Raw genomic sequence first — 70,993 nt, 5'->3', positions numbered from 1 at the left:
CCAAATAGTTTCTGAGTTCCAGCTTGGAAGAAGAGGTATTTGCAGAGATGAGAGATTCAAACTGCTATGGGCCTCATTCGTCTCAAGCCCCCTTACCCTTGGGACCTGGCGTCCATGCCTGGCCTTCTAACTCAAAGAGTTTGAGATTCCAAATCTACCTCCAGGACATGTGTAATAGCACCCAGACTCCAGACACGAGACAGTGAGGAATCCAGAGCAAAGCAGGCAGGGCCTCCAGTCAGGGTCAACCATAGTCCAGAAGAGAGGCTGGGCCATTCCTTGGCTCTCCTGACCTGCCGGGCCTCCTGCCTGCCCTCCTGCCCAGCCTTACTCACTTGGCTCGCGGTGAAGCCTGGAACCAGCTACATCCGGCCCAGCCGTCTAAACAGGCCTGAGGCCCCGGAGTTTGTTGGGCCCAAGGGGTGCCCAAAATAACATCTGAGTCAAAGTCCCTATGGACACCCCCACCCGCCAGGGCCCAAGGGAGGAACCTACAGATAGCCCAGAGACCCAGACTGATAACCAAACCAGGTCAGGCAGTTGTTGGCTCTGTTAGGCCTCAGCCAGTGAATGGGGCCCAGGAAGCAGCAGGACGGTCATAGTGAGGGGATGGAAGCTGTGGAGAGATGCGGAGGAGGAGCAGCCTGACCAGGGGTCTGTGGTCAGTATATCTATACTGACCACATCTGAAGGCCCTGAGAGAGCGAGGTTTGGGGGTGACCACACAATAAGAAAGGGGTTTGAAGTGCAGACAAAATCCACAGGTCCAGGGTTGGAGAGATGGCTCAGCCGTTAAGCGCACTGGCTGCTCTTCCAGAGGACCTGGGTTCAAGTCTCAGCACCCACATGGCAGCTCACAGCTGTCTGTAGCTCCAGTTTCAGGGGATTGAACGCCTTTACACAGACATACATGCAGGCAAGACACCAACGTACATAAATAAAAATAAATAAATTTTTTAAAAAATCCACAGGTCCACTTCATAAAAGAGCTGGGGATGGTCAGGCTGGCAGACGGCTCGGAAGGTAAAGGTGCTTGCCACCAAGCCTAATGATGAGAGTTGGTTCTTCTGGGATCCACTTGATGGAAGAATAAAGCTAACTCATGGCAAGCTATCCTCTGACCTCCATATATGAGATATGACACTCATGTGTACACACATACACACACACACACACACACACACACACACACACACCGTTAATAAAGGTTGGGGTCCTGGAAAAGTATAGAGGGGACCTTCAACACAGCCCAGAATGAGAAAGAGGCTTCCTCAGAGATCCAGATCCTAAAGGATGGGTTAGTTATAATCAAGGAAGAAATGAAGGAAACATACAAGGAATCCCAGGACAGGTGACAGGGACAGAGTGGCCCTAGAGCTCCAAGAATCATCCCAGAATCAATCTGGGGACTTTCTACCCCTTCGTGGTTAGATGTAGAGAGCTCAAATGGCCCTGTCATCTGAATGCCCACCCTCGCACTGTGTCCCAACAGTCACATATACCCACTAACCCCGTATGTACCCAGATGACTACCAAGGACCCATTAAAAGGGACTGCCCATTCTCAGCCACCTCTGTCTTACTGCTCATCCCTCCAGGAAAGGCCCAGCCTCAAGACAACCTGAGTCCAAAGTAGAGTCTGCCAGGATCAGGGACACACTCTAGGCCAGTGACATTGAATGTCCATCCCGAGATGGACTGAGTCGGAGGTGCTATGTTATGAAGAATTCCTAGCTTAGCGGACCCCTTACATAGCCTCCATTCTTCCCCAACACTGGTCCAGGCCATGTCATGTCCCTACATTCCCCATGTATAAAGTCTGTGGTGCCCCAGCCGGAGCAGGAGTCTGTTACCCGAGTCCCCCCTGGCCTAATCCCCCAGATTTCCTGAGTACAGCTCTGCTGTTCTTGGCTGAGGGCCCCTGCTGAGCCTGGCACAGCCTGGGCTCCATGCCCACCTGTGAGTGAGAGCTTGGCAGTGGCCCAGCCTGGGCAGTGGACAGCATGAAGGACTAGAATGAAGGCAGGAAGGCAACAGAGGCCCAGCTTGGGCTCTGGTCAATGGCCTTGCAATGTGATGTTGGACTTATTCTGAAGTCCCCCTTGTCCTGTGGAAGTCACACACATTCTCCTCAGCTTACCTGGCAAAGAACATGGACAGATCCTGCACATACACACCCCACTTTCTGAAACCAATTAGGGCTTCCCCAAGAGAGAGCAAGCCTGAAGAATGAGAGGAAAGCCTTGGTCCACCCTCCCCTAACAGGCCCCCATTGATTCTCTAACATGTTCTCAGACTTGAGCCAAGTAAAAAGAGTTCTTCATTGGCCCCTTCCCACTGTTCAGGTTTCTTGGAGAGGCCCTGAGCCAGCAAGCCGGAGGGGAAGCTACAAGGAAAGAGAGCCAAGGCTCACAGCCTCGGAGCCGCTACCCTGGGGCAGGAATACACAACGCTCATTAGTTCTTCAATTCCCCTGCAGAATCCTCTCCATCAGAGGAATCCACCCTCAGAGGAAACTGAGGCTCGGGGAGTAGCTGGGAGTGAAGCAGCGAGTACTGGAATTTGGGTAGATATGACCAGAAAGGGGGAGACAGTGATGGCGGCAGCTCAGTCGGTAGGGTGCGTACCCAGCATTCATGACAGCCTGTGTTCATTCCCCGGCACCACAGAAGCCGGGTGTGGTGGTTGCAGGCCTCTAAGCCCAGCACAGGATGTCTAAGCAGAAGGACCAGAGTTCAAGATTATCCTTGGCTACACAGCAACTTTGACGCTAACCTAGGCTACATGAAACCCCATCTAAGATGCCATCTTATAGAAGGGGATGGGGGAGGCACTCTGAGTTCAGGTTCAGGGAGAGATCCTGCCTCAAAAAAATAAGGCAGAGAGTACTAGGATATGGCACCTGATACCCTCCTCTGGCCTCTGCATGCAAAAGAGCACATGTTCACAAACACCTAATACCATGCTCATACACACACCTATATATACATGTTCTCTCCAGCAAACATACACATATTGCACACACAAAAAGATGTAGCATTTACAGATTGCACAAATTTCATTCCTGAATATTATTAGATCATTTCCACGCAGTTCAAGATGAATGTTTGTGAGGAACTTGGACGAGATCAAGGTCATTGAAGACACAACGCCTGCCCCTGGCTCCCACGGAGACACTGTCTGTCTGATTGTCCCCTGCTGAGCTGGACTGCCTTGGAATCCTAATTAACACTAACTAAAGAGCTACTGTCTGCCAGGCACCTCTGCCCTTTGAACGAGTGGTGCTTGAGGGGTCTGTACTTGTAGTTCCAACTATTCAGGGGCTAAGGCAGGAGGATCAAGAGCTTAAGTCCTGGATAGACGATGGTCTGAGTGTAAGACTGGCCTGTGCAATTTAGTAAGACCCTGTCTCAAAAAGGAAAAAAAGCTGAGGCCTTGCCTTCCAAATGCAACACACATACACACACACACACACACACACACACACACACACGAGGAGGAAGAAGAGAAACAGAAGAAATTTAATAAATACATAAAATTTAAAAAGAGAGACAGAGATCTAGCTCAGCGTAGAGCCCTTTCTAGAATCCCCTAGGAGGAATTGAGGATATGGCTTGGAAGCCGAACAGAGGCTCTAGGTTCAATCCCCAATGCTGGGGGGTGGGGGAAAGCGAGGGAGAGATTTCTTTTCTAAATGACTGGAGAGAAGCAATTGGAAAGACAAGATGGACTATGGCAGGGTTTAGGGGGATCTAGAAGGATAGGCAGGGAGGCTCCTGGGACATTCCCGATTACAATCTGGGGACCCTGAGAGTAACAAGAGCAGGTGGATTTGTCCGGCATCCCATGGAAAAGAAGCCAGTGTGAAGAAAGAATAGCACACCCCACCTAGCTTCATGAATCCTGGCAGACATAAGAAGTGACTCTCAGGCTGCAAATAATGGGCTTTTATGAATTCCAGGCCCTGGAGGAAAGGACGGTGGCTGTGGAGACAGGCTTTGCAGCTAGTGACCCAGGAGGGAAAAGTCCTTTCCAAACAGTAATGCCACCGAGCTCAGGGAGGCTCAGGCAGGCATCCTAAGGCCGAGTCTGCTGACATTTTAATGTTCTGTTGGCGCACACCATTGTCCTGAATGTGAAAGGCTAAGCTAGCTGACTCCCGGGATAAAACAGAGAATGTCAATGTAAGCTTTGGGTAGGCAAGGGTTGTTTTGTTTTGTTTTGCTTTGTGACAGGGTCTCATGGAACCCGGGCTGGCCTCAAACTCACTATGTAGCCAAGGACTTTGAACTAATCCTGCTGCCTCCACTTCCAAGTACTTGCATTATTATCATGCACAGCCGTGCCTAGTTTATATAGTGCTAGGGATGGAACTCAGGGCTTTGTACATGCTGGGCAAGTGCTCTACCAAACAGGCTACATCCTTAGCTTTTTTCTGTCTCTCTCTATGAAGCTCAAGTTATGACCTTCCAAGTGGGGATTGCAGGTATGTGCTGGTAAGCCTTACCCAAAGCTTTTTAAGGCAGGACCAAAAATAAATGAAGACAAAAGAAAGAAAAAGAAAAGAAAAGATGCTAACACCAGAGGGGAAAAATGATAAGTTCAACTTCTTTAAATATCAAGATATGGGATTTGGAACAATGTCTCAGTCCATAAAGTACTCAGGACAAGAACCCAAATTCAATCCTCCAAAACTCTAATTTAAAAAAATTAAGATGGGCATGGTATCAGAACTTGCAATACTAGGACTGGGAATGCAGAAATAAACAGACTCCTGGCACCCACTGGCCAGCCAACCTCATCTATTTATCAAATTCCAGGACAATAAGAGAGCCTGTCTCTAATTACAAGGTAACAGAGTGTCCACTGGCCTCCTCATGCAGCTGCACACATGTGCGTGCATGCGTGTGCACACACACACACATCAAAAATACAAAGTGAGTATGGAGGTATTTCTCTGTTATCCCAACACTTTGGAAGCTGAGGCAGGAGGATCATGACTTCAAGGCCATTCTGGGCTACATAGCCAGGCCCTATCTCAAAAAGCAAACTTCAGAGCCAAGTACGGTAGCTCACATCTTTAATCTAGCAGTTAAGGCTGAGGCAAAATTACTGAAAGTTCCAAGGCCAGTTTAATGCAGTGTAGGCCTTCCTAAACTACAGGATGACCCCATCTCCAAAAAAATAACCGAATAAGCAAAGACTGCTCAATACAGACAACATTAACAGAAAGCTCACAAGGTGAGAGACTCCCTGGGAGGAGGAGACGCAGATGGGAACACAAGGAGGGGTGGGCAGGGGGTGAAAGAGGAAGAAACACGGGGATATGGGAAGTACAATGTCCATCCAAACACCTATCGACCATCTACCTGTCCATCCATGCATTCGCTCGTCCGTCCATCCATCCATCCACTCGTCCACACATTCATCCACCTATCCGTCCATCCATTTATTCATCCACCCGTTCCTCCATCTATCTGCCGATTCACCTTCTCACTAAGCCACTCATCCACCCTCATACGCATACATATATGTGTATGTGTGTATCCATCTGTCCCTCCACTCCCCCTTGAGACCATATGCCCACTCATCCACACACGCATGCAGACGCAGATGCACCCGTCCACCCATTTACCCACGTACCCAACGTTGTTTTCACTTTCCCTTCCCTCCAGGTGTACGTTCTGGCCATAGGCTACACAGTGAGTAGGAGAGACACAGAAGGACCAGGAAAGCACCCACCGGGAGCACGTGGGTGGGGAATGCAAACGTCAGGTGGCCGGATGGAGGCAGGACAGGCTTGAGGCAGCTCCACTCACCATCTTCTCCTCTCTCTGGGGGAGTTTACATATCACCCCCTTTTTCTAGACTTCCCCGAGGATCCAAAGATGGATGGAGTTCAGACGGCAGAAGGAAGTGATGGAGTAGCAGCCTGGGCAGGGATACCTGGTGCAGAGCCTGGATGAACACATGCACCACAGCCTTCCTTGTGCATGTGTGCATGTGTGCCTCCTGCTCCTCTCTTCCCGCTCCTCCTTCGTCCTTCCTCCTACTCCTTCCCAATTCCCCTTTCATCTCCCCTCCTCCTTCCCATCCCTGTTCTATCTATAAACAGTAAGGGGAAGATGCTGGACCTGGCCTCAGGTTCAACTTCAAGTCCCCTCAACTTTACTATTTCCTGACTGTGAAGTTTGGGTAAAATCATTTAACCTCTCCAAGCCTTGGCATACTCACTTGAAAGATGAGGGAATGCTTTGAAATACAGATTTTGTTTTGGTAGAGCAATGTCAACAGGAGGGGGCACTGAAAAAAGTATTGCCATTGAGCTCCTCTGGGCAGAGGCAGGCGGATTTCTGAATTCGAGGCCAGACTGATCTACAGAGAGAGTTCCAGGACAGCCAGAACTATGCGGAGAAATCTTATTTTGAGAAACAAAAATAAAGAAATACCACATGGCCAGAAAGAATTTTTCCACCAAGTTGTGCAGGTGGCAGGTGTCTCTTCTCTAACGCAGACATTTTGACTATTTGCCATGATGTACATCTCACGAGAGCCACACCTCAGCTGTGCAAGAAGGTGAAGATGTTCAGCTCCCAGGACACGCAGAGGAGGTTGCCATGGCCAGGAGAGGAATCAGAGCCCCACAGTCTAGAATGTTCTCAGTACCTGGGGCTGGGTAGGAGGAGGAGCCCCCTTCTCAGGTCCATAAAAGCTCTCAGCTATAGATTAAATTATTTCCCTCTAAAATTTATTTGACATCCCCAAACTGAGGTATTAGAACATGACTGTATCTCTAAAAAGGTCATCAGCCTGAATGAGACGGGAATGTGGACAGAGATCTCCTGTAACAGGGTGTTTTGTTTTGGTTTTGTGTGTGTGTGTGTTGTTTGCTTGTTTGTTTGTTTGTTTGTTTTAAGACAGGGTCTCTCTATGTAGCCCTAAGTGTCCTGGAATTCACTACATAGACCGGGCTGGCCTAGAACCAGCATAAAGATCTGCCAGTTTCTGTTGGGATTAAAGGCTTGCACCACCACATCCAATGGCTCTTTATTTCTATGTGCATTGGTGTTTTGCCTGCATGTATGTCTGTGTGATGGTCTCAGACCCCATGAAACTGAAATTACAGATGGTTATGAGCTGCCATGTGGGTGCTGGGAATTGAATCAAACCTGGGTTCCTCTGGAAGAGAAACCATTGCTCCTAAACTCTGAGTCATCTCTCCAGCCCTAACCAATGGCTTATTAATAGAGTCTTCCAAGATGGGGGCTAGAGAGATGGCTCAGAGGTTACCAAGCACCAGGACCTGATAAATTCTAGGCTAATGCTCTAGTACTAAGTCAAACCTCAGCCCCTCACTGGGGAATTCAAGGCAGGTGCTCTACCATTGACCACACCCCAGCCCCTCACTGGGGGATTCTAGGCAGGGGCTCTACCACTGAGCCACAGCCCTCAGGCCCCTTCAAATGCCAGATTACAGCCCATCAGCACAGTGTGGCATTCATGTAGCAGCTCTCACACAGCAGCTGCCGATCACATGGAACAGAGTCCGCTAAGAATAAACCTAGTCCCAACAAAATGATGGCATGACTTGTGGTTTTTTTCAACTTTGGAGATGTGGCTCAGTGACAGAGCACTTGGGTAACTTGCATGAGGAGATGGATTTCTGCTGTAGCACTACAATGAAATAATGATAATAACTAAAGTCGGGGGTAGGGTTGGGTGGTGGCTAAGTGGTTAACAGCACTTGCTGCTCGTCCAGAGGGCCTGAGTTTTGTTCCTAGCGCCCATGTCGGACAGCTCACAGCCACCTGTAACTACAACTCCAAGGATATGACACCCACTCTCTGGCCCCAGGTATACCTGCTCACACTTGACACATGTGTGAATACACACACACACACACACACACATTAAATTATGGCGCCAGGGAGATGGCTCAACCATTAAGAATGCATACTGCATTTTCAAGAGGACCTGAGTTTGATTCCCAACACCCACATGCAGCAACACACAGCTTCTTATAACTCCAATTCCAGGGGATTCAACGCATTGGCCACCTGTACTCACATGCACACACACACACACACACACACATAATAATAATTAAAAATAAAAAATTAAATAAAAGCTGGGTGTGGCAGTGGACACCTATGAAACCAGCACTTGGAAGTTTAAGGTGGGAGGCCAATGAGTCCAAGGCCAGACTTGGATGTATAGAGAAGTCCAGGCCATAAGACTGGGGAATGACTGTTTTGAGAATACCTGCTCTGCAAGCATAAGTCCTGAGTTCAGGTCCCCAGCCACCAGGTAAAGGCTAGGCGTGCTAGCATGGTTTGCGATCCCTGCGTTGGGAGGCAAGCTGGCCAGCCAGTTTCAGCAGCTGGCGAGCTCTGGGCTCAGTGAGAGACCTTGTCTCAAACAACAGGGTGGAGAGCAATGGAGGAAGACACCGGACATTCACCTCTGACTTCATGTGTGTGAGAAAAAATGTACACACATATGTGGATATGCACTCACATATATACTGCGGACACATATATACACACATACTACCAAGAGATACATGGACACACAATAAAACATGATAATAGTGATTTTAAAAGCGTTCCAGGTCCCTAGCTCCGAAAACCAAACACAGCAGTCACAGCAACAAGACTATTATTTTTCCTTTACAATAACGTGAAAGCCATATGAGTTTGGTAGAAACTTTGATCTTTTTCAGGTACTTGTATTGGAAACAACATTCTCTCACACTGAGGGTAGGGGCAGTCACCTCTGTGATCAGGACAGAGAGCAAGAGCACACTACAGTGGGCTATGTCACTAGGCTGGACCATTCTATAGGTTACTTGCATCAAATGACTTTTCCACTTCTCGTGTTTTCTGTTTATAGTGGGCCCACTGTGGTGGAAATCAAGAAGGCCAGGAGAACCTGCACACAGCAAGTTGAGTGACCTGTACACAGCGGTGCACACGGCTGAGTAACTTACACACAGTGGTGCGGTGCGCCCGGCTCTGTAACCTGCACACAGCAGTGCGGTGCGCCCAGCTCTGTAACCTGCATACAGTGATGTGGTATGCGTGGCTCTATAAGTGCACATGGCTCTATAACATGCACACAGTAGTACATTGCACACGGCTCTATAACATGCACACAGTAGTGCGGTACACACGTCTCTATTTGGGGCTGAGCCTTGCACCTGGTGCTTGAGTTCACCTGCTCACATGTGCCCACTACACCGAAATAAGCTGTTTTCTATTTGTATGTGCCTACGTGTATGTGTTGGATGTTCTTGCATGTGTGTGCACATGTGGGTACATCCATGGGTGTGTGTGCACATGTGTGTTTGTGCATGTGGGGCTAGGATGTAGCTCAGTGGCAGAGTTCAGCCTCGGTTTACGGAGTACTGACCCAGTATGCAAATCCCTGAGATCCTTCCACACATACAAGAAAGATTCAGGAAAGAGAAAGACAGACAGACAGACAGACTAGACAATTTGCATAGAGCAGAAAGTCCTCAGGGCAGTAACTCAGAAAGGGAGGCACGATCAGCTCCTAGAAAGCTGCAGCAGCACACTTTGGTTGGCCTGAGGCAAAGCCCCCACCCCCACCCCTAGGCGAAGGCTACCTTCAGCTGCCTACTTTTGAATAAAGCAAATCCCAAATTCCGTTAGGAACCAGGAATGGCAAGATTTGGCTCTGGGGTCCCCTCTTCCAAGGGGTTTCATGATAGAGACTCCAGGGAGTCTCTACCGGTATGGATTCTAACTCTTGGTTCCCAGGTCTCGGGGTTCTTGGGGTCCTCTCTGTCTGTATCCCCTTCGAGGATAGATCCTGACCAAAGATACTGCTCCGGAATGCCAAACCAGGACCGGGGAGCTCAGCTAAGCTGGAGCTCAATGGGAACCCCTGGAAAACCTCCCCCAGCCTCCTACCCTGCGTCCTGGCAGCTGTCCTTACAACCCCCTGGGACCCGCCTGGCGCCACGGGGATCAGACCAGCTGAGGGTTCCGGGCATGGGTGGAGGGTGCTACCTTGGGCGGGGAGCAGCTAAACGTGATGTGGGGATGGAGACCAGTAAAACGCAGGAGGAAGTGAGCCCCACACCCTGCTGGGCCGATTTCCCATTCCAGGCCCTTGGAAAGGCTCCTGGGCACGCAGCAGGCTGGGGAGACAGCAAGAGATAAGCACCCTGGGCGAGGGAGAGGGCACGGGTTAGCAAATGGTCTCCGCGTGAACTTCAACCCTACTAAATCCTGGAATCTGCTCTGGGACACCAGGACGTCCACAGCTCAACCTTGAGTCCTACTAAGTATCTAGGGACGTTGGGCTTATGGTGCCCAGGTCCTGAACGGAGTAACTGTAACTAGAGACTTTGAAGGGTACTTTTATAGTCGTTAGAGTGGGCGGTGGGACATTGAAATGGGGCCTCACTACATAGCTCAGACCGGACTGGAACTCAGGACCCACCCTATTTCAATCTTTCAGGAGCTGGGATAAAAGGCACAGTGCCTTTGACTGACCTAGAGCTGCTCTGGTCTCTGCTTTCTAACCTGCATAGCCCTTTATATATCAGTGTGAGTGTGTGTCCGTCCTGAATCCCTTCCTACCCTCTTGGCTCATCTTAAGCAGCACCCCAAGAGGAAAGTCAAAAGCCTGAGACACTGCCTTTCCTATGAATTAAGAACAAGTATCAGAAGGCCAGCCTGATCTACAAGAGCTAGCTAGCTCCAGGACAGGCTTCCAAACTATAGAGAAACCCTGTCTTGAAAAACAAAAAACAAACAAACAAACAAACAAAAAGAACAAGCATCAGAGGCTGGAGACTTGACTCGGTGGCTGAGGGCACTTGCTCTTGCAAAGGACCCGTGTTCAGTTCTCAACACCCAGCACTCGCATGCTAAGGCAGAGGCTTTGGAGGTCTGAGCCAGCCTGGGTGCAGAACAAGAGTCCATTTCAAAATAAATAAAAACAAAATGGCACAGAGTTGGGCATGGCGGTGCACAGCTGGAATTCCAGCACACCAGAGGCTGAGGCAGAAGGATCACAATTCGGAAGCCAGCCTGAACTACACTGTGAGAGTTCTGTCTCAAAAGAAGTGGAAGGGGATCGTGGGAAGGTTGAGTGTGTCCAGATCACAAGCACCCACATAGAAAAGCCAGGCAAGGTGGTGCCCTTTCTCTCAGCACTGGGGAGGCAGAGACAAGAGCATCCCTAGGTCTTACCGGGCAGCCAAACATAGCCCAATTCATGAGCTCCAGGCTCAGTGATTCAGAAGACATTTGATGCTGATGTCTGACTTCCACATGCATTCTCATACATGCGCACACACACTTGCAGTACATATGCACACGTACAAACACATAACACACAATACACAACACACACACACTAGTATCCCAAAGGGACATCAAGACCCAACGGCACATACCCTGAGACTAAAGGCATCCCAGTCTCTTAGAAGTGAGTGCTAATAAGGGTTCTAACCAGAGGTGGTTCAAATGTGAGCTGCCTAACTTCAGCAAGACTCCTGGACAAGCTTAATATATACAGGAGCATGCAGACCAAAAGTGGGGGAGAGGTCAGAAGGCTGGGGTGTGGCTCATTTGGTAGAGAGCTTGCCTAGCATGCACAATGCCCTGGGTACCAGCCTCTGAACAGGGTGGGGAGGCACGCATTTGCAATCCCAGCACTCAGGAGGTGGAAGAGGAAGAAGTCACTACTACATAGTAAATCCAATACCAGCCTGGGCTTCACGAGACTCTGACCGTTGTCTTCGGGGGATGCCTAGATTTGGGACTCAGGAAGAGGGTGCAAGAAACTCAGTAACCGGGATGGAATTCGTTGTCACCCTCCCTCCACATGACAGGGGCTTAGGGTTAAAGCTAAATAGATCTAAGGAGATGGGAACTGAGCTTTTTCTGTGGGTGTGTAGACAGTGCTCCTAACCCCTCTGTTTATAAACTGGGATAATAATATCCCTGATCAAAACTAGAGATGTGTGCTCTGTAAACTGTTGAGTGTCAAACACATGAAAGACGTGTCCTGGACTCCTCCATTCTGGGTCCCTCGGGGGGAAGGGGGTCACAGAGCTCGGCTCGTTATGTTCTGCATCCCCAGACAGCAGCAGACAGCTCACGAGGCGATATGAAAACAGCGAGTCCAGGACATCCCCCCCCCTCCGCCGCCCCCAGGCTCACGGCTCACACCGGTCAATGACCCAGACTGACAAATGATTCAGACGCACAAACAGCCTGGTCTGGGAGAAAGTGCTAGGTTGCTGGGTCAGAAACACACTGTGCAGGAGCCAGGGCATCCCAGGGCAGCAGCGGAGGGAAGACACAAGGGTCTGTGGGAAGGGATTTCTTTCTGTACCTGCCCTTCAACAGGCCAGCATAATCTACTTCACTGTGCCAAATGGTGTCATAGACGATACCCACAGACAGGACTCTGATGGTGGATATTTTTCCTTTGTTTTCTGTGACACCAGGGATGGGATATACTAGCATATACTAGGGCCTAGCATATACTAGGTAGGTGCCCTACCACTAAGCCACATACACAGCCCCTCAGTGAAGATTATAGGCAAGTACTCTGTTGCTGAGCCACACCCCAGCCCCTCACTGGAGATTCTAGGCAGGTGCTCTACCACTGAGCTACACCCCAGCCTCTCACTGGGGATTCTAGGCAGGTGCTGTACCACTGAGCCACACCCAAGCCCCTCACTGGGGGATTCTAGGCAGGGGCTCTACCACTGAGCCACACCCCAGCCCCTCACTGGGGGATTCTAGGCAGGTGCTCTACCCTGAGCCACACCCCCAGCCCCTGACAAGTCCTGTCTTACCTTAAACCCTCACATCAGATCTGCGTTCGTATCTTTGCATGTTACCTCCCCACCCGCCATAGCTAGGTCACCCTCATTGTCACCATCCCTTCTTAGTCTAAGCCTTCACTTCCTTCTGCCAGGGCCACTGGCCACCTGGGGTTTACAAGCCCTTAAAAGTAGCTAGTCCGGAAAAAGATGTACTATAAATGCGAAAGCACAGCAGTTTCGAGAGTTAGTATGAAAAAAGAATGCAAAATATCTTATGATTTTATATGAATTAACTGCAAAATGATAATATTTCAAGTGTGTTGGTTTGATATAGCATACTATTAAAATTAATGTTTACTTTAGGTTTATTTTTATTACATTTATTTATTAATTTGAGTGTGTGTGTGTGTGTGTGTGTGTGTGTGTGTGTACATGTGTCACATCCTGCAGGTGAAGGGGAATGAATCTCACTTTCCACCTTGTGGGTTCCAGGGATTGAGCTCAGGTCCTTGGGATTAGTAGCAAGCCCCTTTACCTACTGAGCCATATTACCAGCTCTGAGGTTTTTTTTTATCTTATGGAGCTACTAGGAGATTTAAAATCAGAGGAAGAGGCTGGCCTTAGTGGTACAGGCCTAGAGGCTGGGGGAGAGCTCAGACTCAAGGCCAGCACAGGCTACATAGTTTAAATGAGTGTAGGGGAGCAGAGAGGGTAACTCAGTTGGTAGTGTTTGCATGAAGCTCTGGATCCCATCCCTAGTACCACAAAAAAATTTAAGAATAAATATTCATTAGCAATTAAAATCAGAGGAGAATGGGTATCTGTGTGCAGTAAGAAGCTGGGGGAAGCATATTCTGTCCTTGGGTTTCCGTCCCGGCTTGTACTTATTTCCTTCCCAAGCCTCTGTTCCATGCATACGAAAATTCATGTTCTACTAATGTAATGTATTAACTCTGTTTCCTCTGGGATTAGCCTGAGGCCGGGCACTTGCTCACACTAAAGTATGAACAACTGCCAGCCCGTCTTAAGTTTCCCAAGGACAAAACAGAACAAGGGCGCTACCTGAATTCAGTTCTGCCCAGGCTAGCCCCCAGTGTGTGTCTGTCCCTCACACGATCTTGACAATGCCCTCTGTGGACAAGGAAGAATACCCAAGCATTCCCCGGGAATTGGAGAGGTCTGTCTACACCAGCGGTCTCTACCTGCATTTTCTGGAAGTCTCACTGATGCTCTTGGTTCAACACTCTGAAACCGGTGGGTCCTTCTGTCCGCCAGCCATGACAGCAAGCCACTGTTGAGATGAGAAAAGGAAACGGACCCCAAAGGACTCTGTTCTATGGCTCTCCAAAATGATTCAGGAAACAGGGTGGAAGAAGATATACCAGGACCTGGGAACTCACCAATTGCTTAGAATCCCAACCTAGGTAGCAGCTTGGGAGCTGGGGAGCCCAGGCCAGTCAGGGAAGGAAAGCTAAGGGAGTGGGTTGCGTCAGTCATACAGGGCCTGGGAGGTCAGACTCAAAATCCTGGATACTGAACTGGTGATGGTAATGCATGCCTGTCGTCCTAGCCATTTAAGAGACTGAAGCTGAGGTGGGAGAATCACAGGTTTCGAGGCCAGCCTGTGCTACATAGTAAGCAAGTTCAGAGCTATCCTGTGCCACTTAGCAAGACCCTGGCTTGAAACAGAAGATAAAGAGAACTAAGAATGTAGATCAGTAGTGAAGGGTCAGCCTAGAATCTGCCAATAAGTCAGGGGCTGGGGGTGTGGCTCAGTGGTAGAGCCCCTGCCTAGAATCCCCCAGTGAGGGGCTGGGGTGTGGCTCAGTGGTAGAGCCCCTGCCTAGAATCCCCCAGTGAGGGGCTGGGGTGTGGCTCAGTGGTAGAGCCCCTGCCTAGAATCCCCCAGTGAGGGGCTGGGGTGTGGCTCAGTGGTAGAGCCCCTGCCTAGAATCCCCCAGTGAGGGGCTGGGGTGTGGCTCAGTGGTAGAGCCCCTGCCTAGAATCCCCCAGTGAGGGGCCGGGGTGTCGCTCAGTGGTAGAGTGTTTGCCTAACCAATGTAAAGCCCTAGATGTTATCCCCAAGTCTGCAGAAGAAAGGAAGGAAGGAAGGAAGGAAGGAAGGAAGGAAGGAAGGAAGGAAGGAAGGAAGGAAGGGCTTACAGTTACCTGAATGACTACTGAGGGTCTCTGAACAAATCACTGATGTTCTTAGAGCCAATGGAAGCTAGACTTTGTCTCCCTCCAGAACAGAGCCCTGGAGGAGCAGGAGCCCATCACAGACTCTGCCCAAAAGACTCTTCTAGACACCCCTCAGCCCACGCTGAGCTGGGCACCCTGCAGGCATTGGAATTTGTCAATGATCTTGGTCAAGGGCACCCAGCCACGCTTAGAGAGTCAGAGTCATTTGGTAATGAGCTCATTTCATCTGTCCGCTATCCAGGGAGGTGGCACTGAGCAGCTGAGGACTGCTGGATTGCCGGAATGTTCCAACAACTGGCTAGTGAATGGATATGTCAGTCCATGACTGGCATTCTTAGCCTTTGCCTGGTCACTGCTGCATTAGCTTGCATGGATGAGACATGCAGAGGATCCGCCCCGCCCCCCGTTGCAGGTACATGGAGCCTCTTGCAGGGATAGATGAAGCCAGCTGCAGCACTGAGTTCAAGAGATCAAAAACTGGGGCACAAAGCGGGGCCCTGGCCTGACAGCCTGAAGCCTATCCTAGCAAGTCCTCCCTCTATACCTCTCCTGGATCCCCACAGAAAGCCTCTCCTGCTGGCTCCAACCCCTTTCCCGGTCCTGGAATTAATAAAACTCCAAGCAGACTGTGGTTTGCAAGTCTGCAAGCCAGTTCCTGCCCGCGTCACTACTCCAAGAGGAGTGGGGCCCAGCTCCCCACCAGCACTGCTGCTCTCCTCACCTAGGACCTGGAGCCTCAGGCGCTGCCCACGGCGTAGCCCTATTCCCAGCAAAGGATGGACTGGGGACTTCGGGCTCTTGGATCTTCTGTGCACTCAGGACCCCCCCCTCAACACACACGACAGAAGAGCTACACCCATGCTGTGTGGTTTCTAGACGGTTTCCGTGTTCTCGCTCACTTGAATCTCTCTCTCTTTCTCTCTCTCTCTCTCTCTCTCTCTCTCTCTCTCTCTCTCTCTTTCTCTCTCTCTCTCTCTTTCTCTCTCTCTCTCTCTCTCTCTCTCTCTTATTATCTCATATTTTGGGTTGATTTTTAGGTTTTTTTTTTTGTTTGTTTTTTTTTTTTTTTTTTTTTTTGGTTTTTCGAGACAGGGTGTTTGTTTGTTTTTAAGAGTCCCGTGTACCCCAGTCTGGCCTCAAATTCACTGCACAAGGATGACTTTAGACTCCTGAACCTCCCGCCTCTACCTCCCAAGTGCTGAGATTCCAGGAACGTACCGCTATACCTATCCAGCCCAGGCTAACATGGAGCTGTTGTTTATATAGCCCAGGCTGGTAATAAACACTCTGTCCTCATGTTGCAGCCTCCAAGGTGCCATGTCCAGCTCTGAGAGGACTCTCCCATCACATCCCCTCCACTCTCCAAAACGCTGGTGATTCCATAGCATAGCTGGTAGACTGCAGGAAAGGGGAAGACTGTCCCAGTAGAGACTCAATCAAGCCATACAGCTACACCACAAACGGGGACAGAGCTTACAGAATTGGCTTCAGCCTCGGCGCTGTCGGCACCAAAGGCATACAGCACACGTCTAGGCACGGGACAGGGACACACACCCACTTTCTTCACCTTCTCCAAATTAAGGGTAACTGACATCAGCTAATGCACGAGGCAAGTGAACTCTAGGGAGTTGTCCCCTAGAAAGTGCTAGAACTAGCTGTGTTCAGTGGTGAACTTCGGTCATCCCAATACTCAGGAGGCTGAGGCAGGAGGATCAAGGCCAGCCTGGATTATATAGTGAGACAATGACTATGTTGTAGGAAGGGACGTAGAGAAGGAAGGGAGGGAGGAGGGGGAAGGAAAAGAGGGAGAGGGGCAAAGAGAAAAGAAGAAATTATGGAGGAAGGAATGGAAGAAAGGAAGGAAGGAAGGAAGGAAGGAAGGAAGGAAGGAAGGAAGGAAGGAAGGAGGGAGGGAGGGAGGGAGGGAGGAAGGGAGGGAGGGAGGGAGGGAGGAAGAAAGGAAGGGAGGAGGAGAGAGGGAGGGAAGAAGTGAGGGAGGAAGGGAAGGAGAAAGGAAGGGAGGAAGGAAGGAAGAGAGGGAAGAGGAAGGGAGGGAGAAAAGAAGGGAGGGAGGGAGGGAGGAGGAAGGAAGGAAGGAAGGAAGGAAGGAAGGAAGGAAGGAAGGAAGGAAAGAAGGGAGGGAGGGAGGGAGGAAGGAAGGGAGGGAGGGAGGGAGGGAGGAAGGAAGGAAGGAAAGGAGGGAGGGAGGGAGGGAGGAAGGAAGGAGATGGAGGGAGACAAAAGGAAAGAGGAAAAGGAAAGAAAAACTGAGACCCAAAAATCAGCCCATATCCACCTAAGCCACCTGCCTTTGGTCTCTTCCCTCCTGGCCACTACTATCAGAGCTGCAGACTCCTCTATGCCCTGTGCTAGACAAGATATCTTTAACTTATCCCTCTGAGCCACTTCCTGCAGGAGAAAGACCCCAGGACAAACGGTGGACTTTTTCATCCGACCAAATATGACCTAGAACAGACAATCATCATGGTCACCTATCCTGTAGCACCCACATTTCCTTCATACATGCAGGGGTCTTGGAGTGACATAACCTTCCCTTGACCCACCCCTTCACCTCCCAAAAACCTCCCAGGGTCCCCATAAGGCTCAAGGACCGGGTGGCCAGAGCACTACACTTTCCTGACGGGACATTTCTGTTGGTTCAGTAAAGGCTGCCCCCTTCTGGTCAACAGATGAATAGCATCCTCAAGCCTTCCCAGAGGCGCCAAAAGAATGGTTTCAGATCCAGGCTAGAGTTAGCGGTGCTCAGCTTATGACAGGTGGTGACCAAGCAATAATGAGAATACTGAGCTGATCGTCATCTGCACGGAGCTCCCGCCTCCATGTTCCCCATCAGCCACTTAGGATCCAGTTTGACCTCTGTTGGACACTGGTTTGCTCAGGGATGGTGCAAAGCTATGTTCGTGGCCCGTACAAAACCAAGACCTTATGCAAGGATCATCTTAGAGTCCTAGGGAGACACTAAATATATGACTTTCATTCCCAAGCCGTTCACCTGACCTCAGCCCCTTGGTTTCTGCAACCATAGACCCTAGACTTATCCAACACCCTTTCCCTGGCTTCAAACAGATGACTAAGACTTTGTCTCAACCACAATGAATAGATCGTATGTCAGCGTCCCTATTCTGTCCCCAAAATGCCCCCACGGTGCCATACCCTCTGGTTTTCTCTCCCAGGCAATTCTGTCTGCAGACTCTATAGGCAGACCCCCTTAGACCCATCAACCTTCCCAGCCCAGTTTTGGGTAAGGTCTGTCTTTAGCTAGGTTTGAGGGTGTCGGGGTGTCTGCAGGGCCAGGGTGGGAGCTGAGGCGCGGGACAGCTGGCCTGTGTCCCCACACTGGGCCTGGGGCCCAGGCAGAGGGGCGGGGGCCTGGCTACTCCAGCCTTGGCTAGGGCTGGGATTTTTTGGCCGGGCTGCCTGGGCCCTCCCTCCTGCTTCCTCTCCAGAGGACTGTCCTGGCAAAGGCCCCCTCGCACTTTCTGGCGGGAACAGGGCCAGGAGCAAGCAAACAGCTACAGAGGGAAAGCCGCGCACGCGTGTGTGTGTGTGTGTGTGTGTGTGTGTGTGCAGGAAAATAGACCCATGGTCCAGGCAGATTCAGCCTAGGAGGCTTGCGAGCCTGGCCTTTCGTAATTGCCCCCTCCCCCGCGACCCCCTCTCCCAGCTCCCCCTCCTCCCTCCCTCCTCCCACCCGCCCTCTATCCCTCCCTCCCTCCCTCACAGCAGCCTACCAGGCAGCAATTACGCTTTGGGGATAAAACGAGGCGCAGAGAGCAGGCTGGGGCAGTCCTCCCCGAGATGGCGAGTCTGACAACGGCAGTCCCGCAGCCTGGCGTTTTGCTGATCTTCTTGCTCAACCTCCTCCATCCCGCGCAGCCTGGAGGTAAGGGGCTCCTCGCCGGTCCCACAGTGCCCCTCGCCGGTCCCATACTGCCCCTCGCCGGTCCCATGCTGCCCACATCTGCGGGACCCAGCCGGCCAGGAGACAAGACTGATGGGGGATCCCGGAGATGGATGAGCCCTTCGCCTCCAGATCTCCCCTCTCCCTCTTCCAGGCAGGGTCCTGGGAACTGTCTCCTCTAGAGAGCTAGCTCCGCGGAGGGGGATCCTGTCAAACATACATTCCACAAATCAGGATGGTCCCTAGCCTCTGTCCAAGCTCGAGAGGGGGCGGTCCTCGGAGCCACCTGGGTGCTTGTCCAGTGGAGGCAGTTTGCACACCTGTACACATACCAGCCTGGGGAGAGATAATCCTGGTTGCTTGGGGGATGCTGGGAGTGTGGTGTGTGTGTGTGTGTGTGTGTGTGTGTGTGTGTGGTGTTTCACACTATGTTGCACAGGTGTCAATGTGAGGATCTGGCCGATCATGTCCCTGAAGGAGGAGTATCTGGGAAAGGTATGGTCTGTTGACGAGTCCATCCCTAGACAGGTGAAGGTGGAGGGAGGCAACCATGAAGTTGTCTGGTGGGACCTGCCAAAGTCCAACACACAGTTGGGCGTGGTGAGCCACACTTGTGTTCCCAGCATGTAAGTTCAAAGCCAACTAGACCCTATCTCAAAAAGAAAAAAAAAACTGAATGAGGGTTAAGGATGTCTCAGTTGGTAGAGCGCTTTCTAAATACGCACAAAGCCTTGGGTAAACTAGATTGCACGGTGATGCGTACCTGTGTAGTGGCCCAACGATCAGGAATTCAGTGTGTCATTGGCTACATAGTGAGTTCAAGGCCATATGGGCTACACGATGCTGTCTCAAAAAAAAAAAAAAAAACCAACATCCTGAAGAAGTCTGGTGCCGGGTGTAGGTTGTCACTGTAAGTGTGTGCGAGTCCTTGCCCGTAGGAGGGTTTCCTGGGGTGGAGTACAGGCCAGGGGGTGAGCTGGGAAAGGTGCCCATCTCCCAGCAGACAGGGCACAGCTGGTGTCGGAGGCTACACTGAGCCGCCAGTTATCATCCTGGTCATCTGCTGTGTCCAGACCAGGCACACTGGGTTATGGGGGAGGAAGGAGACGGCTCGCAGAGGGAAGGTGCATCCGGCCATGGGGAAAGAGGTACAAGCCCATGGGCCACCTGCTAGGGTCATCTAGGTGGAATCTGGTTTCCGTAAGAGCCCTCCTTGTCATGGGAACCCGAACTTGAACTGGGGACAGGGGGCTGCAGAGCAGGGTGGGGCAGGGCAGGGCTGGGCTGTGGTCAGAGGCTGGGTGGGAGCAGCAGCAGGTCCGTGAGACTGACCTGCTCAGGGTAGGAGCCCACTGGAGCACAAGAGTTCCTAGACTGGGACAAGACTGAGGGTTGTGGGTACCAACAGGAGGACCCTGCAGCTTCAGCCAGCCAGTGGTTAAGAGTCATGACTCTGGATCGCCTGACCCTCCTGCCCCAGATGTGGTCACCTAACATCTGCCCACCCTCCTCCCTTGATGGTTATACTAGTTCATCATAAAGAAACTATTATCTGAATACACCTGAGGCAGGAGGCTATCTAGTTGGAGGGCAACCTGAACTAGATAGTGAGATCTTCTCTCAAAAGAATCTAAAAGAAGGCAAGAGATGGAACTCAGCTAATAGAGAACTTGCCTCGCATGCTAGAAGGCCTGGGTTTTATCCCCAGCACCACACAAACCAGGTGTGGTGGTGGCTCCCACCTGTGGTCCCAGCTCTCAGGAGGTAGAGGCAGAAGGATCAGGAGTTCAAGGTCACACTTAGCTATAGAGGGAATTCAAGGCTAGCCTGGGCTACACAAGACCCTTTCTTGAAAGGTACAGAAACAGAGCCTGGAAGTTACTATCAGCCAGCTTTCTGCCCTGAGTCAAAAAAAAAAAAAAAAAAAGAAAGAAAGAAAGAAAAAGAAAAAGAAAGAGGGGGTGGAGGAAGTGCCAGGGAATACTGGGCAGAGACAGCCCTGGGGCGGAGTCTTCCTATAAGGGCAGAACAAACCCTCCCCCTTGTAGCCTGGGTGACATCACTCGGTACTCAGCTGGCATCATTCCCCCTGAAGATAAATCTCAACTCTGTCCCAGGTGGCCGGAGTCACTAGGTTCAAGCCAGAGGCACTGTGGATTGATGAGGCCTTTCAAGATTTGTTCTGAGTCCACTGAACTCCTAAGAGGTCAGAGATCTGCGCGGGGCTGGACATTGGTCACACCTACCTAGTCTCCCACCTGTCTGGTCCCCAGGGTGGGGGAGCCTGGTCTCCCCAAGAGAAAGATGTCATGGGCGCCAGTTCCTCGTCGCTGATGGGGGTGATAGTAACATTTCCTCTGACTAATGACTTGCGTCAGCCCCTGTGTTAGAGGGGATATATAAACCAGGTGTGGCGGCTCAGGAGCTCCAGAGACTAGGACTGCGGGATCACCGTGGAAGTGAGTCCTGCGCCACAGAGGGAGTTCCAAGCCAGCCTGTGCTAGATGGTGAGACTTTATCCCCCAAAACAAAATTAAAATAAAAGGTCACCAAAGGGAGAAAAAAAAGAATCAAGCATGGTAGCACCCTTGCCTATAGCAGCCTTGCACTTTGGAAAGATGGAGACAGGAGGAGACGGGAGGTTCAGAGGTTCACTATCATCATCTATAAAGTGAGTTCTAGGCTAGCCTGGGCTACAAGAATCGATTTCTTCAAAAAAGTACATGTTGGAGGATCGGACATAAAACGAAGTTCAGCGATCTTCCTGACCCCAGAAATGTTTTCCGTATCCCCTCCCCCTCATTTACCCGCTGAAGGTTTATCTCAGGATAAACCTGATGGGCATGACTGTTGCCTGGACCTATGCCGCGACCTAAGAATTCTTCCTCTATTTGATCTGTGGCGGCTCTTGTTCGGGGGGGATTTGAGGGTTGACAGCTCCCCAGGTGCCTCTGATAAGCTGCCAAAGATTTAGTGCCTTGATCCAGCTCTGGGTGTCTGGTTGAAGCAAGGGATAGCTCACACAAACGCAGGAGCATGGACAACTTTTGCAAAGCGTCTGGCAAACTGCTCCTCACACACAATAAGCATCTTGGCGAGGTTTTATCTGCTCAATCCAGGCCGGCCCACTGGATTTGGGCTTGGCAGGGCCCCCTGCCAGGACCCGTTAGCACCGCTAACCTCGTAGTGGCAAGGTCAAATGTAGATATCAGGCCAAGGTGCTGTGTCTGGTTGACTTTCAGTTTCCTTGGCTGCGAAAGGGAAAAAACATCCCTATTTTTAGCACCCAGCCCCTAAGTATCCCTGGGGTTTGGGTGCAAGGGTAACAGTAGCAACTTAACAGCTGCCAAAAAATATCCACTGGAGGATCATGGGACAGCAAAGCTGTGGAGTGACTTTCTCTTACAATTTGCTAAGGGTCTGATGGTCCATGAAATTAGCTCCTATCTTTACTTTTCTAAGGTTTTTTTAAAATTATTTATTTGTTATTGATTTTTGTTATTTTGGATTTTTGTTTGGTTTTTATTGTTTTGTTGTTGTTTTTTGTTCTTTTTGTTTGTTTGCTCGTTTGTTTAGGGAGGGGTTGTGCTGGGGGCTGAACCCAAAGCTTTGTGCATGCTGGGCAAGTGTGCTACCTCTGAGCTATAAGAGCAACCTCTAAGATGGGTTTTTTGGGGTTTTTTTTGTTTGTTTGTTTGTGTGTTTGTGTTTGTTTTATTGAGACGAGGGTCAAGCTGGCCTTGAACTCACTCTGTGGTTGAGGGTGACCTTGAACTCCTGATCTTCCCACTTCCACCTCCCAAATGCTGGAATTACATCTGTGAGCCACTGAGCCTGGATCCAATTTCCTAAGGTTAAAGAATACTTTTGTTTCTCAAATATGTAGCTCTGGCTGGCCTGGAACTTGGTAGGTAGGACATATTGTCCTCTCCAATTTACAGCAATCCTCCTGCCTCTGCCTGCCAAGTGCTGGGATTATCAGTGCCCATCACTGCCCCTGACCTACCCAGCCCAGTTTCTAAGGCTTAATTCTCCCTGGTGATTGTTATATAAACAGGTAACCAAAATGGAGAGGACTCAGGGAGGGTTCTCCAGAGAATCTGAGGGGACTCTTGAGAGAAAAATTTAACTGAATATGGGGACCCAGGCCTTTAATCCCCCAGGATTTAGGATGCTGAGACAGGGTTGTAAACCCAAATCTAAGCTATATACAGAGTTTCAAGCTAGCCTGGGCTACAAAGAAGCCCTGTGTTAGAAAAGAGAAGAGAAGAGGAGACCAGAGAAAAGAGAAAAGAAGGGGAGGGGAAAGAAGGGGAAAGAAGAGGAGAATTAGGCAAAGGGAGGGGAGGGAAGCAGAAGAGAGGAAGGCAAAACCAAAAACATTCTGAGGCGCTGAGGAGCAGGCTGCCGCCCAGGAGCAAGCCAAGTGCAGACCACACAAATGAAAGGGCTGAAGATCTCCCCTCTCGGAGAGTTTACAGGCAGAGGACTAAGGGGTGTTTTCGGGGCTTCTAGCCCAGGTCAGAGGACTGTTCGGATCCCTGGGAGTCTAGGGTCATGATTCACACATGTGAGAGATGAAATTTGCCCCAAGGCTAGCAGGAGGAATGAGCCAGACTCACATAAAACAAGACACAAGTGTGTTCCAAGCCAGCTGCTTGTGGCCGACCGAGCATTGAAGGCAGGAGAAACTGTGGTGAGCTAGAAGGAGCGGCAAAGACTTTCAGCAGGGTGAGGATGTTCTCAGTAGAAAACCCTGCTGGCACAAAGGAGAGACAGTGGGAATGAAGAGCATGAGGGAGGAGACCTCCATAAGCAGTGTATGATTTTTGAGACAAGGGGTTTGCTGTGTTGCACAGGCTAGCCTGAACCTCACCCTGTAGCCCAGGGAAGCCTCCATCTCCCTAGGAAGTGCAACGTGATCTCAAACTCACACTCCTCCTGTCTCCGCCTCTGAGTACGGGAATTACAGGTGTGTGCCGACATGTCCTATCTACAGAGTCCTTTATTCTTATTATATTTATTGTGTCTATATGCACATATCACTGTGGGGGGGTCAGAAAACAATTAGGGGGAGTCAACTCTTCCCCTCTGCCATGCGGGTTCATGGGGTTCTGCCATGAGGTTTGGCAGTCAAGAGAAGGCAGCTACTCTGTTTTCTCAGTGAAAAACAAGAATCAAAAACTCTAGCCAAGCCTGGTGACACATGCCTGCCCTCTCAGCGCTCTAGTGGCTGAGGCTGGAGAATCTCATGTTCGAAACCAGCTTATGCTACACAATGAGATCTGGTCTCAAAACAACATTCCAAATATCTGGAATGTCCTGGGTTGGGTGTGACGCTGGACCAATGTGATTGGGCTATGAAACACGGTTGTGGAAAGCAGAGAGGCGCTGGAGAGAGGGGAAGTAACAGCGCCCTCAAGAGGGAACCTGGTTATAGGCTGGGTGTTGGAGAACAACTCTAAGAGAGAGGACATAGGGGCTCGGTCAAGTCAGGGGCTCAGCAAGCCCACCCCCAGGGGCCTTATGGGGGGAGTGAGGAAACAAATCAGACACAACCCAATCTCTCTGCCTCCCTCACTCACCATTTATTGAGTACCTATTGTATACCTGGGCCTAGCCATGCACTAAGAGAAAACAGGGGACCCAAGATCACCAGCACTTTCTTTTAACAATTATTTCTGTGCAGGGTCTGACTAGGATCTGTCCTTTCATTTGAATGCTTGCAACCATGCCAGGCAGCAAACCTCACAACTACATTGTGAGGAAGAAAAAAAAATGTGAGGCTTGGCTAAGGAGGTGGTTCCGTTGGCAGGGTGTGTGCCTAGCGAGCATGAAGCCCTGGGTTCTATTCCCAGCCCTGGAACAAACCAGGTGGGGTGGCACAGGTCTGTCACCCCAGCACTGGGGAGATGCAGTTACTTGCCTGAGGTCACACACCGAATGAGGAGCTGGGAGAGAAGCCAGAGGGCCTTGCCCTGGGTCCCCTTGCCGTTCCCACCACATTGTTCCCTTGTTCCTGTTGTTCCCACAGGCAGCTCTAGGGCTGGAGACCAGAAAGAACAGGAAGAGAAGGGGAGAAAGTGCAGGAGAGAAGCAGAGACTGGAACTCCCCACTTGGGGCTCAGAGCTGGAGGCCAGAGCCTGGGAGGGCATCAAAAGCTTGGGTGGGGGGGGGGGGGCATGTGTGTTTGGCAGCTCAGGACAATGCTAGAAGTCTGCTTCCTGCAGACTCAGATCCCTGGGGCCACCCCTCCCTGAACCCCCAGGCTCTGAGCAGATCACTCGAGACCATCCAGGCCTGGCTCTCAGTCTCTCCAGGGTTGAGAGGGGAGGGGCACAGACCCCAGGAGGTAGTGGCACCAGGACTTTAGCACAATCTGCCCATGGCGGCCAGACATTCCTAACCCTGCTTAGGCTGACAAGGTCCAGGGACCAGGCAGGCCCAGCTGTGTATTGTCACCAAGTGTCTGAGGCCAGACACACAGACATCTGGCTGAGAGGTCTCCCTGAACTGAAAAGCTACATGACTGACTGGCACCCACCTTGCATCCCTCACCATATGACTCTCGGGCTCCCTTCAGCAGAGTAGACTTGGGCCCTGGTAACAAGGTGACTTGTCAAGGTCAGAGGTCATGGCTCAGTATAGGAGTTTCCATTTGTTGCCATGACAACAACTCCAGGGCCAGCATCTCCAATGAAAGCTTTGGCTGGTCCCTGGGGACTAAATTCGTGACCTTGGCTTGGAATTAACTGTTCCTTAGGAAACTATTCGATTGGCTCATTCATGGTGTTCCCACCCCCTCCAGTCCCTGGCACCTCCCAAAACAGCCCTGGGTCCCTGGCCAGAACCTCACCCAAAGAGAGTTGCCCAGGGGCCAAGGACACTGACCTTGCACTATCCTACCAGAGTGGGAATGGTTGAAGCCAGACAGCAGCTAACTCCTAACTGATGTCACCTCCCAGCCTGCCCTCTTACATTTGACTCCAGCCTTACCGCCCAGCTCCCAGCAAAGTCGTGGGTAAAGCAGGTAGGCAGAGTCCCTTGCCCAATGCCCAGTCACAACCACAGGCAGGGTCCCTTCTCATCAAGAGTGTTAAGTCTCCTGCTCAGAGAAGTGGCCTGGGTTCGCTCCAGGCTTCATGTTTACCCAGCTGTGTGGCCCCAACCACTTCCCTTAACCTCTCTGGGCCTGATTTCAAGTCTGCTGCAACTACAATTCAGAATTTCTGCCCCTCCAGCTTCATTGAGACACTTTGGGAAGAATGAGAAAATGCAAAGTCAGGTGTGGCGGTTCATGCTTATAATCTTGGCTTCTCAGGAGGCTGGGGATGGGGGGAGGGGGTGCAAGATCAAGACCAGTCTGAACCACGTAGTGAGGACCTGTCTCAATAAAACAAGAACTGGGGTCATGTCAGTGGTAGAGCTCCTTCCTAGAATCCCCCAGTGAGGGGCTGGGGTGTGGTTCAGTGGTAGAGTGCTTGCTAAGCACACATACACAAAAAGAACCTATATATATATAGTTTACCCTCAGACATTGATCTATAGACAAACAATACCATAATCACTATCTATATCTTCATTAAAACACGGTTGGTGACAGGCAGTAGTGGTGGATGTCTTTAACCCCAGCCCTTAGGGGGCAGAGGCAGGCGGATCTCTGTGAGTTCGAGGACAGCCTGGTCTACAGAACGAGCTCCAGGGCAGCCAGGGCTACACAACACAGTGAAGCCCTGTCCCCAAAACAAACAAACAAGCCTGAGAAGCCTAACTAATCAGAGTTGACCCTCTTCCTTCTAGGGGTTCCAGGAGCTGTGCCCGGTGGAGTTCCTGGCGGAGTCCCTGGCGGAGTCTATTATCCAGGTAATGTACATGGTTTCCACACACCTATTTATGACAGATGGGGATGGATTGCTCATGAGAGATGGAATATTTTTAAGTATTTTTATTACACTTGTTTTTAGGGCTTGCATGTGGAAGTCAGAAAACAGCTCTTTTTGTTTGGGTGCTTCTTTTGGTTTGTTTGCTTGTTTTGTTTTGTTTTTTTGAGACAGCGTCCCACTATGTATCCCCGGCTGTACTGGAACTCACAGAGATCCTCTGGAGGGCTGGGATTAAAAGCATGTGACACCATGCCCAGTTCCATAGGACAACATTTGGGATTCGGATCTTTGCTACCACCGTGTGGGTCCCAGGGCTGAAACTCGATATGTTGGGCTTGGCAGCAAATGAGCTTTACCCACTGAGCTAGTTCATGGGCCAGAGAAGTTATCACATTTCCATTCCTGCCACTGAGGACCTGCAAATCAGGCCCATTTTCTGAAGCAGTTAACCAGGCCGGGGATGTGGCTCAGTTAACAGAGTGTTTGCCTAGCATGTGTGAAACCCTGGGTACCATCCCCAGCACTGTTTAAACCAGGTATAGTGGCTGCATACCTGTAATCCCAGCACTTGGAGGACAGACATTCAAAGACATCCCTTGGCTATAGAAAGAGCTCAGGCCAGCCTGGGCTGTAAGAGACCCTGCCTCAAAAAAAAAGCAATCCAATCAGTAGAGTGAGATGTGAAGGCACACATCTGTAACAGTAGCATCCCAGACATAGAGAGTCAAGAGTTCAAAGCCAGCTTGAGCTGCATAGTCTCCACCCTAAGAAAAGCTGCTAATGGAACATCTATTAAGAGCATAAATATTGTACAAGATGGAGCATAATCCCTGCTGTCAGGAGGCTGGCGCCTTCACACATTCCTATCATTGGAAGGGTTCGCAGTCCTCGAAGCTTTAATCCTGCTCTTGGCAATCCCCCAGAGGCGAATAACAGAGAAGATAAATAGAGCGACTAAGCTGGGGATGCAGCTTGATGGGTAGAGCGTCTGCCTAGTGTGTGTGAAGCCCCAGCATCTCATAAACCACGGGTCATGGCGAATGCCTGTACTTGTGGAGCGAGCTAGCTATCCACACTAGTGAACCTGGGGTTTGATTGGCACACCCTGCACCAACGAATAAGGTACAAGAATGACGGTGGATGACTCTAGACATCAACTTTGGGCCTCCACAGGAATGCACACACACACACACACAAACATGCACGCATGCATATACACACGCATACCAGACACACATACATGGAAAAATGGAAAGAAAATAACTGACATGAAGTCAAAAGTCCCTCTAGTTCCATCCTAGGACAAACTGACACAAGGCTATTGAGTCAGTAAGACAGAAAAAGAAACTGGGTCATAGGAGTTGACTTGCCCAAAGTTCTACAGCTAGAATTTGATGGTGGTGGGGTGTGGCTTGTCTGGATACTAACCTCTGATGTTTCTCTCTCTCTCAATGCACACAACAGGGGCTGGTATCGGAGGACTGGGTGGAGCAGGAGGTAAGCTCAGAAACTAGCCTTAGGCTCCTCAATGAAAGGATCTTGGTGTCATCATGACCCCCCCAACACACATCATTAGACCTCAGGTCTTCAAGAGATCCCAGCAACTAATGTTGTACAGGTTGAGCATCCCGTGGAAAAGAGACCTCCTTAAAAACAAAACCCCAATGACCCTTTTAGGATCCTCATGGCCCCTTCCTACTTTTATATTCTCTTTGATCTCCTCTCTTAACGATCCTGCCAGGTGGAGATTAACTCCTCTTGAGGGAAAAAAAAACTGAGAAATTGCTGGAGATGTTGGTGCATGCCTATAACCCCAGCACTGAGGAGGTAGAAACTAGGGATCAAGAATTCAGAGTCATCCTTGAATATATAGCAAGTTCAAGATCAGCCTGAACTACACAAGACATAATCTCAAAACAAGCCAGGAAGCTGTCACTCAACAAAACTCCAGAGGGAAAGATGGGCTCCCAGGGACTCCATGACTAAGCAAGAGAACTTTCTAGGCATCACCTCTAGCACTTGAGGAAGAGACCCACATACACCCCTCACCCTCTACTGTGGGGCAGGCGTAAGCAATGAATAAGTACTAAGAGATGGGAGGAGGTACGTGTCTGTAATACCAGAACTTGAGAGTTAGGGGTAGGGGATTCATGAGTTCAAAGTCATCCTTGGCTATATCATCATAGCCTGGGCTATGATGAGTCCCTGTCTCAGACAGACAGACAGAGGCAGAGAAAGAGAAATGAGTCACTTCTTCCCTGCCATTCATCATCATTTCTTCTCTCTGCAGCTCTGGGACCTGGAGGAAAACCACCTAAACCAGGTAAGATCTAAGCAAGGCCCCTGAAATGGGGAAGGTAGGATTCACAGAGCCATGCCTGGCAAGGGATCCAAAAGGAGGGAGCTGTAGGCAGCAACTATCAGGTATCAATAGGTATCAACAAGCTAGAGTCAGGCCACAAGTTGGCCGGACACAGGAGGTTGGGGACAGTTCAGTGGCCTATGTCCAGCATGGGCCCAATGTGCCAGCTTCCTGGAGAGTATCCTCTGCTCTCAGTCCCAGAAAGAAAAAAAAAACCCTGATGTTTCAGGCAAAGCAGCATCTGAGGTCCCCATGGTCTCCTGTAAAGCAGCACTTAGAATGGAAGACCCCAGACACTATATCTAGACATTTGACTTCTGACCCAGACGTGAGCTCAATTTTAAGCTAAACCTGACCCCTGGCCCCAGATGGCCTTGCTGCCTGTTCCCAGCCTCCTTCCAGCTATGTCTAGATCATGGAATTTTCTAGTAAGGAAAAAAACCATAGCTCTGCTTCATCAGCAGTGCTGGGATCTTCCAACAGTGGTCACTCTCAGCTTTGAGGAGGGGCAAATGGAGGGGTGTCTTTTGATGGAACACTCTGGAATAAGAAGCAGGTGGTGGCCATGATCTGGTGGCACATACCTGTGATCTTAGTTCCTTAGAAGGTTGAGACAGGAGGGTTCTGACTTAGAGAGATCAGCCTCAGATAGATAGCAAGACCTGTTTCAGAATAAAAAGTAGAAAGAATACTAAGGATATAGTTCAGTGGTAGAGCCCCTGCCTAGAATCCCCCAGTGAGGTGCTGGGGTGTGGCTCAGTGGTAGAGCACCTGCCTAGAATCCCCAGTGAGGGGCTAGGAGTATCACACAGTATCACACAGGGGTAAACAAGATGGAAACCCTGTGTTGCATCCCTCTTAATACACACACACACACCCACACACACACACACACACGCACACGCACGCACGCACGCACGCACCCCAATCATATTGATGCCCTCCTCCGTGTGTGATGCTCTCTATGTGGCATATGCATCTCCACCCAGTGCCTGCCACCCTGGCTCCAAAGTCACATGCTCCTGGACAGTTGAGAGGTCCAACTGCTCTTACAAAACCCTGATGACAGATGACCCAACCACTAATGAATGTGCGAGAAGCTGATTCTCCTTCCCTAAACTCTATGGGAGTTGTGAAACTTCAGGACCGGGGCCAGCAAGGGAGGAAAAGGACGGGGCATCTGGACAAGCTAGGTTCTAGGGGCTGAGAATTTATAAAGCCAGGAGATTCCATGGCTCGTTAATTCTCCTTGCGGTACCAAAGATGGAACTCCCAGAGTCTGTTATATGCAAGGCAAGCACTCGACCACTGAGCTACATCCCTGGATCTCTTTTTACATTTCTTCAAAAACTACATTCATTTATTGGTTTGTATATTTATTTATTATGGGTATAGTATGCATGTACCCCACTGTGCCTGTAGAGGTCAGAGGGTAACTTTTGAGCATTGATTCTCTTCTTCCACCTTGTAGGGTCCAATAATCAAACTCATGTTGTCAGGCTTAGTGACAAGGGCCTTCAGCCGCTGAGCCATCTTATTTTTATTTTGATACAGGATCTTCCTAAGTTGTCCAGGCTGACCTTGAACTATATAACCCAGACAGACCTTGATATATAGATCCTGCTGCCTCAGCCTCCTGAGTAGCTGAAACGGTAGGCATGTGCTACCAGGTCCAGTTCCTACGGTCATCTTTTAGCCTCAGGATACATAGACTGAAGTCTGTAACAGGCTTGGCCAGGCCACCATGAATAACCCGATGAAGGTCCCCACATCCTGGCTAGAGGGATGTCCGGGCCTGCCCAGGCAGGATGGGATGGGGTGTAGGGATTGTGCAGATCGTGTTTGGGAACAATTAATCCCCTGGGAGCAGGGGTGGGTGACTTGGCAGTTGCTCCTCCATGTGGGTGCTGTAGGCTGGCCCCTCCCTGCCTGAGCTCTCAGTGGGGGACCAGGCAGCTGGGAGCCAGCCCTGCCCACACCCAGAGCACCAGCTGGAGGCCAGCAGGCTGGCCAGCCACTACAAACAAGGGGTACGGGCAACCATGAGAAGGAGCCAGGATGAGTATCCATGGGACACCCATGTAGGCTGCACATGGTAGGTGCTCCCTGCTCGCAAAGTCAGTGGTCCTAAGAAAGTAGGGATCATGAAAGCCACAAGTAGATGGGCATATTAGCCCAGCACAGGGGCAGAAGCCTGTCATTCCAGCATTCAAGAGGCAGAGGCCAGAGGACCTTGAGTTTAAGGCTACAGAGTGAGTTAAGTGTTGTGGGAACTGAGGCAGGAAAAATCACCAGTTCAAGACCAGTCTGGGCTATATGCAAGTTCAAAATCAGCCTGAATTATAGAGTGAGACCCTAAGTCAAGAAAGGAGAAGAGAAGAGATAGATAAATAGATAGGCAGGTAGATAGATAGATAGATAGATAGATAGATAGATAGATAGATAGATGATAGATACCAGACATAGTGATACACGACTTTAACCCTAGCACTTGAGAAGTAGAGACAGACAGATATCTACGAATTCAAGGCCAGCCTGGTCTACAAAGCAAGTTCCAACCCAGCCAGGGCTACACAGTGAGACCCTTTCTGTAAAGACAAAAAAAGGGGGGGCTGGGTTTGTGACTCAGTTGGTAGAACCCTTGCCTAGCATGCACAAATCCCTGGTTTCCATCCCCAATGCCACATACTAGAACATGGAGGGATGTGCCTGTAATCTCAGCAACCAGAATGTACAGACCAGGGGTTCAGGAGTTCAAGGTCATATTGGCTGCCTATTGAGTTTAAAGTCAGCCAGAGCTATATGAAACCTTGTCTCGAAAAGGAAAGTAGGGGAGACTAGAGAGATGGGTTAGCAATTACGGGCACTTGATGATCTTGCAGAGGACCAGGGTTCAGTTCCCGGCATGCACATGATAGCTCATATGTAACTCTGGTTCCCAGGAATTAGACTCCCTTTACTGGCCCCCACCAGCACTAGACACACACACACACGTGGTGCACACACATACAAGCAGCCTAAACACGCATACATATAATAGAAATAGACCTTTTAAAGATTATCATTTAGAGGACTAGAGAGGTGGCTCAGGGATCAAGAGCATATGCTGCTCTTACAGAGGTCCCAGGGTTGTCTCCCAGCTGGTCTGTTATCTCAGCTTTGGGGGATCTGACAGCTGTGACATCCATTTGCACATACCCACACACAAGACACATACAAATACACACCATTTAAAAAGATAAAATACAGCCGGGTGGCGGTGGCGCACGCCTTTAATCCCAGCACTCGGGAGGCAGAGGCAGGCGGATCTCTGTGAGTTCGAGACCAGCCTGGTCTACAAGAGCTAGTTCCAGGACAGGCTCCAAAGCTACAGAGAAACCCTGTCTCAAAAAACCAAAAAAAAAAAAAAGATAAAATACATCTTTTTAAAAATTATCACTTTAAAAGTAATCATGAAGATGGGGAAACTGAGGCTCAAGAAATGGTAAGGCGACTCTTTCATCTACAAAGACCATGGGAAGGGACCCAGGACCTGAGTCTAGAACTTTCTGACCCTGAAAAGAAGGGGACAGGCCCGGAAGGCCCTGGGCTCCCAGCTGTGATCCGACTAACTTTTTCTCCATCTCTCCAGGTTCCGGGCTTCTGGGGGCCTTTGGAGCAGGTGAGTCCAAAAGTGAGGGAGAACAGAGGGTTGCCGATGATGAGGATAAACTGGGCAAGGCTGCTGATAAAGAGGGGCAACCGGAGAGACCAGGCCACCCCCAAACTTCACCCCAATCCAGTCTTGTCCTCTCGGCCCCTCCATCAGCCAGGAAAGATCTGAGTGTGTCCCCCAATCCTCTACAAGCATAGGAAACAGGGCTAACTTCAGGGGAGCTATTGACAGAACTAGGGAGGGACTGGGAGGTGAGACCAGGAAATGATTGAGCCAGGCAGCCCCAGTCCCTGCCCACCACCATACCATACTACATGGCTCATTACAGACCCACCTTACAGATGTCTGCAATATACACATACTTAGAGGACTTTTGCTACATGCTTGGCAATCACTCTACTAAGTTATATGCTCAACCCTCTTACAGTTAGAGGATAAGCGGGGAAAGCTGGTCAGAGGAAAGATAATATCCAGTGAGATCTAGGTAGACCCCTCCTTAGCAGCAGACCCTATGCATTCGGGGGGGGGGGATCCCTTAGAGGACTTTGCCCTACAACTCTAGACCCCACAATCAGAGCTGGTGCTGGCAAGAGAGATTTTTCCCATAATTGGAAACAAACCTGCCAAGGCTAGCCTCCAAAACTCCAACCTAACTGGGCCCATCGGTCAAGGCCAAGGCCGTGGAATGTCTCCTGGAGGAGGAAAAGGAATGATCGGGCCCAGATGTGGAAAGGAGAGAGCCAGAGGGACCCATTTGGCTTCTCATGAATCTTAGAAAGGAGGATTCTGGATAGAAGGATGACTAGATGCTGTACAGGAAGGACCCCCAGGACCTAACCTAGCATAAAGCCCAGGACCACATAAACTGGACTTTCCTATTAACTGCCTAAAATCCCAGCATTTGGGAGGTAGAGCAGCCAGGAGAATCAGAAGTTCAAGGTCACCCTTAAGATACATAGCAAGTTTGAGTCAAGCGCGGGCTATATGAGACCATCTCAAAACACAAAAAGCAGGAAGTGGTGGAGACACATTTACAGATCCAGGGTGAGGGGACGGGTCTATGTCAAGATGTACAATCAAGGAAGCAGAGAAGATGCCTGGCGTGACAGCTACTAATGAGAGCAAGGCTGGCCTTGGAGGGGTAAGGGTTTGCTTACAGACCACTTCCGCCTTCATAGAAAACCAACTGGATCCTGCCAGCAGCCAGGCATCCTAGGAGACGCACGAGTCGGTCACACTTGTTAGAGATAATCAGTCACCTCCACATAGAGCATTTGATTACTATCTGATGGCTGCAGATTTATCAGGACCACTGCCCTCCACCACCCACAGTACCAAAGATATAGGGACCAGCCTAGACACACACCCGCACCCCACTCCGTGACGGCACTCGTCTTACAAGGAGCCCAGGTGTGAAACCCACATCCTTAACTTCTCTTCCTCTCCCTTCTTCACAGGCCCTGGAGGAATCGCCGGTGCTGGCCCTGGGGCAGGTTAGTGTGAACCCCTGAGCAAGATGCCATCCTCTCTCCCCAGCCTGGGGCATCTGCCTGGGATAAACAGCAGTCAGGGCACAGAGTGGGAGGCAGGCGTTGATGAGAGCGTGGATGAAGAATGACACCAGTCACCTGACCCCTAAGAAGCCACCCAGGGGGACAGTTGTAATATAGGGATGAGACTGGAGAGAGGCATGGCCTAGCTGGTCCAGCAGATCTGCCCACCAGAAAAGGCATCGGAGTAAACTGGGGACCGGAGATGGTGTGGTGCAATGCTCAGAGTGCCAGGGCTTGGCGGACAAAGGCGTAATGACATGGGTTCAAGGCCAGCCTGGGCTACATAGCAAGTTCAAGGCCAGCCTAGCTATAGAGACCTTGTCTCAAAAAAAACCAAAATACTGAGGCGGGGCATGGCAGCAGACACCTTTAATCTCAGCACTAAGGAGGCAGAGGCAGAAAGATCTCAATGAGTTCAAGACCCGCCTGGTCTGCATAGGGAGTTTCAGTACAGCTAGAGTTCCACAGTGAGACCTTTTCTCAAATGCATATTTATATATGTATTTGTACATATATACATGTACATGTATATGTATACACACATGTATACATACATTTTGAGACTGGCTTGCCTGCTCTGGCTTCCATCTCCAGCACTGCATAAACCAGATGTAGTGAAGTACCTGTGAACCCAGCACATGGGAGGTGGAGGATCAAGGAGTTCTAGGTTATCCTCAGCCTCATAACGATTTCCAGGCCAGCCTGGACTACATACATAGCCAGACTTTGACTTGAGAACTAAAAGATTCACACAGCTTTGTCTGGCCGAGCTGAGCAGCTAGGCATATACATCCTCTAATACAGTGGTTCTCGACCTTCCTAATGCCAGGACTCTTTGATACCTCATGTTGTGATGACCCCCAGCCATATTATTTCTCATTGTTATTTCATAGCTGTATTGTTGCCACTTATGAATCATAAAGTAAAATCTGCGTTTTCTGACGGTCTTGTACAACTACTGTAAAAGGGTTATTCCACCCCAAAACGGTCACAACCCACAGGCTAAGAACTGTTGCTCTAACACATGCTCCCATCCTGGTGAGCAGGGCCAACCATCTTGAAGGCCTTCAGAGGACACAGAACGGCAGCTCCCACTGAGCAGGGCACTTCTGGACCTCATTTATGTGCTCATCCACAGGTCTCGGGGCCTTTCCTGCAGGCACCTACCCAGGGGCAGGAGGTGTGGTACCTGGTGCAGCAGCCGCAGGAGCTCTGTTGCCCGGAGCAGGGGCAGCTGCAGCTTATAAAGCTGCTGCCAAAGCCGGTGAGTGGCATTTTTTTAGGGATAGTTCTATCTGCCCCCTGGCTTTCCAGACTCTGAAATTCTCAGAGAAGGCTCCCTCACCCAGACCCAGGAGACAAGAGCTGTGGGGTGATGTAGGGAGATCCTACTTCCCTGGGGAGATGATGTGGACTGCTAGTTGTACCCAGTCTTTTTTTTTGCGGGGGGGGGGGGGGTCAAGGCAGGGTTTCTCTGTAGCTTTGAAGCCTGTTCCTAGAACTTGCTCTGTAGACCAGCCTGGCCTCGAACTCACAGAGATCTTCCTGGCTTTACCTCCCGAGTGCTGGAATTAAAGGTGTGCGCCGCCACCACCTGGCTTGTACCCAGTCTTAAAGTGGTTTGGTGACAGGAGAGACCTTAAGTCCCTGTCTGATCCCTGAGCTCTCCTGCTTCTGGCTATGCAGGGGTCGGGCTTGGTGGAGTCGGTGGCGTTCCTGGTGCTGGAGTTGGTGGAGTTGGTGGAGTTGGTGGAGTCCCTGGTGTCGGAATTGGCGGCGTCCCTGGTGGTGTTGGTGGTCTTGGTGGCATCGGTGGCTTAGGAGTATCAACAGGTATGGTGACCGGACTTGAGTGACTTAAGGTGGTGCCTGCAGACCTGGTTGGAGTCAGCCCTGCAATTCCTTCCATTCAGGTGCTGTGGTGCCACAAGTCGGAGCTGGAGCCGCTGGAGTCGGAGCGGGAGCAAAGCCTGGAAAGGTTCCAGGTCAGTGCAGCATCTAGGAGGATGGGGTTAAAGGCCAGAGGTCTAGGAGTCCGCTGAGGTCAGAGCCCTCCCCTGCTCCAAAATGCTGGGAGATGAAGGGAACAGTACAAGCTGGATCAGGGGGCAGCAGATCTGTTTGGGCAATGCAGCTAAGTGACTTGATCCTGGCTTCTAAAAATCTCTATAATCTTGGAGCAAAAAGAGACCTCACAGACGGGCTCTGGATCACAGATGGGGAAACTGAGGTTTTAAATGTTGAGTCAGAACAGAAGGGCCCACAGCTGTTCCCGGTAGAGCTGGAGGGGAGCCCAGCATCCTGCGGCACCCCCATCTGGTGCTCATTTGGCCCCATACTCTTTAGGAAGTGACTTCAGGTTAAATAAAAGGCGAACATCTGGAAGCCTTTAGACTTGAGGTGGGCTGGCTGGGCTGCGTCAACAGGCTGTGGGCTCCAGAAGACAGTTAAATCGGGCCTTGGAGGATGTACAGGCTCTCTCTGACATGGAGCAGGGAGTGCTGTGGTCATGCTCTATCTGGCCCAAGCTATCCCAGTGCTCACACTGGCTTGCAAGGCCTGGACCTCTTGTTGCTGCTGTCTGAAGGGATGGCAGAACCCCTGCTAAGGTTCCTTGTTCTTATGCCTCCAGGTGTTGGTCTTCCAGGTGTGTACCCAGGCGGAGTGCTCCCGGGCACAGGTGAGAACAAGAAGGATGGACTGGGGATGTTGCTCAGTTGATACAGCGCTTGCTTAGCATGGGTTCCATCCTCAGCATCCCATAAACCAGGCGGGGTGGTACATGCGTTTAACCCCAGCACTTTGAAGGATGAGGCATAAGGATCTTAAGTTTGAGGTCAGCCAGGGCTACATAATGTGACCTGATTTCGAAAAACAAAAAGTAGGGCTAAAGAGATGGCTCAGAGATTAAAAGCACAGGCTGCTCTTCCAGAGGACCCTGGGTTCAATTCCTAGCACACATATGGTTGCTCACAACGGTCTGTTGACTCTTCTGTTCTCCAAGGGCATCAGGCATGCGTGCAGTGTACAGACACGCACCCAGGCCAAAATACCACACCATACACATAAAATAAAGATAATTTTTAAAAAGAGTAGGTTGGGGATGATTCAGTGGGTAGAGTACTTGCCTAGCATACACAAAGCCCTGGGTTCCACTCCCAGCACCTCCTAAACCAGATATGGTGACACACTCTCGTACTGCCAGTGGAAGGTGGAGACAGAGTTCAAGGTCATCCCTGAACAAGTGTTGGGCCAGCCTGAACTACGTAAGACCCTATCAGAAAGAAAGAAAGGAAGGAAGGAAGGAAGGAAGGAAGGAAGGAAGGAAGGAAGGAAGGAAGGAAGGAAAGAAGGAAGAAGTTGGGAATCTACCCTCTTGCTCTCCCTTCTAAAACAGACCAGCTGAGCCCAGTGGCTGTTTCCCTAAGTATCCAAGTTCAACTTAATGAACATTAGGTCCTTGGCAACCGAGGTCAGCTTCCCCAGCCCCACCCAGTCCCTCACCCCAGGCCAACACCCTCATCACAGTCTTAAAACCGTCCTCAGAGGACAGATGGACTCCCTAGTGAAGCCAGCTTCTTCCCAAAAGTCCTGAGTCACCAGGCATTGGCACGCCCAGGAAATGTGCCCTACAGGAGACCCCCTAAGAACTGTCCCTCGCTTCTTTCCCTGCCAGGACCTACCTCCCCAGCAAGGCCTCCTGAAATCCCCCAAAAGCCCAGATTCAGGGATTTGCTGACAGAGCACCCCTTCCTTCCTGGTTGAGGTAGCCAAGCCCCAGGGGAGGCAGGATTCCAATCCATTGTGTGGTAGCCACCAGGAGGCATGGCACACTGGCTGGGCCTCTCCGAGCTTTCTCCCATCCAAGTATTAACTAGCTCCATCCTACTTAGTTTAGCTTCTGCAATCAGACACATTCAGAGTGGTGTGGCTATAGATCTCTGTCCCTTTCCTCTTGGTCACGATGAACCTCATGAACTTACAGCTGAGGTCCACCGAGGCTGAAATCAGGCTCAGATGAGTTGGGATTAAGAGTCGGATCTTCCAGCCAGGCCTAGTGGCACAGGCCTGCTACCCCAACCATTTGGAAGGCTGAGATAGGTGAATCAGAAGTTCAAGTCTGGCCTGGATAACTTAACCAGTCTGTTTCCAAAAGAAGAGCATTAGGGGTGGGGGCATGGCTTGGCACTAGAGCACCCACCTAGAATCCCCCAGTGAAGGGCTGGGGTGTGGCTCAGTGGTAAAGCACCTGCCTAGAATCCTCCAGTGAGGGGCTGGGGTGTGGCTCAATGGTAGAGCACTTGCCTAGAATCCCCAATGAGGGACTGGGAGCACGACTCATTGATAGAACAACTGCCTAGAATCCCCAGTGAGGGGTCAGTGCATGTTTGTGGCCCTGGTTCAATTCACAGCACCACCAAAAAATAATAAATAAATAAATAAATAAATAAATAAATAAATAAATAAATAAATAAATAAGTTTCTCTGAGCTTGAACCACACAGGGGAAGGAAGTCCCCACAGCTGCTCCTTGCTTTACTTGCCTGTGATTGGCCATCAGTACAGAAACAGATTAGTTAACAGACCTAAGGTGGGCAGGGGTTGCCACGCAGAGTTTCCCTTCCCTGACTGTCACCCATGTCTTTGCCCATCAGGAGCTCGGTTCCCAGGTGTGGGGGTACTCCCTGGAGTTCCCACTGGCACAGGAGTCAAGGCCAAGGCTCCAGGTATGGACAACCAGCTGTGCTGGGGGCCAGGGTAGGATCCTCTGTCAGACTTCAGGCCATGCTGACCTGGGGTGTATAAGGGATACCTTGGGATTCTAGGCTTATTTGGGGACTTCTGTGGGGAATAGGAGGCACTTCTTAAGTCCCAGCCCTGCTTCTACCAGCTAGGAAGAGCAGAATGCTGTTCAGAAAGCCCAAAGAGTAACCCTGACCTAATCCCAAGCAACTCAGGAGGCTGAGGCAAGAGGTTTGAAAATTCAAGGCCAGACTGGGCAACCTAGTGGACTGGGCCACTGTTTCAAATCCAAAGTAAAAAGAGGGCTGAGGGGTAAGGCTCAGTAGTAGAGCACTTGCTTGGAAAGCCCTATTGAGTGTGATAGTGCATACCTTTAATCCCAGTACTTGGGAGGCAGAGGCAGGTGGATCTCCAATTAACAGGACAATCAGTGCTACTCAGAGAAACCCTGTCTAGAAAAAAACAAAGAACAAAAACAAAAACAAAAAAAAAAAAAACTAGTGAATGAATGGGGGCAGGATAAACTTAATTTAGTCATAGAGATCTTGACTAGAATCCCCCAGTGAGGGGCTTGGCCATTGCTCAGTGGTAGATCTCTTGTCTGGCATAAACAAAGGAATGGAGCCAGGGATCTGTGCCCTGCACCCTCAGCACTGGGTTGCAGTGATAGCTTTTTGTCTTTGCAGGTGGAGGTGGTGCTTTTGCTGGAATCCCAGGTGAGTTGAAGCTGTTCTCCCTAGGTGAGCTAGACACCCAGAAACCTAGCCATGCCTGCCCCATCTCCCTCATGTCTCTCACTGCAAGGCTTGATGAAGTGTTTAGCATCCAAGTATAAGGACCTAAATTCCATCCCCAGAACCCACATTCTAAAAATTAATATACATATATATGAAATATATAAATATATAAGAGATAGATAGATAGACAGACAGACAGATAAGATAGATAGATAGATAGATAGATAGATAGATAGATAGATAGATAGATAGATAGATAGATAGATAGATAGACAGATAGACAGATAGACAGCCAGGCTTCAACCCAAAGTGTCATCAGTCCCAGGCCACCATGATCCCATAACCCAGTGGGTTCTCAACCTGTGGGCCACAACTCCTTCGGGGGTTGAGCGACCTTTCCACAGGGGTCACTTACCAAATACCCTGCATATCAGATATTTATGTTATGGTTCATAACAGCAGCAACATGACATTTATGAAGCAGCAATGAAAATATTTCTATGGCTGGGGGTCACCACAATGTGAGAAACTAAATAAGAGTCACAGCATTAGGAAGGCTGAGAACCACTGCTCTACGCCAAACTCCATCAATGTGGATCCAAAATGAACCGAGATACCCAGCAGTGCCCTACGGCAGCACAGAGGAGTGGAGGAGTGTGACTCTGGGCTCCTGCCAGTCAGTGGTCTACCACTGGGTAGTGCTTATCTGACCCGTGACAAAGGGGCAGGGAGGCCCTCTGTGTAGGACGGTTCCAGAGTGCCATGGGGAATAATTTCCCTCCATCTGAATATCGTAGACTGACCGGCAAGGGGTTGAAGAAAGGCTGCTACCCCAAGGCCTGGGACTCTCATTTACTTTCTCTATTCTTGCAGGGGTTGGGCCCTTTGGGGGACAGCAGCCTGGTGTCCCACTGGGTTACCCCATCAAAGCACCAAAGTTGCCAGGTAAGCCAGAGTTGGGTTTCAAGATGCTTGACCAGGATGGAGGGAGATGGTCCAGGGGGCAAGCACTTGCTGCACAAGTGTGTGTGTGTGTGTGTGTGTGTGTGTATACAAATTTGTACACACACACAAACATATATATATATATATATATATAAATTTATACACACACATAAACACATCCATCCATATCATCATTCCTTCTCTTCACCCATTCCTCTATATCCATTACTTCTTCTACCCATTTATCTCCCCATTATCCTGCCTTTCTCCTACCTATCTCTTTCCATTCATCTATCCATCACTTCTTCCTTATCCCAACTCATCTCTCCATCCATCCCTCTTCTCCTGCATCACACATTCATCCCTCCATCCACCCACATACCCTACCTACCCCTTCCTCCCACCCGTGCCTACCCTAACTATCCACCCACGCACTGATCTTTTACTCCATGCATCCCTTGCTCTGTTCACAGGTGGCTACGGACTGCCTTATACCAATGGGAAGTCACCCTATGGTAAGTAGGCCCTCATGGATATGTGGTGTTCTGATCCTTTCCTGCTCTGTGGTCCTGGCAAGGGTACTGAGGCCCAGCTGTGGGCCAAAAGCACACCCAGCTAGACTGGAGTAGGGGCAAGGTGCTAGAATAAAAGTTCTCAAAGAACAAAGACTGGCTCTGGGGACGTGGGCTAGCATTCAGTCCTGGCCCTATTGCTAATCACAACACTCTAAGCAAGCCATTTTTTTCCTTTTCTAAGCCTCAGCGTCTTTGTAAAATGGGATGTCAGCCCCTACGCATGCTTGTATCTGTATACACTTTGGTTGTGTCGGGGGGGAACCCCAGATGAATGGAACAGGGGAGGGCAGAGCATGAAGGTTTGTGTGAGTAACAACCAAGGATCTTCTTCACAGGAGTGGCTGGTGCAGGGGGCAAAGCTGGCTACCCAACAGGGACAGGTAAGGGGGGAAAAATCTCACCTGCTTCCAGCCAAAGGAACACCAGTGCCCTCCCCAGCTCCAGGGACTATCCCAAACACAAGCTTACCCATCCTGCATGAAGACCTTGGGCTAAGCCAAGACTCTGATCTGGGTTGGGGCAGCTCTTTGGCCTTTACTGGCTATGAAGTCCCCAGCTACATCTGGGTGTCTGTGGGGCTGGGAGCATGGGACTCTGGAGATCCCTAGACATCAGCACCATGTTTAGTGCCCCCTCGCCTCCCCTCTTCCAGGGGTTGGATCACAGGCAGCAGCAGCAGCAGCTAAAGCAGCCAAGTATGGTGAGTACTCTAGAGTCCTTGCCAGCTTCCAGGCCCCCAACTCCTCCATCCTGCGATGATCAGAGGAATAACAAGCCAGATGGTTTCTGTGTCCCCTTCTTATCCCCCTTTTCAACAGGACCCATACATATGGCTCTCCCTCCTTCCCTCTATCCACCTACATACCTACCCCTCCCTATCTCATCCTATCCCTCCCCTCATCCATCCATACCCTGCTCACCCATCAACCCCTCTTCTTCAATCACTCTTCTCCACCCATTCATCCTTCTCTCTATCCACTCCTCCCTCTTTTCTTTATCCCACCCTCCATCCATCCATGCATCCCTTCACCTCTCTCTTCCAGCATCTATCCTTATCCATCCCTGTATCGTTCCTCCTCTCCCTCCATCCTTCAACCTCCCTCCATCCCCTATCCTTCCCTCACTCTATCCATCCATCCACCCATCTAACCTTCTCTTCCTTTTCCCTCCCTCCATCCATCCATCTCCTATTCATCTATCTATCCTACCCATCTTCCTCCCACAGCTATCCCTTTCCTAATCACACACACACACACACACACACACACAACCAATCCCTCCATCCAGCCATCTCTCTTATCCATTCACCTACCCATCCTCCACCCACTCTATGCCTCCTTTGATCCCTCCCCGAGCCTTCCTCTCTCCATCCCCGCATCCTTCCTTTCCTTCATCCATCACCCCTTTCTCCACCCACCTATCTCAAGGGCTGTGGACAAAGCCCCGCGAGCCATTATTTCTCTGCATGGAAGCTGAAAAAAGGTTATTGGAGAAAGTGACCTGTCATTTAAGGCCTTAGCAGACAGGGAGAGTTTGCCGTGTGGGTCAGACAGAAAGAACTGAGGGTGGGGACCCAGCATTTAGAAGGGGGCGACAGGGAGATTGGAAGTTTGAGGCCTTCCTTTGCTACATAGCAAGTCTGAGGTTATCCTGAGCTACATGAGGCCCTTCTCAAAACAAAAACGAGAGTTGAAGGAGGCAGCCAAGCATAAAGAATGAGTACCATGGTGATTAGAGAGAAAAATACCGGGAGTATCTGTAGAAGAATTTTTTAATGTTATACATCCATTTCACATGCAAAAATGTAACTCCCCCTCATCCACACAATCCCTGGGACAGCCTAGCTGTGAATATGGCATGGTGGGAGTGTGGTGTGGTAGTGCCATGTCCTTGCAGTAGACAAAGCGGGCATCTTCTCCCTCTTCAGATAGAGGACAGCTCACTAGGAAAGCCTTCTCCCCTGTCCCCAGCCCAGGAGGTCTTCCTGTTTCCAGGTCAGGGGTAGGGGGATAGGCCAGAGTTAGAGGAAGAACTGATCCTGCCTTGCGGAGGCCCCCGGGCTTTTCTCCAGGCACAGAGGCCCCTTGGTGGATCAGGCTTGGTGGGAATAGCTGGGATATGGGAGCTGGAGAGCCTGGAGAGAGGGGCTGCCAGAGCCGGGCAGCCAGACACTTGGATTATGAATTTGGCTGAGTCTTCGGAACACAGGGAAAGGAAGCCTTCAGCATTCCTTTGGGGGCCCCTCTGGCCCAAGGAACAGAGCTTGTGGTTTCTCAGTATGTAGCAGTGATTAGAGAGGGGTTTGTCTGTGAACATCGGACTCCCTTAATAAGCCTGTGGAAACGGACACTTCGGGGGCAAACCCAAGAACTCTGGGGTAGGAACCTTCCCAAGCAAGCCCATGTGGACATACTGAGGCTTGTTCCTGGGTGAGAGAATGGTGGGTAAAAAGCCAGCACCTGGCCTGGAGGCCATGGCAACAGGACTGAGAGTTCAAGGCCAGCCTGGGCTACCTAGTTGAGACCCTGTCTCATAAAAGAGCAGGCAGTAAGGAGCCTAGGGAGATAACCCAGTTGGTACAGTGCTTGCCACACAAGCATGAGGACCCGAGTCCTGTGCCCCATAATCCACATTAAAAAGGCAGGCGAGATGGCACACATCCATGATCATAGCGCTGGAGTGGGGGTGATAGCTGGATACCTGGGACTCCCTGGCCAGCCAGGCTAGCTGTCCCAGTCCAGATCAAGGGAGAAGTCCCATCTCAGAAACCAAGATGGGGGCTAGGAGACGTCTCCATGGTTAAAGTGTGTGCTTCATAAGCATGAGGACTGGAGTCTGGGTCCCCCAGAAACCCACATAGGTGGCCCACCTATATTCTGGCCTTGGAAGGCAGAGGTGGGGAATTCCTTAGAGTCAAGCAGAGTCAAGTCAAGCCATATTGATTGGGAGAGCCCACATCAATAAATAAAGTGACGGAAGACCAAGGATGAGTCCCTGAAATCAACCTTGGGCCTCCGCATGCATGCACGGACAGATGCGTGAACACCCACGTGTATGTGCTCCCACATGCATGGAAAAACATGCATATCCACATACATGGGCATGCATGTGAGAAAGGGAAAAAGAAAGAAGTTCCTGAGACAATGTCCTCAAAATTAACCTCTGGCCTTGACACTCATGTACATATACAAGTACACACACACACACACACACAGTATGCTGGCACCCCTGGAGCCTTCCTTTCTGGCCTCAGGAGAAGCTCTGGGGAGCCACACGGTGCCATCCCTGTCCCAACAGGTGCTGGAGGAGCTGGAGTCCTTCCTGGTGTTGGAGGGGCTGGCATTCCTGGTGGTGCTGGTGCAATTCCTGGGATTGGAGGCATTGCAGGTAATGCTTCTCCCAGCTGGAGGGTGGAGGGGTCCTTGAGGTGCCACCAGGGCAGAACCTCACCCTCTGTGCCTGTCTTTCCAGGTGCTGGGACTCCCGCAGCAGCTGCTGCTGCAAAGGCTGCTGCTAAGGCTGCTAAGTATGGTGAGTGTCCCCCAGAAGCCGCAGGCTGGGACTCTGCGTGAACACTGGAACTCCATGAGGAGGGGTAGACTTTGCCTCTGATCACGTCGGGCCACTCTGACCACCCCAGAGGGAGGCTTTTGCCCACTCTGGTCACTTTATCTGGAAGGCAGCTCCCGTTATGCATGGGCTTTGCAGGGGAAGAGATACAGCCATACATCACCTCCCTAGAACCCCCAGTGAGGGGTTGGGGTGTAGCTCAGTGGTAGAGCATCTGCCTAGAATCCCCCAGTGAAGGGCTGGGATGTGGCTCAGTGGTAGAGCAGTTGCCTAGATCCCCGGTGAAGGGCTGGGGTGTGGCTCAGTGGTAGAGCCCCTGCCTAGAATCCCCCAGTGAGGGGCTGGGGTGTGGCTCAGCGGTAGAGCACCTGCCTAGAATCCCCCAGTGAGGGGCTGAAGACGTTGCTCAGTAGTAGAGTGGTATTATATGCAAAGTCCTGGTTTCAATTCCCAGTACTACAAAATAAAACATAATAACAAAAGAACAAAAACAAAACAAACAAACAAACAAAAACTCACAGCGTAGGTGCCTACAACAGACATTTTGATTTTGCCTCGGAATTGATCATGTTCTTCCAAGCTACATATCTAAACTAGAGGTCTCTCTGGGCTCCATCTTAGTCCACCCCCAGCTCTCTGATGAGTTGGATCCTTGTAAAGGAATCACCAACCCATCTGCATGTGATCCTGTACTCAGGATAGACTGTGTGGTCCCAAAGCTGATCTATACATCTGCCCTGGGAGGCCTATAGAGGTTCTCACAAGGCTTAGTCTGAGACAATCCTCTTTCCATCTACAGGAGCTGCTGGAGGCTTAGTACCTGGTGGACCAGGAGTTAGGGTCCCAGGTGTTGGAATCCCAGGTGTTGGGATCCCAGGTGTTGGTGGTATTCCAGGTGTTGGTGGCATCCCAGGTGTTGGTGGCATCCCAGGTGTTGGTGGCATCCCAGGTGTTGGTGGCATTCCAGGTGTTGGTGGCATCCCAGGTGTTGGGGGCCCAGGTAAGTTGGGCTCTGTGTGTTTGTGTGTGTGTGTGTGTGTGTGTGTGTGTGTGTGTGTGTGTGTAAGTGTGTGTAAGCAATGTAAAGTATTACCAAGACTTTGGCTGATCCCTAAGTCTTCTTCATTCATCTATACATATTCTTGACCAAGTCTAATGGACTATAACAAGTTTCTAACTAGCTTCCAGCAACAGCAGCATCTCCAGCTTCCCTCGTAATTGACAGTAAGCTGCCGAGGCAGGAACCATGCCTTTCATTAATATGGCCCCACCCTTAGCTAAGTAGGTACTCAGTAAATGGTATATAGATGAGAAAGTGGATAGATAGGTAAATGGTCAAGTGGGTGGCCATAGAAGTGATCGAGTAGATGAGCAGTTAAACTAACCAATGCGAGAATGAGCACAGTATGAATAGATGCAAGAATTGGTGAATACAGGGACTAAGAGTAGTTAGGAAGATGAATTAGTAGATTGAAAAAAAAAACAGATGGATATGCAGGTAGGAAGCTACATAAGTGCTTAGAAGAATGGGTGTGTGGATACATGGGTGCACGCATGGATGGTTGCATGGATGCATGGGTAAGTGGGTGGCTAAGATCGATGAATAGATAGACAGGCAGACCGGTAGACAAGTTGATGGGTAGATGGGCAGGTGGGTATGTAAGATATTGATAGATGGACAGTGGGATGGATAATCTGATGGACAGACAGGGTGGTGGGAAGGTAAGCTGATGGGCAGATGGATGCATAATGGATAACTGAGTGATGGGTTATGAGTTATCATCCTTTCATTCCTCCATCCTTCCATCTAGCTATATATCCATGCATATATTTATCCACCCATCCCTTTATCTGTCTTATCCACCAATCTACAAATGGACAGAGAGCTAGCGGGGGAGTGGATGGACTGAGATCTAAGGACAGACAGCAAATGGAGACACAGAGACAGGATAGAAGATGAATGGATGAATAGCTCTACAGATAACACAAAAGATGGAGTAACAGACAGGTAGGCAGAGGGATATACAGTGACCATCTCTCCTCCATTCTCTCCTGAGAATTATGTCCCCCTTGATCTCTCCAGGGGCTGTGTCACCAGCTGCTGCTGCTAAAGCTGCTGCCAAAGCTGCCAAATATGGTGAGTGCCCTGACCGTCCCTGCTCTGGCTCCCGCTTGCCAAAGTGAAAGCCCTTCATCCTCTTGCTCAAAAGAGAGCAACTTGCTCAGGGAAAGCCCCAGACAGAGCTGCTTGGAGGCATTGGACCCCAAGATAAATTATATCTCTCCAATTGTCTCCCACCATGAAGCCATGCTGCTGAGTGATGGAACCATCGCAGAATGACATTCCCAGTCTATACAGAGTCCCTACCCTTTCGTGCTCTGGCCAAAGTCCACTCAAAGGACAGAAGTAAACCCACTCACTTCTCCATAACAAAGCAATGCTTTCCCATACATCCAGGGAAGAGAACCAGGGAAGACTCACACTTCATGAAGGAGACTGATCAGGAACCCCAGGAATCCCTGTTTCTTGTTCTTAAGGACCAACTTAAAGGAAGCACGCATTGCATCCTTTTTCTCAGCCAATGAGCATTCTTCTAGAGTTTGCCCAGCCTCATAGGGGTCTCTTTTTATTGGATTCTTTCTCTTCTACAGGAGCCAGAGGTGGAGTTGGCATTCCAACATATGGAGTTGGTGCTGGGGGCTTTCCTGGCTATGGTGTTGGAGCCGGAGCCGGGCTCGGAGGTATCCTTCCCCATGAGCTTTAGTTCCATCTCTGAGAAGCTGGGGGAGAAGGAGTAGTGATTCAAGTCTTGCAGGGAGTTGGGGAGTAGATGTGGGTTTTGGTGTGCTAGGAAAAAGAGAGGTAAGCATCATAGCCTTTAGTGGATGGGAAAGCTGTGGTCCTTGCTCAGCAGCAATCCAGGCAAAAGACCACCCATCCATCCATTTCTCTGTCCATCTATCAGTTCATCCATTCATGGCTCTGTCTTGTCCAACTATCTATCAATCCATTATCCATCCATCTACTTATTAGCCTATTGTATTTTCATCCATTTATCCATCTACCTAATCTCATTTATCCACACATCTATGCCTCATTCATCTCCTATTCATCCATATATCTACCCAAATGTATACACATACATCTGTCCAGCCATCTGTGTATCCATCCATTTATCTACCCATCTGTATATCCGTCCACCAATCTATACATCCATTCATCTATCCATTTACCTTTCTGACCATCAATCCATTCACACACCCATCCATCTACCTTTCTAACTACGTACCTACTCCCCTGCCTCCCTGACCACCTGTCTTCCCACTGTCCCATTCTTTTAACCCTTCTATCCATGTACCCACCTGTTCTTCTCTTTTCCTAGCAGGTGCAGGCCAAGCAGCTGCTGCCGCCGCCAAAGCTGCTAAATATGGTGAGTAAATTTGCCATGTCTGATGCCATTCTCTCTGTGAAACCCAGGCTCTGAGCAAGGGCAGAGCAGCCTCACCCTTGGGCCTTCAGGGCAAAGATGCAAATCCACAGCCCCCATCTGCCTTCTAAGCCATGCCCAACTCTTCCACCTTTTCCATTTTCCAGTAAGATTATTGGTACCTTGTTTACCAGCTCACTCCAAAAGAGTGAGTTGGAGATGCTGAACAGTCCTGCCTCCTACCTCCTGCTCCATTTATCCATGCACACAAACATATATGTATATGTGTATATATGTGCGCATGTGATTAGGTGGATGGTGGTGGATAAATGGATGAAAGGATGGATGGAAGAATGGATGGATGGATGGATGGATGGATGGATATATGGATGGATGGATGGATGGATGGATATATGGATGGAAGAATGGATGGATGGATATATGGATGGATATATGGATGGATATATGGATGGATGGATGGATGGATATATGGATGGATGGATGGATGGATGGATGGATGGATGGATGGAGTGAACACAGGTGTTTATGCTTCTCTCCTCCAGGTGCTGGAGGAGCCGGAGGCCTGGGAGGCCTGGTGCCAGGTGTAGGAGCAGGTGGAGTACCAGGGGCAATACCAGGTGTACCAGGTACTGGTGGAGTGCCAGGTGAGCTGTGTTCCCCCATCCTGAGATGGGGCATCCTGAGATGTCTTATGGAAGAAGTTTGGGGCTTGACATTTTACAGATAGGAAAACTGACCCCAAAGATGAGTGGGAAGAGGGGACAGTTTCCCCTAAAGCAGTTGAGTGGAGAGGAACACTCTGTAGGGACCTGGTTGCTGATCTCTGGCAAGCCTCTTCCTGCCTGGGGAGACTCAGCCAGCTCTGTGGAAGATCCCAGAGTTGAGTGACCTGCCTTTTATTCTGAGAAGTTTCTAGTTTCTTATCAACAAAGAACCCTTCATTCAGGTGACGTTAGGTCCTTTCCCACCCACCAGTCAGAGATAAAAGGAAGAGATTTAAAACCTTGGCATTCAAGGACACCCTTTTTAGTTGTTGTTTTCCCACTGGAAGATTTCACTTCCGTGTCCTTCCCACCACACCCAGGAGAAAACTGCCCTTCTGTACTTTTTTACAGAAAAGAGCTAGGGCTGGGAGTGTGGCTGAGTAATAGAGCACTTGCTGAACATGCAGAAGAACCTGGGTTCATTCCCAGTATTGCAAAGAAAGGAGGGGCACTCAGTGGGTAGAGGCATTTGCAGCCAAGCCTGACAACCTGAGTTCAAATCCTGAAACCCCACATGTTGAAATGAGAGAAATGACTCCCATAATTGCCTTCTAACCCCCAAATGTGTACTGGGGTGCATGCAAGCATGCACACACACACAAATAAGGAAATGAACATGAAATTTTTAAAGGAAAGAGAAAGGATGCTTGGGAGATGGTACAGGGATATAAGCATCTGCGTTGCAATTAGTGTAAGGACCAGAGGTTGAATCCCCCAGAAACTACATAAAAGCCAGTGGACATGGTAGCCTATAATCTTACCACATGGGAGGGAGAGATGGGGACTCCCCAGAGCAAGATGGCTAGCTAGGATAGCTGAAACAGTGAGCTCTGGGTTCAGCAGAAGATGCTGCCTCAAAGTACAATGTGGGATCAGAAAGAAGACAAGGGTAGCCAGGCAGGGTGGCAACACTTTTAGTCCCAGCACTCAGGAGGCAGAAGTAGGCAGATCTCGGAGTCTGAGGCTAGCCTGGTCTACAAAGCAAGTTCCAGGGTAGCTGGGCTGTTACACAGAGAAACCCTGTCTTGAAAAACCACCAAGACAGGGAGAGAGGGAGAGATGGAGAGAGGATGGGAGGGAGGGAGGGAAGAACTCTGTGAATAGTGTGATTCCTGTACTCATTTATAGAAAAAAATTGTTAGAAATCAAATTTTCCAAAACCGATATTCAATACTCCCTCAGTTAAATCCCCCCAAAATTTGTAAATATGTGTGCGCACATGTGTTTAAAAATAAATAAAACATGGCACATGTGTTTAAAAATAAATAAAACATGAGGAAGGGGTCATTTCCTACAATAGCTTGAGATACAGGTTCTGCTAGGAATTTTTTACTTAAGAGCATCCTAAACAGGACTGGGATCCCATAGCCTCTCAGCTCTTCGCTGAAGCCCAAGCAAAACAGGGACATGCCCAGGTGCCCTGGAGAGGGCAGCAGCAGCACTATGCCTGAAGCCCGGGTCACCCACCTGGGCACCCTTCCCTGTCTACAGGGTGAGGCCGTGGTACCCAGAGAGGGATACCCATGGGCAGACTCTGGAAGGGATGGGTAACAATGGGGAGGAGTATTGGGTATCATCTTATACTCCATTTATCCAAATAGGAGCAGGTACCCCTGCAGCTGCAGCTGCTGCCGCCGCTGCCAAGGCAGCCGCCAAAGCAGGCCAGTATGGTAAGCTGTCCCCATCTGTAACTGACCTTTGACCCCAGACCATAACCTTCTCACATCTCCTGCTGAGGAGCTAAGGGTGATCTTGAACTCCTGTTCCTCCTGCCTCTCCATCTCATATGCTGGGATTCCAGGCATGTGCTTTCCCATGCTTTGTGTATGCGGTGCTGGGGGCTAGAACCCAGGGCTTCCTGCATGCTAGGTAAGCACTCCATCAACTGAGCCACACCCCAAGTCCCGAGTATGGGCTTTTCTCATAGCTTTTAGCTTGCCTGCTCCCCTTTAGCAATATAGGTCTGCCAACACCTCCATGGCCTTCCCCTATGCTGAAAGCTCCTGATACCCCAAGTCTAACTATGGCTGGTCCTCTTCTGAATCTCAAGCTAGAATCCAGCCTTATCCACTTGAGGGGCTGCATTGCTCCTGCTTTCTCTTGATAGAGGTCAAGTTGACCCTTAGAGTCCCAAGAATGTATACATTTCCTGAACATAATTAATGGTGGATGCTCTACTTGTAGGAGTTCAGCAGGGGTCCAGTCATATGCTGGGGCAGGGGCTTGGTGAAATTTGGCCTTAATGAATTTGGTAGCCAGGCCTAGTGGCACTGGTTTGTAATACCAGCTACTCAGAAAACTGAGCAAGGACTTTGAAAGTTCAAGGCCAGCCTGAGAAATCTAGTGAGACCCTATCTCAAAGTAAATAATAATGATGAAAAATCTGGGACCTTTTCACCCTTAGTCATAGAGCTCCTGCCTAGAATCCCCAGTGAGGGGCTGGGGTGTGACTCAGTGGTAGAGCCCCTGCCTAGAATCCCCCAGTGAGGGGTGGGGTGTGACTCAGTGGTAGAGCCCCTGCCTAGAATCCCCCAGTGAGGGGCTGGGGTGTGGCTCAGTGGTAGAGCCCCTGCCTAGAATCCCCCAGTGAGGGGTGGGGTGTGACTCAGTGGTAGAGCCCCTGCCTAGAATCCCCCAGTGAGGGCTGGGGTGTGGCTCAGTGCTAGAACACTTGGATAGCATGTTCAAGGCCTCCCATTCATTCTCCAGTACTAAAAAGAGAAAAAGTAAAACTAACAAACAACCAAAAAAAAAAAAAAAAAAAAAAAAAACCTGCTTGTCCTCCATTATCCTCAAGCCTCCAAGGTGCCCCGTCCTTCAAAAGGTTACAAACTACTAAATTTACATCTGACTTTTATTACATAGGAGCAAAAACAGGCCTTGCAAGGGATAGTATCTGCCCCAAGATCACACAGCAAGTCTTTGCCAAGGCTGAGAAGAGAACCCACAGCTTCTAACTCATAGCTGTGTGCTCTTTGTTGGCTCCTGCCCTCTTTGTTTGGGCCTTGATTATAGCTAAACTATATGGTTATAGAAACTACTCCTTCTCCTGTAGGTTTGGGCCCTGGCGTTGGTGGGGTTCCTGGCGGAGTTGGTGTTGGTGGGGTTCCTGGTGGAGTTGGTGTTGGTGGGGTTCCCGGAGGAGTCGGCCCTGGTGGTGTTACTGGCATTGGAACTGGTCCCGGCATCGGCCTTGTACCTGGTGGTATTGGAGGTGAGCTGTGGTGGATGAGTGGGTCCGAGAGTTCCCTGGAACCTCCACGGGTACCACCTTGAATGTCCTTCCTCTCTCTTCAGGAGCAGGGACGCCAGCTGCGGCCAAGTCTGCTGCTAAGGCAGCCGCCAAAGCCCAGTACAGTAAGTGCATCGTGACCGCCCTCTTCCTGTCCCCACCCACCTGGCCAGGGCACACTGCCCAAGCGCTGCCGCAGGAAACAACCTCACAGATACATCCTTACCATCTTTAGCTCCCCGTGGTACCTAGAAGAGGGCACAGAAGCTACATAGTGAGAACCTATCTTAAAAATAATAAATAGCCGGGCGGTGGTGACGCACGCCTTTAATCTCAGCACTCGGGAGGCAGAGGCAGCCGGATCTCTGAGTTCGAGGCCAGCCTGATCTACAAGAGCTAGTTCCAGGACAGGCTCTAGAAACTACAGGGAAACCCTGTCTCGAAAAACCAAAATAAATAAATAAATAAATAAATAAATAAATAAATAAAATAATAATAATAATAAAAAAAAAAAAAACACGTGGACTCTGGGGTGAGTTAGTAGAGGAGGACAAGGCTGGGTAGGAGGCTGCCACTGCCTCGGGGCCCCCTTTCTTTGAGGCCTGACTCAGCTCCTGAGGCTGAATAGCACTACAGGGGCACAGGCCTACTAACTACAACCACTTCCTACCTCTTTTCTGCAGGGGCTGCTGCCGGACTTGGGGCTGGTGTCCCTGGATTTGGGGCAGGTGCTGGTGTCCCTGGATTTGGGGCAGGTGCTGGTGTCCCTGGATTTGGAGCAGGTGCCGGTGTCCCCGGATTTGGAGCTGGAGCAGGTAAGGAAAATTCTAGAAACTGGATAGAAAGTGCCCTTAAGAAAGAGGGCCCGCCTCCTGCCAGGACTCTGTCCCTGTGTCTCCACACAGCATCCATTAGATTTTCCTAAGCAGGCAAAAGCAAACGGGTATTAGGTAGATAAGGCAGGCCTGTGATCTAAGACACTCAGGAGACTGAGACATGAGGTTTACAAGTCCAAGGACAGCCTACTCCACAGAAAGCCTGCATAACTTTGTGAGGCGCTATCTTTAATTGATTGATTGATTGACTGATTGATCGATATAACCAGGGGCTAAAGCTGCAGCTCAATGGTAGATCATCTTCCTAGAATTCCTCAATAAGAGGTTGGCCAGGTGGCTCAGGGATAGAACACCTGCCTAGCACAGGTGAGGTCCTGGGTTTCATTTCTAGTAACAAGAGAAGGTGGAGCAAGTCGGATAATAGGTGAGGGACAGACTAGCCAAGCAATGCCAGGGTATGAGATTCTAGAGGGAGGCGTAAGAAGGCTGCAACCTGACCAAAAGCCCCCAAACACCCACAGACGAGAAGGTAGAAGTCTCTTCCTCCGGGCCAGATAGCCTTCCAAAAGGCTCCAGAACAGTGGTTCTCAACCTGTGGGCGGCAACCCCTTTGGCAAATCTCTATCTTCAAAACTATTTACATTGCAGTTCCTAACAGTAGCAACATTACAGTTACGAAGTAGCAACAGAATAGTCTTATGATTTCGGGGTCACCACAACATGAGGAACTGTATTCAAGGATGGTTGGGAACCCCTGCTCTAGGTAAAAGGGACCACTAGGAACCCCATCTGAGCCTCACTCTGTGCCCAGCCTCAGGCATGCAACACTGGGCGTGAAGGGGACGAGAAAGAACAGATGAAGGGAAGAGGCACGAGCTGGCCCTCCAGGAATCCTAGATGAACAACGTCAAGGCTAAATACTAGAGCCCTGCATTTGCAAGTAGGGCCTCCTGACTGAAGTGCCATGGAGTCCCCGGGCTTTAGAAATATGATCTAAGTAGAGGAAGTCAGGGTGGGCTTTCTGGAAGAGGCAGCAGCACCCCCAGGTACAGAGCTCAGCAGCTGACCTCTCTTTCCCTTTTCCCACAGTCCCTGGATCCCTGGCTGCATCCAAAGCTGCTAAATACGGTGAGTGTGGCATGCTACCTGGTCCCCTTGTCACCCCACCAGCCTTGACAGAATAGGACTCAGCACAGAGAAAGGCTAGCTGGGGAGATCTGAATGACGGTCGCAGACCTAGCTCCTGCCTATTGACCTCTGTGTCAGTCACCTGTCAGTGGCCGGCATGCCAGTAAACACCTATAATCCCTGCTCTTGGAAAGGGGAGGCAGGAGGTCACCCTTGGCTACACGGAGAGTTCAAGGCCAACCTAAGCTATAGGAAACCCTGTGTCACTCACAACAGCTGTCATATCTCCAAACCTCACTATGACACTGACAGTTTTCTTGGTGCAGGGGGAGGCTTATAGCTGTTGGTCCCACAAGGCTCAGCAGCGTCAGCCTCTGCTCCACCCTTTGGCCTGTGGAGTTGTGGATACTCCTTCCTTGCACAGGCATCCCCAGGCCTCCTCCCTCCTTTCCTGCCAGCGTGACTTTGCCTAACACCCGCCAGCCTGGAAGACGTGGCAGACCTGCCTGCCTTGCCACTTGGCACTCTGGCCAGACCCACACTGTCTGTGACCCCCACATTCCTGGCCTCCTCAAGAGCCAGGCAGGGGGGCCTCTACCAGGGATGCGCCAACTGGCTACAGTTCGTCCACTTAAGGCCAGTTTCCACCTCGGAAAATCCCATTCCTCAGCTACACACACACACACACACACACACACACACAGCCCCTGGTCACCCACAGCTTTCTCTGAAGTTCCTTGCTGGCTGCTCTTGGCCCTAGTCAACAGACAGTGCCAGGGAAATACACCAAGGACTCCCTGGAAGAGCAGCCATTGGGTCATCTGCCTTAGGACCTTGAACACAGCATTTTTGTGTATGTTCAAAACCTCTCCTTTGCCTCAACCTTCTCATCTGCAAAGCTGGTGTGACTGCGGGGCATGGTGGACCATACCTGTAAGGTCAGCATTTGGAAGGCTGAGGCAGGAGCATCTCAAGTTCAAAGACAGCATGGGCTAAATGGGGAGAGCTTGTCTCAGAAAATCAATAGAGAGATAAGCACATGGCTCAGTGGTAGAGTACCTGCCTAGAATCCCCCAGTGAGGGGCTGGGTGTGGCTCGGTGGTAGAGCACCTGCCTAGAATCCCCCAGTGAGGGGCTGGGTGTGGCTCGGTGGTAGAGCACCTGCCTAGAATCCCCCAGTGAGGGGCTGGGTGTGGCTCGGTGGTAGAGCCCCTGCCTAGAATCCCCCAGTGAGGGGCTGGGTGTAGCTCAGTGGTAGGGCCCCTGCCTAGAATCCCCCAGTGAGGGGCTGGGGTGTGGCTCAGTGGTAGAGCCCCTGCCTAGAATCCCCCACAAAGGGCAGACAACATGTCTCAGTGAGAGAGTGCTTGCCTAGACTCCTCTAGTGAGAGCCTGGAGGTGTGACTCAGGGGTAGAGGGCTTGCCTAGAATCCCAAAGGCCTCTCTTATACTTTATGGCCCTAAGGCATGAACACATCTTTCAGACATAGGGGACTGAAGGCAGGCATGTTGGCACAGACCTGTCATCCCTACACTCATGAGGCTGAGATGGGATAGGTAGAGCATGGGTTCAAGGCCAGTCTCTGCCACTTGGTGAGATCCTGTCTCACTAGGGAAAAAAAGAAAAAGATTTTTTAAAAAAAGGAGCCAGGCAGTGGTTGCACATACCTTTAATCCCAGAACTCGAAAAATGGACACAGGTGGATCTCTGTGAGTTTGTGGCCAGTCTGGTCTACAGAATGAGTTGCAGGACAGCCAGTGCTATGTATGTTTGTATGTACACACACATACACACCTGTCTGGAAAAACAAAAACAAACAAATAAAGCCAAAGCCAAAAGGAAAATGTTCCAGGCATCGGAGCTCATGCCTGGAAATCCCAGCACTTGGAAAGTGGAGGCAGGGAAATCAGTTCAAAGTCAATCTTCAGCCACAGAGAAGCCCAAAGACAACCTGAGCTCTAAGTAACCTGGTCTCAAATCAACAAACAAATATATGGGCACTGACCCTCAGTCCTCTCTCCATAGGAGCAGCAGGAGCTGGTGGCCTTGGGGGTGCTGGAGGTCTTGGAGGTGCTGGTGGCCTCGGAGGGCCTGGGGGTCTCGGTGGGGCTGGTGTTCCAGGTGGTGTAGCAGGTATGTTTTTGCTCTCCTGAAAATGAACTGGCTGGGGGTGGAGACTGAGACCCCTGAAGCAGTCCCTCCTTGAGTCCCTCTGTGTCCCCAGGAGCTGCACCTGCTGCTGCTGCTGCTGCTGCCAAGGCTGCTGCCAAGGCTGCCCAGTATGGTGAGTAAAAATTCAGCCTTCCTGGCCTATCCCTGAGTCCCTAGGGCCCAGCCATTTCCTGGTCATTAGGTACACCAGAAGTGACCTGGGAGCTCAGGGATTCCCTTGGCAACAGGGCCTAATTACAAGCTTCTGACCAGTGTGTGTAATGCATGGGTCTCTCCCCAGGTCTTGGTGGAGCCGGTGGACTGGGGGCCGGTGGACTGGGGGCCGGTGGACTGGGGGCCGGTGGACTGGGAGCCGGTGGACTGGGGGCTGGTGGAGCAATCCCCGGTGCTGCAGGCCTTGGAGGTAAGGAGTGAATGAGGTGTCTGAGCGGGAGAAAGATATACATACTGAAGACAAGTGAGGACAAACACGTGTCATCCCAGCACTAGGGAGGCCAGGGCGGGAGGATCATTAGTTGGAGGCTAACCTGGGCTACACAGTGAGTTCAAGGTCAGCCTAGGCTATATTAGACCCTACTTGAAACAAAGGGGTAGAAAGCTTAAGCAGGTAAGAGCCAGGTCTGCCCACTGACGTAGAGGTACCAAAATCCATCTTCTCTATCTTTCAATCCACCAACTACTACAGGCGAGGGCTCATTAGCATAATGATGGTCAGACCCATTTCTCAGACAAGAAAAGTCAAAGACTGGAGAGGAATTACATCCCCAAAATCTCTACCACCATGGTGGATCTCTCTCTCTGCCCGCCCCCCCATGTGTCTCCTACCTAAACAAGCCTTATGCTTAATATAAACTACTGGAGGTCTAGGAGTGTAGCTCAGTGGTAGAGCACCTGCCTAGAATCCCCCAGTGAGGGGCTGGGGTGTGGTTCAGTGGTAGAGCCCCTGCCTAGAATCCCCCAGTGAGGGGCTGGGGTGTGGTTCAGTGGTAGAGCCCCTGCCTAGAATCCCCCAGTGAGGGGCTGGGGTGTGGCTCAGTGGTAGAGTGCTTGCCTAGACTCCCCTACTAGTAAGTGGCCAGAAGCATCGTTCAATAGTAGAACACTTGCATAGTGTGTGTGAGACCCTGGATTCCATCTCTAGCACACACACACACACATACACACACGAGGCTATTAGAACGATAGGTGTGTGAAGGAGAAGAGATGATGGAATGGTGGGATAGGGAAGACATGTCATGGGCAGATGCTGATGAATAGATTAGCTAAGACGGCCTGAGTGGCAGGGAGAGGTGGCTTTCCTGAGCCCTCCTGTGTCTGTTTCCCCTAGGTGTATCCCCAGCTGCAGCTGCTAAAGCAGCCAAATATGGTGAGTTTCCTCCCTGCCCTCCCCCTCCCCAACACAGGTTTTTACTCCCATCACCATCACCGTCACCCACACCTGCCCAGCTCATGGTACTCCCAAAAGGTCTTGTCCAAGATGTCATCCCCACCACCCTGTGTCTCATCCTGACACCTCTCTGTCCTCTCCTCAGGTGCTGCTGGCCTTGGAGGTGTCCTAGGAGCCAGGCCATTCCCAGGTGGAGGTATGACCAGCTCTAGCGTTGTTCTTAGCTCTGCCTGGCTCTAGGAAATAAACAACAGGGTACCAGACATGGAATTCACATGAGGGCCCAGGGTCGGAGATGGACAAATCACTCTAGGTCAGGAAACAAATGGGGCAGAGGGAGTGCCCTCCCCACGAGCGGAGGATAATGCAACCAAGCTCTGAACAAAGGCACAAGACACCACAGAGGCAGATAAGACAAGGGCAAGTTTAACTAAGAAAGTGACTTCCGGGATCAGTAAAGCACTCACCCTCTCGCTGAGTAGGCATGAAGACCTGAGTTCAATCCCCATTACGGACATAAAATTTGCGAGCTGGGAAGGCAGTGACTGGAGGATCCCTGGGACTTGCTGGTCTAGCTACTTTTGCCAAACTGGTGAACAGAAAGAAGGGTTAGTGAGAGACCCTGCCTCAAAGTGAAAGGTAGAGAGCAAAAGCACACACACACGCACACACATACTCACACGCACGCATGCATGCAACACAAAGAATGTGGCTTCAGGAGGGCAAGATAATGGGAAGGAGCTGGTTCCAGGCATCAAGGCCAGGTGACACGGCCAGAACGTGGCCTGCCACTATCATCACCAATCCCGAATCTCTCCTGCAGGAGTGGCAGCAAGACCTGGCTTTGGACTTTCTCCTATTTACCCAGGTATGCCCAAGCATCCTGCCCTGGGGCCCTGTCCTGGCTCTGCCAGGCCCTTTGCTCTCCTCTGCTCCATTCGCTTAGGAGAGTTGAGCTAATGTCTGCAGGAGACCCCCAAGAGGAGGCCAGGCCCTGATCTAATTAACCTAAGGACACTTCTAAGGACAGGGGACACTACACCAGCTTTTCTAAAGCATCTTTCACACCTCTTGAGGTCCCTGGGAGTCGAGTAATTTCCCTATCATACTTCTCCGGAGGTAAACTGAAGCTCAGAGACTGCTAAACACTGTTTCAAGGTCAAACAGTGAGCAGAGATAAAGCTGAAGACTCCTGCTACCCAAGCCCAGGACTTGACCTTTTTTTTTTTTTTTTTTTTTTTGGTTTTTTCGAGACAGGGTTTCCCTGTAGTTTCTAGAGCCTGTCCTGGAACTAGCTCTTGTACACCAGAGACTACTGAAGACTCCTGCTACCCAAGCCCAGGACTTGACCCTTTTTTTTTGGTTTTTTCGAGACAGGGTTTCCCTGTAGTTTCTAGAGCCTGTCCTGGAACTAGCTCTTATAGACCAGGCTGGCCTCGAACTCAGAGATCCGCCTGCCTCTGCCTCCCGAGTGCTGGGATTAAAGGCGTGCGCCACCACCGCCCGGCGGACTTGACCCTTCTTGTGTTCCATGTCCTGCTCCAATCAGGGAGGGCATGAGGGGCTCCCAGAAGTGCGCCCACATTAACAGCTCTTCTTCTTACTTCATAGGTGGTGGTGCTGGGGGCCTGGGAGTTGGTGGTGAGTCTGCAGTAAAAAGATATAAACTAGCCATGTTGGTGGAAGGAATCTTAGCTTTGGCGGGGGGGGGGGAGGGGAGGTGCAGATGGGAGTGAAACAGAAGGATCAAAGTTCAAGACTAGCCTGGGCTACAGAGAGAGTTGCAGACAACTTGATCAACTTAGCAAAACTCTGTCTCAAAGTTTTTTATCAACAATTTTTTTTTGTTTTTTGAGACAGGGTTTCTCTGTAGCCTGTCCTGGAACTAGCTCTTGTAGAACAGGCTGGCCTCAAACTCATAAACACTTTTTAAAGGGCTGATGATGTAAATCAATAATAGAGCAGGTGCTTAGAATCGCCTCATAAGAGGCTGGGAGCATTACTCAGTGGTAGAGTACCAGCCTAGAATCTCCCAATGAGGAGACAGGGCATGGCTCCATGGTAGAGCTCCTACCTAGAATCCCCCAGTGAGGGGCTGGGGTGTGGGTCAGTGGTAGAGCCCCTGCCTAGAATCCCCCAGTGAGGGGCTGGGGTGTGGGTCAGTAGTAGAGCACCTGCCTAGAATCCCCCAGTGAGGGGCTGAGGTGGACTCATCTGTAGAGCATTTGCCGAGAATGCATTAGACCCAGGTTCCATCCCTAGTACTATGTAGTTTGGTTCTGGGGAGTAAGAACCCACCAGGGTGGGTGCGCTGACTGGCAGGGAGGTCTTGGGAGCCTACAAAAACAGGCCAGAGCTAGCACACGGTGAGGATGCTGGAAGAGGTAGGGGAGCCCAGGATCTACCCTATCTCATCCTTTGCTACCAATCCCCACAGGAAAACCCCCGAAACCCTATGGAGGAGCCCTTGGAGCCCTGGGATACCAAGGTAAGTAGAGAATTTGTCCATAGGGAAGAAAGAGGCAAAATCAGAGATCAATTCGCATCCCACCAGCCTGGGCTAGAGCAGAGGCACCTCCATGCAGATCGTCAGAGCTTGGATCAAGTCTAGGACCCTCCATGCTCACCTCCAGTGTGACCTGGACATTCTTATCCATATCCCTTTGCTGTGCCTACACTGGCACAGAAGAGCCTAGGACTTAAAGCGACAGTGAGGACTTCCAGGATGGGCCATCTGCTTGGTGCCACCAGGTGGCGCTAACAGGCCACATCTAGCCGAAACTGCATGATGGCTGTGCACCAATCTGTGGTACCTCCCTACCCCAGGTCATCTATGGCCAGGTTTGTTGAACAGGGCACTCAGGAGGCTGAGGCAGCAGGATTTTGAGTTAGAGACCAGCATGAACTCCGTAAGGAGACAATCGCAACAGCTCCACCCCCATACAAAAAGAGAGAGCAAGCAGGTTGGCTGAGGATACAGCCCTGTGGATAGAACGCTTGCCTAGCATGAGCTAGGTTTCCTCCTCGGCACAGCATAAAACCAAGCAAGGTGGTGGGTGCCTGTAATTTCAGGACTCAGGAGGTAGAGACGTGAGGATCGTGAGTTCAAGGCTATCCTCAGCTCCATACTGAATTCATGGCCAGCTTGAGCTATGAGCCTCTGGAAGCCAGAGGAGACAGAGACTCAAAGTAGCCCAAAGGGACCAAGCTGACCATAACTGTTTATGCCTCCTTCCAACCCAGGTGGGGGCTGCTTTGGGAAATCTTGTGGCCGGAAGAGGAAGTGATCTTCTGGAGACCCCTGACTCGCGACCTCATCAACGTTGGTGCTACTGCTTGGTGGAGAATGTAAACCTTCCATGACTGCCCCCTACTCCATCCCTCTGACCCCCACCTGGGAGGGGACAACAGGCCAGTGGCCTTAGAAACCCACAGGACAAGGAAACCAGACAGCAGCGGCCACGTACCCCTAACCAGAAATATCCCCCCCTCCATCAGAGGCCAGGGCGGGTGCCCCATCTCTTCCCACCCAGGATCCCTCCACACAGTCTCCATCTCCAAGAGAAATTGGTGCTACATGTTGGTGCTTCTTTTTCGTGGGGGGAGGGAGGAGGGAAGAGTATCCCAGGGGGACCCTCCCTTCATTGAAACCCCTCTATTAAGATGGTGCACACCTTTGTTGGGCAGTCCCACCTCCCCTGCCCATCAGGAGCCATCCCTGGAGGCATCCCATTGGTACCCAAGTGCCGAAAGCCTTGATGCTGGATTTGATGACACAATCCCTCTCTCTTTGGGTCCCTTGGCCCTATCTCCCTCTACCAGTAGCTATTTCCCACATCTGGGACATCTTGGAGTCGGGAAGGCTCCCCACACTGGGAATAGCTCCCTTGTTCTTGTGGGATCCACTTACCCCACCCATTCATCAATCCATCCATCCGTCCATCCCGACTGCCTAGGGCCACTAGCTGGCTGGGCACACCTACTTTCAACCTGGTTCACCCCCGTCATGGCAGTCTGTACCCTGTTCCCACGCCCGCCACACACCCCAAATGCTGGCCTGGGGTGCGAGGGGTTGTGTGAGCTGGGGCGGGACTATCCTCCCCACATGCAGTACTGTATCCCCCAGTCCCTTCCTGGAGCCACTCCATTACCGAGCATGTCCCACCACCCCACCTCTTTGTGTTTCGCTGTGATAGATCAATAAATATTTTATTTTTTGTCCTGGATATTTGGGGATGATGTTTGATTGTTGGTGTGCTTTTGGGTTTTATTTTTATGGTTAATTGGGGGGGGGGGACCTTTTCTAGTCTGAGGAGCTGTATCCTCAGGAGAAAATTCATTTTAATCGCTTTGGTATAACTCTGGATGAAACACACATTTTTTTAAAAACAAAAACAAAATAAGAAAAGAAAATTAACTGCTTTAGAAAAGACTAATAAATGAAAACCTTTTAAAGGAAATTGTCTTGGGTTTCTTTGCTTTATGTGTATGTGTTGGTGCGTGTGCAAGTACACCCAGGTGTGCATAGACACCAGAGGAAAACCCTGAGTGTTACCCTCCATGGGCTGTCCACTCACCAAGCAGGCTAGCTTGTGTTTGCTCCATCACCACCACCCCTGCCACTTCCCAAGAGCCCAGTTCCGGGGATCGAACTCAGATCATCACGCCTGCACAGCAAGCATTCCATCGAGTGAGCCATCTCCTCAGCCACCTTGGTGCGTTATCCTCTGCTTTCAACTTCTGGCCCAGTGGTACATTGGTTCTAATGTGAGGACTATCTACTGCCCAGGATAGAGTGAGGAGGCTGTTGACCCAATTCAGCTGTTGTTACTTGGGGATATAAGTAAGCAGTTGAGCTCCTGCCTAGAATCCCCAAGTGAGGGGTCTGGACTTGGTTCAATGTTAGAGTGTCTACCTGCAGTTTTCTAGTGAGGGCCTGGGACTGGGAAATCAGAGGTGGAGACTCATTCTCAACACCGGGGATAGGGTGGAGGGAGAGCTAACTCAAGAACCCTCAGGCCGGGCAGTGGTGGCGCACGCCTTTAATCCCAGCACTCGGGAGGCAGAGGCAGGCGGATCTCTGAGTTCGAAGCCAGCCTGGTCTACAAGAGCTAGTTCAAGGAAAGGCTCTAGAAACTACAGGGAAACCCTGTCTCGGACAAAAAAAAAAAAAAAAGAACCCTCAGAAGGCCACTGAAGTTTCTGGATACCTTTCAGGAGAGCTGCAGTGAAGGCAACCCCAGCTTCTCCAAGAAAGTGGAAAAGGAAATCCATCCATCCATGCATCTTTCCAGTACTTCAATCCGAAGGGAAAAAAAATCACTTGCTGGTATGACATCCTCTGCCTCCAAATTGGCAAGCCCTAATCTCGAGACCTAGGATTCCCTGCCTTGGTTTCTCATAAGTTGTTTGTTAGTTTGTTTCATGGTTCTGGGGGTTAAACCTTGGACATCATACATACTAGGCAATGCCCCGCCACTGAGCTACAACCCCAGACCAGCTCATGACTTTAAATACCACAGAGGGACCAGCAAGCTGTCTCATCAGGTTAATGAACTTGCTGTCAAGCCTGACAACATGAGTTCAAATCCCGAACCCCCACGGTGAAAGGCGGGAACTGACTCTTACCTGTGTCTCTGACCCTCAAATTTGTGTGTTACTAAATGGATGCTACATAAATAAGTGTGATAAAAAATTAATACTGGGGCTGGAGAGATGGCTCAGTGGTTAAGAGCATTGCCTGCCCTTCCAAAGGTCCTGAGTTCAATTCCTAGCAACCACATGGTGGCTCACAACCATCTGTAATGAGGTCTGGTGCCCTCTTCTGGCCTGCAGACATACACACAAACAGAATATTGTATGCATAATAAATAAATAAATATTTTTTAAAAAATTAATACCAGCTGGTCGCTCATACCTGTAATCCCAGCACTTGGGAAGAGAGGCAAGTGGATCTCTGTGAGTTTGAGGCCAACTGGGTCTACAAAGCAAGTTTCAGGTCGGCCAGAGCTGTTACTCAGGGAACCCCTGTCTTGAAAAAGAAAAAGAAAAAGAAAAAGAGAAAAGAAATGGGAAAGGAAAGTAATACCGTATATCTTAATGATTAACTTCCAACTTGTTAAGTTTAGCATAAGCCCAGGACTTGTATACCAGGTCAGTTCTTTATTTGCTTATTTGGGACAAGGTCTCCTTCCATAACCCAAGCTGGCCTCAAGCTCACAATCCAATTGTCTCAACTCCAGAGATTATAATCATGTGTGACCATTCCTAGTTTCAAGGCCAGCTCTAACATCTCCATCAGAAATCGCATAGACATGACCTAGCCTACAGTTATTTCCTCTAATTTGAAACATTCCCTCCTAGGAGGAGAAGGGAGTGTTGGGAGAATTCCTTCCCTCCCCCGGGAGATTTAAATGTCTACTCCCTCCTCCCAAAATCCCAATGACAAACCAAAGTACGATTTCACCAAAATTCACCCTGGGGAACCAATGAGTTTATGGGACTTACTTACAGAGCGTCGACAGGAGTGGGGCTAATCCCAAAGCTGCCATACTAGGAAGTCTTCCCCTAAAACCAAATGATGGCTTCCACATCACCACACATGGAGCCCCTGTTAATCCACTTCCCCTAGTTTGTGTACCCTCCTACTTCTAGAGACCACAGTGTCTTGGGAAATGAGGGCAGAAAATCGCATACACATTCTGGGAAGAGTTGCTGGACAGTCAGGTGAGGATCCACAGGCTCCGCAGGGATGGATGCCAGCAGGCAGACGGAGCTAATCTCATGAAGATAGCAGCTGCTTTGCTAGGAGAGGAAACTGTGGTGGAGCACCTGCAAGTCTAGAAATTCCAGTCACATAGCTGCCACGAGTGGTCACTCACGTCAGGGTTGGCTAATCAGTGGTACAGCTGCCTGAATCATCTACGTCCCCCTAAGTGGCCCCTGTGGATTCTCTAGTTCAAGCCAGGCTTGGGTGGAATCATTTCTCTGGTCTCTCATCAATGCCCTGTCTCAGGAGTAAAGGGATATCTGTGCAGATCTATCAAGAAGAAAGCACACAACACAATTAGCACCCCAACGGGGACAGGCTCACAGCACCAAAGATGTGTTAGCTGTACAGTCCCTGCTATGGGTGGGTGATAAGCCAGGCAACTGAGGTAGAGCCAACTGAGAACAGAGGATCTATGGGGGGCAACCACGGTAGCTTCCCCTGTATGGAGGTGCACCTCCTTGCTGCACCCGGAAATGGGTGCTAAGACCGGAGCCAGGACTGACTTGTCTAATAGTGGCATATTTTTATATCCTCTGTATGATATGGGTTAGACACCTCCTTGAAGACTGGGTCTGCCGTGTGGTAATGTATATTCTATCAGTAAAGTGCTGTGTGTTATTTGAGTTCAACACTAAACTGGTTCTGAAAGTGAGGTTGTTCCCCAACTTGACACCCAAGCATGTTTATGTCAAGTATCCTCTATGACCCCATACCCCTCCCCATCTCTGTGACAGGAAGGGAAAGAGAACCCGAAAACCAGCCAAGAGTAAAAATACCATGTGCCCGAGAAAAGCCGGAAGGTGACCCATTCCCAAAAGAGGTCCCTAGTGCTCACCCCATGATACAAAATTCTCCGCAGTGGGAGAGAGGAGCTGGATGCTCAGCCATGAGAAACTCAGCCGTGGGATGAAGGGTCAATGCAGATTCCCTTCCGGTCACTGCTGCAGCTTCACCCGACGGTTCCTGCTGGATGCCATGGCTCGTGGTTTGCTTATTTTTATCTTTAGCTGTTGTTATTTGTTCTTTTCCTTGGAAGTGTCACCCAAAGGGACACTCCGCTCTGCCCAGGACTCTCTTTATTGGGAACTCCAGCTGGCCGCTTCCCCATGACTTCCCTAGCTGATTCGTGCTGGGTATTTTGAGAACACAGTTCAATTGTTTTGCTATCTATCTATCTGTCACTTGGTATTTATTCTTTTGCTTTGCCTTCCTATGTACTTGATAAACTCATTCAAAACTGAAAACATGGCTATCTGAAGTCCCTCTCCAGACGATAACATTGATTAACACAGGCATGCCCTCTGAAAAGTTGATGAACTACAGGGTCCATGGCAGTCTCTAGCAGTGGCACATATGGAACGGGGTGGTAGGCACCCATAGTGTGGCCATTGCTGTGGGAGATGAGACACGACACCGAGTCTCGGCTGTTTTCCCAGATCAAATTTCCCCATATAAGGGAAGAATTACAACAGGAGGGAGGCAGGTGGGTGTCCTCCTCTGCATTAGCCTCGGATTTGGCAAGAAATGTGAGGAGAAGGGAAGAGTGAGACGAAGGTGTTGTCTTGCCATTTCCCACAGCTGACAGTATCCAAAGGAAAGATAATTCAGTCTGTGCTGAGGAGCTCTTATCCGGTTCTAAAAGCTTGGAACCCATGGGAGGAATCAGTGAGGATTCAGAGACAGCAAGTTAGGAGTGAAGGAAAATACCCAACAGGCCCGATCTTTAATGCCCAAGAAGGGAAAATCCTTAATTCAGTATGCCAATGGAGGGGTTCATAACGGCCAGTACAGGAACCATGATAATTAATAAGTACTCGGTGTGAAAGTTTTGTTGTCTTGACCCAGTGGAGAATCACCAAGAACAGGAGTCCCAATGAGAGCTAATCTTGATCAGGTTGGTCTACAGGGATGACTTCAGGGGTTGTCTTGATTGAACTGATGGGAAAAGACCCAGTCCACTATGGGCAGCAGCATTCCCTAGGCAGGGGATCCGAAACTATAAAAATACAGAGAGTGAGCTGAGCACTAATGAGCAGACATGCACTCATTTCATGGGTATGACTGGCTGCTTCAAGTCCCTGCTGCCTTGGCTTCCCCGCAGTAACGGGCTATCACCCTTGAACTAACATAAACCTTTTATCCCCGAAGTTTCTCTTTGTCACACTTTACCACAGCAACAGAAGGGAAACTAAAATATCCTGTATCTGAACTACTTGAACTAGGAAAGACTTTTAAAGAGTAATTTAACTCTTGTGTGTTTGCGGAGGGTAGGGGGAGGGAGAGACAGACAGAGAGAGAGAGAGAGGAGAGAGAGAGAGAGAGAGAGAGAGAGAGAGAGAGAGAGAGACCCAGAATTATCTTTGATTAGTTTTCAACTTTCTACCCTGAAGCAGGGTCTCTCCATCAAGCTCACACAGATCGCCAATATGGCTAGTCTTACTAGCCAATTTGCTCTACAATGATGGCTCAAAGAGCAAAGGCTCTTGCCGCCAAGCCCAAGGACCTGAGTTCAATCCCGGGACCCACATTGTGAAAGGAGAGAATTGATTCCCACCAAGTTGTTCTCTGACCTCCATACAGCTGGTATGTCATGTCACGTGAGCACACACACAACACATAGCTAAATAAATGTAACAAGATGTTCAAAGAAAGGAAAATAATACTCCCAGAGTGTTATGCTTCCAATGTAAAATGTCTCCCATAGGCTCATGTGTTTCAACACTTGGTCTTCAGCTGGTGGCAGACTCAGAAGGCTGTAGAACTTCTTAAAAGGGGGAATGTTGGGTGCTGGAGAGATGGCTCAGCGGTTAAGAGCACTGACTGCTCTTCCAGAGGTCCTGAGTTCAATTCCTAGCAACCACGTGGTGGCTCACAACCACCTATAATGAGATCTGGTGCCTTCTTCTGGCCTACAGGCAAGATACTGCATAAATAAATAAATAAATCTTTAAAAAGTGGGGGGGGGGGAATGTTGCTAGAGGAATGTTGCTGGAGGCAGATTTTTTGGTTTGGCCACTTTCTGTGTCCTGGTCCACCAAGGTTGTGCAGGGAGTTCATGGGTGAAATGTTTACACATCACCACCCTTGTCAAAGTGGGCTTTTGGGGGAGGGGGGGTCTCTGCAACCGCCATGGCAAACAGAGTAATGTCCTGCGGGAGGCAAGAAGGCTCAGATGGTTGCACACCTGATCCCTGGGGGCAGCACTGTTTTGGGTGGTTGTAGAATCTCTGAGAACTAGGGCCTAGCTGGTAGGCACACGCCACTAGAGGACGGTCTCAGAGGCTATACCCTGGCCCTGCTTCCAATCTCCTATCTGTTTTCTGTCCATTGTCACCATGTGACCAGCTTCCTTATATTCCAGACACCGTGCATTAAGTCACTGCAGCCACCATGCCTTCCCTGTCATGACAAACCGCATCCCCACAAACCATGAGCCAAAAGAAATCCTTCCCCACTTAGATTGCTCCCAACAGGCAGTTCAGCACAGCGAAGAAAAACTAACTAATACTCCTAGCTTTCTCAGGGCCCTGTGTTTCATCTCCAACATGGCCAGCCATAGAAGAAGAAGAGCATAGAAGGAGAACATTTGTTGTAAGGAAGCAGAAAACCTGTAGGCCAACAAATGGGAAAAATCTAGATAACATAAGTGTGTCTCTACAAACACACAACCTACTAAGAACTATAGGCAATCTGAACAAATCAATGGTGAGTAAGGAGTTGAGTCAGCCCCAAAGAGTCCAACCAAGAAAAGCCCAGGCGCAGATGGCTTCAATGGAGAACTCTGCCAAACATGTGAAGACTTTAACACACATACGCCTGAGGCTCTTCCAAAATAAAATTAAAGAAGATGGAATATCTCCAAACCCATTTGGAGAAGCTGGTGTTGCCCTAATACCCAAACTAGACAAGGGCACGAGGAAAGATTTACAGTGGCAGGGACACAGGTGGGCCACACCCAGCATCCTGACAGTCAGGAGGCAGAGGCCGCAGGATAGAAGCTCAAGATCACCCTCAGTTATGCAACAAGTTTGAGCCCAGCCTGGGATACATGAGACCCTGTCTCAATAAAATAAGACAGGGCCAGTGAGAGGTTTGAGTGAGAAAAGGGTTTTTGATTTCAAGACCAGCAACCTGAGTTCAATCCCCAGGACCCACATAAAAAGGTGGAGGGCAAGACCTGACCTTAAAGTTGTTCTCTGACCTCCATATGCATGCGGTTGCACAGCTACCCATGGAGACGCACCATGCATACATATACACAATAATAAATAAATATTTCATCATAACAGAATCATTTTTTTAATTACACATGTTGCTACCCCACAAAAGTACACTTTTTGTGTACTGCTAGGGCATGATTTGTTGTTGTTGTTGTTGTTGTTGTTGTTGTTGTGTGTATTCCTGTGTGTTATAGGGAGGCCACTTGTTCGTCCTGGCTGCCAAGAACCAAAATAAAATCACAAAAACTGTATTAATTAAATCATTGCTTAGCCCATTAGCTCTAGCTTCTTATTGGCTAACTCTTACATATTAATTTAACCCATTTCTATTAATCTGTGTATCGCCATGTGGCCGTGACTTACCGGCAAAGTTTCAGCATGTCTTACTTTGGCAGCGGGCTCCACGGTGTCTCTCTGACTCCACCCTTCTTCCAGCAAACAGTCTAGTTTTGTTCCCCTATAGCTCTGCTATAGGCCCAAAGCTATCATTAACCAATAAAAGCAACACATAGACAGAAGGACCTCCCACAGCACCTGTGTGTCTGTATGTGTGGGCATGTGAACTCAGGTGCCCATGAAGACCAGAAGAGGCTGTCAGGTCCCCTGAGGTTGGGCGTCACCCATTTTGGGTGCTAGAGACCAAACCACAGTCCTCTACAAGAGTAGCAGTCTTAACCACTAAGCTACCTTTCCTGACACTAGGATCTAATATCATACCCTGCAAGAAAGTGACACACAAACCAAAGGTCGGTGTGGGTATGCATGTGTGTGTGTGTGTATGTGTGTGTGTGTTTTCATGTACACACACATGCGCACAGAGGTCAGAGGTTGATGTCAGGTATCTTCCTCTCCACCTTTTAAATTTTATTTATTTATTACCACCTTTTAAATTTTATTTATTTATTAGTCATTCATTTATTTTTGCAGCAGGGCCTCTCATTGAACCTAGAGTTCATCAATTGCACTAAACTGGCTGGCCAGCAAGCCCCAGGTGAGTCCTGGGGATCAGATCGGGTCCTGGCGTTTACAGCATTCACTTTTCTGGCTGAGCCCTCTCTGCATCAGCCCCTCTCAATGGTGGCTGTCCTGCCCCTTAGACCCTCATGCCTCCTTGGGACACATCACTAGGTGACAGGGTTGCCCCTGCCTCTGTCTAGCATTCTAAAATTTTCCACATCTCTGCAGAGGGTGGGTTTCTGGGTTCTATAAAAAAGAAGGCTGAACTGGACAGTCGTGGCGCACACCTTTAATCCTAGAACTCGGGAAGCAGAGACAGATCTCTGTAGGAATTATGTAGCCCTTGGGAGTCTCTCGTTATATATCAAAGAGTAGCTAAGAAAATTTCTTCATTTTCTCTTTTATGTTTAGTTTCTTGAGACACGGTTTCTTTTTTTTTTCTTTTTTTTTTTTTTCTTTTTTTTTTGGTTTTTCGAGACAGGGTTTCTCTGCAGCTTTAGAGCCTGTCCTGGAGCTAGCTCTTGTAGACCAGGCTGGTCTCAAACTCACAGAGATCCGCCTGCCTCTGCCTCCCGAGTGCTGGGATTAAAGGCATGCGCCACCACCCAGCTGAGACACGGTTTCTTATAGCCCAGGTTGACTCAAACTTGTTATGTAGCTGAAGGAGTCCTTGAAGGCTTGATTCTCTAACTCACAAGTGTTGGGATTATAGGAATGCCTCATTAGCCAGACTGTTGTTTGTTGTTTTGTTTCTTTTGTTTTTGAGACAGGGTGTCTCTATGTAGCTCTGGGCTGCCCTGGAACTCCCTATGAAGACTAGACTGGCCTCCAATTCCTGGCTATCTACCCACCTGTGCCACTCAAGGGATCAAAAAGGCCTGGACCACCAAACCCTGCCAGACTTTTCTCTTAAAAAAAAAAAAAAGATTTATTTATTTTGTGTATGAGTGATCTATTTGCATGTATGCCTACAGGTCAGAAGAGGGTTTTGAACCACTATGCCACCGTTGCTGGGAATTAAACTCAGGTCCTCTGGAAAAGCAGCTGGTGCTCTTAACCACTGAGCCATCTCTCCAGTCCCAGGCTTTTCTTTTTAATAAGTGAAATCATAGGTT

The 70,993-nt window shown here is 50.1% G+C and overlaps 1 protein-coding gene and 1 long non-coding RNA gene across 2 annotated transcripts; both read left to right on the top strand.

The window, feature by feature from the left end:
* Nucleotides 1-18,799: 18,799 nt before the first annotated feature.
* LOC119824546 lies at nt 18,800-28,312 on the top strand. The gene is made up of 3 exons (XR_005287111.1): nt 18,800-18,919; nt 26,739-26,801; nt 28,286-28,312. It is a non-coding gene; the product is annotated as an uncharacterized LOC119824546 (long non-coding RNA).
* An 857-nt stretch (nt 28,313-29,169) lies between these two features.
* Eln (elastin) lies at nt 29,170-62,389 on the top strand. Its single transcript, XM_042055838.1, has 36 exons — nt 29,170-29,361; nt 31,097-31,264; nt 31,905-32,010; nt 32,815-32,844; nt 34,296-34,331; nt 35,530-35,655; nt 36,078-36,224; nt 36,305-36,376; nt 37,024-37,071; nt 39,046-39,117; nt 39,820-39,849; nt 40,744-40,815; nt 41,289-41,330; nt 41,726-41,770; nt 42,043-42,090; nt 44,688-44,777; nt 44,862-44,921; nt 45,760-45,960; nt 47,044-47,097; nt 47,613-47,702; nt 48,347-48,391; nt 48,952-49,053; nt 50,775-50,843; nt 52,229-52,387; nt 52,471-52,530; nt 53,089-53,220; nt 54,331-54,369; nt 56,396-56,503; nt 56,595-56,654; nt 56,823-56,945; nt 57,870-57,908; nt 58,075-58,125; nt 58,753-58,797; nt 59,541-59,570; nt 60,367-60,417; nt 61,173-62,389. The coding sequence occupies exons 1-36, from the start codon at nt 29,170-29,172 to the stop codon at nt 61,214-61,216; spliced, it is 2,886 nt and encodes a 961-aa protein (XP_041911772.1). The 3' UTR covers nt 61,217-62,389.
* The last annotated feature ends 8,604 nt before the right edge of the window (nt 62,390-70,993 follow it).

The sequence above is a fragment of the Arvicola amphibius genome, chromosome 10 (genome assembly GCF_903992535.2).
Source record: "Arvicola amphibius chromosome 10, mArvAmp1.2, whole genome shotgun sequence".
Classification (NCBI taxonomy): domain Eukaryota; kingdom Metazoa; phylum Chordata; class Mammalia; order Rodentia; family Cricetidae; genus Arvicola; species Arvicola amphibius.
This window is presented reverse-complemented; position numbering and strand designations above follow the sequence as displayed.

Coding starts and splice junctions, on each gene's coding strand:
- Eln (XM_042055838.1), top strand. CDS start 29,170: ATGGGGAAGGTAGGATTCACAGAGCCATGCCTGGCAAGGGATCCAAAA. Junction 44,778..44,861: donor TGGGATTGGAGGCATTGCAG/GTAATGCTTCTC, acceptor CTGTCTTTCCAG/GTGCTGGGACTCCCGCAGCA. Junction 49,054..50,774: donor AGGTACTGGTGGAGTGCCAG/GTGAGCTGTGTT, acceptor TTATCCAAATAG/GAGCAGGTACCCCTGCAGCT.